General features: G+C 40.1%; 1 long non-coding RNA gene across 1 annotated transcript; it reads right to left on the minus strand.

Annotated features, from left to right (window-relative positions):
- Positions 1-22113: 22113 nt before the first annotated feature.
- Positions 22114-44662, minus strand: LOC121657976. Its single transcript, XR_006013808.1, has 2 exons — positions 44555-44662; positions 22114-34610 (listed from the first exon to the last, which is right to left on the minus strand). It is a non-coding gene; the product is annotated as an uncharacterized LOC121657976 (long non-coding RNA).
- Positions 44663-72089: the final 27427 nt, after the last annotated feature.

The following is a 72089-nucleotide window of genomic DNA, read 5'->3' on the forward strand; positions in this document are numbered from 1 at the left end:
CAACAGGAAAATCACCGTAAAAAAGCTCCCACCCTTTTGTGGGGCTTAAGGAGGCCAGTCAGACCAATATAAAATACCTTTTCTCAGAGTGCAGATGTCCCAGGTAGGGAGAGGCACTCGCACAGGGCTCACTTATTTTAAAAGAGGAAAGGGGAATGAGCACTTCACACAGTGACCCTGGGAGGCAGAGCATGCACCTACCAGGGGTCTGAGATCCTGACCCCACACTGTTGCCTGCTGGATTTGATTGAATGTCTGTAAGGAGTACACTAAAGCACCAGACATTTGGGGTATTTGGATGACAGGGAGAGGGGAGAAATTCTTGTTGTGGCAACTGCTCTTCCAGGAAGCCAAAGAGGAATCTTCACAAGCCAGAAAAATCTGGAGCAAAGGACTGTGGCCCCAAAGCCTCAAAGTTAGGGCACTCAGGTGAGAGAATGGAGTTCTGATTCCTGGCTCTGGCCTTTATCCGATAAAGATCTAATATAATAAGAGTAAGCAGTTCAGGGACTTTTGTTGATCATTGTCTTAATTGGCTGAAGTGCAAGGATACTGTTCTATGTATTGATTTTCTAATCAAATTAGTGTCTGGTATTTACCCTCCATATGTTTATTCCTTTGTTGTTCAAGGCTCTCTAATGTCCCATGGCGGTTTGTGTCCAAGTTAAAAGTTTATTGTCCTGTGCCTTCTCTGAATATGCACAGAATGCATCAGGCTCTCATAACCATTAACAACCAGCTGAAGGGGAGAATTTATTTATCTTTTTAATCAACAAAGCTGCTGATAAAGAATTAGTCTTGCATTTAGGGAAATCAGTTTCATTATTAATTACACTGCTTCAGATTTCCTGCCTCACAGAATAGCCTGACTAACTCTGCCTCAGTTTCACGCTAAAAATCCTGGGTGTGATGAAGATGTCAGAAGCTTTAGGCTGTGATGAGACAACTGAAGTCTCTCTACCTGCACAGTAGGCTGCAGGATGCCTGTTCTGAGAAGCTGGGTTCTGCCCTCCCTGAGTCCAATGGCTTCTTCACCAGGTACTCCATTTACTTGGCCTGGGAAGCGAGTCCTGAGCCAGGGGAAGGAAATATTATACACGTTTCAGAAGCATCTCATAATGCAAAAGGGGGAAATCTTGTTACAGTGCACTCCAAGAAGCCTATTCAAGGTAATCACATTTGTATTTTTAAAATGAGACAGCATTCACAAAATGTCAGCATTGCAGCCAAGACATAAACAATGTTATCCAGGACATAGTCCAGAAGCAACAAAATAGTTTATGACACTTCCTGTCCTCAGAGTCCTCCTTTCTACTTCCTAATGAACTTTAATAAGAGGATGTACCAGTATTTGTGCACAACGATCTCCAGTCTGGCCACTTCATATAAATGCTTTTCTCAATAAAGGAAACACCATGCAAGGTTAAAAATTAAAGATAAATGCCAAACTTCTTTCTCTATAATTCAATTATACCCCAAAATAGAATCTTCAGTAGGTTTTTAAATGTTTATTTTTCTGATGAAGATATTTTTTGTAAAATAGATTAAATTTGCTTTCTTTGTTTATCCATGAATTTATTTAATTGCCCAATAGTAAAAGATAGGTGATATAAAACAAAGTAGTTCTGAGTCAGTTAGAGGTTTCGGAGAAACAGTTGCAGGAGGTTTTTTTTGTGCAGAAGTGGTGGTGAGCTTTCAGAATAGGAAACAACCTAAACTAAGGGAGCAGTACAAGGCTATTTCTTTCACTGATGGATTGAGGCAAAATAGACCTGAAGAAAAGAATTTGACTTATTTTCATTTGAAAAACATCAAAATATGATGCTGACAATACACGCTTCATTTCAGAATTACAGCTTCTAGTATTGACTAAACACAAGCATAAGTTAACACATGCTTTTAACCATGAAAATAAGCATATCTCAGCAAAGTAATTAAGTCACTTTTATATGCCTTCTTGAATAAGGATGAAATTCTGAACTTCATTCTGCAAAATGCTTTGGGGCAAAATTTTGAAAATTAATCTGAAAGGGTCAATATACCAGCATCACACTCTAATGAATTTGTACAGAGATAAGCGAAGAACAGTGGATTCAGGATTTTCAGGCACATCATTGCTGAGAGCAAAAACTACTATATTTTAAGACAAACAATGTATTTCTAAAAAGCTGTCCTGGCAAAAAGGAAATTATATCAGAACCTGGAATTTGCCTTGTGCTAAGGCATGAGTTTAACAGAGCCTTTTACAATCAAAACTGAAACAACAAAGTCAGAATTGCCTCTCTATGGTAACAATGATCAGTTCTCAAGAAAGCTGAAAGTTATTGTGGAAGCAGCATGATGTCATTGTAATTAGATTTATAAGCTGCAAATAAATACCTACCCAACTCCCCTCCCCACCAAAAAACCAACCAACAACAAAAAAAAACTGGAAAAACCCAAAAACAAAATAAAACCCACACATACATACAGAAACAACAACAAACAAGAAAACAAAACAAAACAAGCAAAACAAACCAACACCCACATAAGACTTAAAATGAAAGAGAACTTTCTAGAGTGACAGATATGTTGTTCAAGATGCCTACCTATTTTCTATAGCATTTTACATATCAAAACATTTTTCTTTCTAAGCTTCAAGCACTGATTTATCTTTCATTTTGATGTGGCTTTCAAAAAAGACAAGGCATTGTAGTCAGACCTCAGTATGAGGTCTATAATATGCTCTGATGGGCAAAGCATTTCTGCCGTCTTGGTCTCACAGCCATTTATTAATGGATGGGCTGATAATGCTTATTATGTGCCTGAGATAACCTCAAAAGACCAAGCAAATACAGCTAGAGTTAAATACTGCCTGTTCTTGTGAAGGTTTCTTAGCAAGAAATTCAATTTTCAATGCAAAATATATCACATTTTTGAAGAAAGAAACAACCAGACCTCTGAGAGCATACTAGCTGTAGAAGACGTTTGGGTAATAAGCAAAAGCACACCTCATGTCTTAAAAATTATTTAATTAATCAAAGGGCAAAGAAATCAGCATCTCATGGAAACACAGCATTCCGTATCTTTTATTTCTGATTCACATGCAGGCAGGAAATAGTAGTTTTGTAGTATCACATTATCTGGTGAGAAGTACAGACAAAAATACAGTCATATCATTCAGGCTACAAAGATGTATTTTTTCCTCTTTTATTTCCCTTGTTAGTATTTAATCATGTACTTCAAAAGAATTTCTGAAAACAGGTTTTCCTAGTACCATTGCACCTAAAGATATACAGCTATGTTTCATATTGAAGCGTGTTTATTTGTATCCAAATGTATGCTTCTGAATTAAATTAGTCTTGGAGGCTTACTCCTCTGCCAGCTGCTATTTGTCCTGCAGGAAAACAACTCCCTGAAGAAATGCAAATAATTCATGGTTCTTGAGGGCTTTGGGACAATTACTCTGCCATCTGAGTTCTCAAAATTGCAGTAAGTAGGTTACACAGCCTTGGCATCATCATTCCATATGGCTGCATCTGAAATAAGATGCTTAGGTGGGTTGTAAAGTGACATAGTTTGAATACACATAATTGTATCTTAAGCTCAGCTACAAGCCCGGGCCATCACTGGTTCAATAAGGGATCAGACAGGGGGCAATTAAATTCTGTGAACATTTTATTGTCTGGGAGCTGAAAGTTTTTAGCTGAGATTAGACAACCACGGATCTTCACAGATTATGAACACTGCTCTGATGCACTGCCACTGCATTATGCAAAGATCATCTCACGTCACAGGTAAAACTGAAAGGAAAATAATGTGAAAAGGTAATCTCAGGAGACTAAAATGCAGAACTGATTCTGTGCCTTACACATGGGAGCCATTATTTTGGGCTACTTTTGTAAAAGCTACATGAGCAATTAAGTGAGAATAAGGTGAAAACCAGTACCTTTTCTACCATGAAATATTTCTGTGTTGACAGAATGCATTTTTCACTGGAAAATGCTTTCCCACAAAACTCCTGTCCGGCTCTGGTCAGCTTTTCCCACTTCATCTGAGATCACCAAAACGACAGAAATCATGTAAGAGAAAGGAGATGGCTTTTTGCTATGTGTTACTCCATTCTTGTCTTAAACTGGACTGACCTGCCCAGCTCTTTCTAAAACCTCGCCAAGCTCTTTGGGAGAATGTACCCTGGGGGCCAGAAGTTACACTAAATTTTTATGCTGTTCTTCCCGTCATTACCTTTCACTTTTTGAATGCTTTATGTGATCCCCGTGGGATGGATTACTGTGTACACTGGGAAGTCCCAGATCACAGAATATCTGGGACTTTTCCACTTTCACGCTTTCCTCTCCTTTCCCTTCCTAATCATGGCATAATTCTTAAAGTAATTATAAATTTACTTTTATTTTAAGATACTCTTAATTTGATTATTCTCATTATTCTTGCAATACTTATTACTTTCTTCCCCCTTTAAAGTATTTTTATAAAGGATTTTCAATGCAAGACAACATTGCAAATGCAAATTTTAACAAAAATTAATGCAAATCAAGATTTATTATTCAAAAATAGATTAGTTTATTCATTTTTAAGAAACAAGCATCCTATCTACTTCACAAGAACAGTTCTTGGATCTTGGACTGTGTTCTGAGGCACTTATAATTCAGTCTTGACTAAAGATACAAGAACCATAAATCAGTAAAGGAGGAAAGGGGGAAACATATTTCTTTTCCCCCCAGCAACAGCAGCTTGACTATGTAGTACCCGTGGTGCCATCGATTATGCTGAACACATGAATAGATTGCCTTTATTAACAAATATGATTCAGAACCGCAGATTAACTCTTTTCTGGAGCACACAATATCTGGTATTTGTCACTGTGATATCAGTCATAGAGCCTTAAGAGGTATTTATTCCCAGTTTCCTAAAGAAAAATATTGTTTAATATAAGCTGAAAGTGCAACCACATCAAATGATGGGACAATATGTAAGGGATTTACAAAATTTAAAAAAAGAAAAGGCAGAATTTTTAGAAGATAAACTCAGTTAAGTACTTAAGAAGCTCTAAGGAAAGAATGCTCCTGAAAGGGTGTTGGGGGTGTTGTCAGGTTCATCACAGATACGCCTTAGTCCAACACTGCACAGAATTGTAACAGCTATCATCCCATTTGCTATGGATATTTCACAAGATTTACTGAAAAGGCATTGGAAAGGGTGCATATAGCAGTGATAGTGGGGGTTACTGTTTCACAAAAAATATAAGGTTGGAGATGGTTCAAAAACCAAACCAGTCTGAGTCTGTGTTTTCCAATTTGGAATTCCCAAGGCAGATATTCCAAACTGCAAGGGAGCATAACAAAAAAAAGTGGCCTGTTTTCCCATGGCACTAAACATCCCAAGTAACACAGGAGTGCATTTGTTCATGTCTGTGAAAACTGGAATTCATGCTTTGCCCTGAGGCTAGACACCTATTTTGGGGTAGCCAAAATCTGGGAAGTTTTTCTTAGTTCGAGGTAGTTCGCAAAATTAATACAAAACATTGAACGACCAAAAAGGTGTTCTAGGCTCATCTCTGGTTATCTGATTTCTTAAAATAATTGCAGGCAATGGAAGCAATCAGGAAGCTGGAAAGACTTTTATATGGTGTATTCGGTTTATGTGGGCAGGTTTTGGTAGCAAAAGGGAGTACAGGGGTGGCTTCTGTGAGAAGCTGCCAGAAGCTTCCTCCATGTCCAGCAGAGCCAATGCCAGCCGGCTCCAGGACAGACCCATCTCTGGTAAAGGCTGGGTAATGATAGTAACAGCTCTGTGATAACATTTAAGAAGGGAAAGAAGAAATTACTGGGCAGATGTAATTGCAGACAGGGGAGAGCAAAGTGAGAATATGTGAAAGAAACAGCCATGCAGATACCAAGGCCGGTGCAGAAGGAGGCGGAGGAGGTGCTCCAGGTACCAGAACTGAGATTCCCCTGCAGCCCGTGGTGCAGACCATGGTGAGGGAGTTGTGCCCCTGCAGCCCATGCAGCCCATGCCAGAGAAGGTGGATGTCTGAGAGGAGGCTGTGACCCTGTGGGAAGCCTGTGCTAGAACAGGCTCCTGGCAGGGACCTGCAGAACTGTAGAGAGAGGAACCCATGCTGGAGCAGGTTTCCTGGTAGGACCTGTGACCTGGTGGTAGACCCACACTGGAGTTGGCTGTGCCTGAAAGATGGCATCCATGGAAGAGTGATCCATGTTGCAGCACAGAGAACTGTTGCCTGTGGGATGGGCTCACACGGGAGAAGTTCATGGAGAACTATCTCCTGTGGGAGGAACCCCATGCAGAAGCAGGAACAATGTGTGATGAACTGACCTTAACTCCATCACCCATATCCTTACACCACTGAGAGGGAGATGGTAAAGCTGGGAATGAGGGGGTAGGGAAAGTTGGTTATGCCTTCCTCAACAGCTCCAATTTGCTTTCTTGCAAAGCCATATTTGGGAATAGTTCTCTTTGGGCAGCTGTTCTTGCATGGACAACACACCAGTTTGTCTCTTTCTGCCTTCCAGTGATATCCTCAAAGGATCTGATATTCCCAGATGCACTCCAGGCCATGAGATATGAGTCCTCAGTTTCATGTTGTGAAAATGTCACTCTCACAGATCTGACATTTTGCTGACATTATCTCAGATATGTTGAGTACAAAAAAAAAAAAAAAAAAAAAAAGAAACCACAGAAAAAATCATTCTTATGTTTTCAAACCATCATTTGAGCCAAGACACCGTATGGTAGACACACTTTGCTGCAGAGTGGCAGTGTGAATACAACCCAGTTGGTACCATCAGTCCTGGAGCTCATTTCCTGGCCTTCCAGCACCATGAGATGTGCCACATTCTTTACCCTTAGGCAGATGATGGGTCTGCATCTGTTTAATTTACCGGCATAGATGTAATCAATGAGACCAATAACTTGCAAGGACCAAAAACGTATCTGATGTTTGCAAGAGAGCATGAGGACCTACACAGCCAAATCAAATACAAAATAAACATTACCTTAGCTGTGAATCCTTATTTTTCAGGGCAGCAGTTAGCAAAATTCCTGCAATTAGACAGAAACTACCACACCACACAAGTTTACACAATAGGTAATTGCCCGCAATGGTTTCCCATCTTCCTTAGGACAGATCTTCACACCCCACTGGATTGAGACCTGGATTGAGTCTGGCAACTTCTGTGATCCTAATACTGGTATCCGGTAATGTTTCTGTTCAGCTAATATATCTCTCAACACACAATGGTCAAATAATTGTTCTGCTACTACTGGTCTCCTTGAAGTTTGTGAATGTAGAGCATTAATCTGTTTCTAGTGTGAGATACCATATGATCAAATTAGAATATGTAAATTGCTCACAAGAGCTTCCTATGGAGCATGAATTTGCTATTAACAAGTGCTTCCTGAATGAAATAAGTGTTTTTAACTCCCCTCGGTGAGAGTAGGAGACATTAAGCATTTCAGGATTAGACTTGAGCCCCTCAATCCTTGCCTGTCTCCTGGGAAAATATGTCATCTAGCCTAAATACCAAAAGTGCAGCTTGTCAACCACAGCATGATCCTCCTGCAACTGAAACACATTGGCAGAGAATTGTTGGATCAAAGGGAGGCACCTCAGAATATGATCTAATGTGACTTAGTTGTCTACATTCTCTTCATCGATCATGAAGGAAATAGAAAGTTCTAGAGAGAAATTAAATTAAGTCTAGCGGCTAGGACTGGTTTTCCATCAATTCTATAGGACTTCCACAGAGACTTAGACATTAACAAGTACAATAGATGTACTTAAGATGTACCTCACTAAGTGAGGTGAATCCCACCACCACTTACAAGATTTAGTAACTTCATCAGTTGGACTAGACTCTGTTGCAGGTAAATTCTGCATGGTCCTCAACATAATAGGGGCTTTGCAATTTGCTACTGTTGTTCCAGGGATGCTTGTGCACACAAAAGCATGTCATATTTTTCCAACCTGGCTAGCTGACTTGGTAAAAAATATTATTTCTGAAAAAAAACCTCACTTGGGCATTTTTTTTAGACCACCACCAGACACAAAAACTACCCTCATTACATCAGCATTTCTTCATGTGGGAATTGGTCAGCAGCACAAAGGCCAAGCAATGGCACAAATGAACTGAGAGTGTTGGTTTACAGCTGAGACCCTTAACCCAGGACATGGGCCTTCCTCTGCCTACATTCCAGGTTTTGAAGATTGCCTCGGGCACAACTGTGGGACCCAGTGCCCAGGGCTCAGTACCTGCTGCAACCTTGGCCTGATGCTGTATCAGATTAAGCTCCAGGTGCACACACCCTCACACACAGCTGGAGTCAACTTCTTTCCTCTGCTTCCCTCCCCTCTTCTTCAAGTTAATTTCCTTAACAAAACCTGCTGATGGCAGAGATGGAGGAGGAGGAACCACATCCTGCAGGAGCATCTCCTCACCGCACACAGGAATGAGGTCAGAAAGGGAGCTTGAGTAGGAACTTGCTGAAGTTTCTCTTCAGGAAGGGAAAAGGAAAGGAATAGAAAGGAGAAGAGATGGGACTCCAGTTCCCATATTCAAGTCCTCAGGAACAATTCACAAAGACTTCTGGGAACATAATTTTTCTCCTGATCCTTTTCCTCTGTTGGCTTGGGTGTTCCTGTAGGACACAAGAGATAAGGGTGTTAAACTACTGATGCTGAGGAAGGAGTCGGGTCTCCTACTTCATAGGCACCTCCTGGTATTTACCTCCTATGCTCAAACACTGAGCCTATAACTGTGTATTAAAGGGAAGTCACCACAACTGCATTTAGTGAGGAATCAAACCTTTACATCATGTACAGTATGTTTTTGGAGAATGCTGATTAAATTCAGGACCTTAGAGGTTGCAGGGAAAAAGATTCTTATTTTCAGGGCTGTCATGGGGCTAAGGCATCAACTAACCATAAATTGCTCAGACTGGAGAAAGTTTTGTCATAAAGGGGAACTTCCAAAGGATGACTCAGGTACCCCGGAGTTCAGTGACATCTAGATAGGTGGGTTTATATTGAAACTTTGGACTTTGGAGAATTTCAGGCATGTAATTTTTCCCGTAGTGTCAAATCCCTTTGTGCAATTTTCATATTACTTGAAACGGAAACTATATTGCAAATGAAAGAAGAGAGTATTTGAAATTAACATGGGGAACAATGTACTAGAAGGACAGAAAATCTGAGTAAAGATAGAGTGGGAGAAGAACTTGAGCAAAAAGGTTTAAGAAGAGAAAGGCAGAATTAGGAGGGAGTGGGAGAAAATGAGAATTATAATTAAAAATAAATTCAAGCCACTTCCCATGTTGGAAGCTTACAGCTAGTAAGCTGATTGGCATCTTACAATTCTGCCAAGGTATTACAGAAACAGCATTTGAAGTTACCATCATGTTTTTTATGTGTTTCATAATCACGTTTGTTAATTGGAAGATGCAAGATTTCATCTATACTAAGCTTTAGTACTTTACCACTAAAGTCTAATTAGTAAATCTTGGAAGGAAAGGAAAGAAAGCTGATGCTTTGCTCAACAAGCCTCTATGTACACTCAGGATTAAATGTCAGATAAAGTCACTGCTTTATTAATTTTCACTTTACTCTGAAACAAAATATATGAACCATGCAATTATTTAAAAATCCTACCAGCATTAAACTCTCCCCATGTCTTACTTCTTCCTCCTCATACTTGCACCCCCAGCAGTAGAGAACAGTCTCTCCTGCTTACCTGCAATAAACTCTGCTTATAGCTGCCTTTAAAGGAGGTCCACCGAAACTTAAAAATAGATGAGACAAGACTAAGATTAATAAAATAGGCAAGGATAATTGCTCATTTTGTTATGACCCAAATTCAATCCATTAAGGGAAGAGTATAAGACTCCCTTCTAGTTAAATTGACTGAAACATTCTGCAACAACAGAGAATAATAAAACACAATTAAAAGTGAAAGTGACCTGGAGCTTTAAATACCCAAGAACCGTGGTAATGGAACAAGAAGGCCATTTAAAGGTCAGCAGCTTATAAACAATGTCCTCAGAGCAATTTCTCAAGAAGAAAATAATTTCAGATAGGCCTACTGAGTAATTTGTAAAAAAAAAAGGCTTCTCCCATCCTGAAGGAAGCCAAGCAAAATTAAATGCCTACTACGAGGCTCTGGCAGCCATTGTGTCATGTCTTATGTTCAAGAGGCACTATTCCAGCTGGCATTCAGTGGGATCATCTGGCAGGGTAAATCTCACAATACCGTGCTTACAGAGTCACGCATTTCCCAAAACATTTGTTCCTTTGGAGATGACATCTGGGCTGTAGGCCATGAACTCTGCCTGCACAGCAGTCAGTGGTTACCTGGGCACCTGCACTGCTGCAGAGCAAGAGGCAAATGGAAATGCTGATGCTCGCGGTTGTCTCTGGGCAATGTGGGAAGCCGTGTCCATCGACCCTTTTGGTTCTCTGCTCAGCTGTGCTTCTCTGGCATATTTTCTGTGGCCTCTCATGTACACACACCTCCCAGCAGATCCTGGGGACTGGCACCTGCTGCCAACCTGCATAAGGAGTGAGTGTCCTGGCACCGCTATGGAAGTCTCCTGTTCTTCCTTGCTAAGGTGTGTTGTCCTGGATGTACCGGTCTATGACTTCGAAAATTTGCCTCCATGAGTGAAAATACAGAACTCATTATAGAAACCTAATGTAATTACTCATATTTGTAGAGATCCTGCAAGCTCAAAAGGAAAAAATCCTTCTCCACATGGCATCTTTTTTCTCCTTTCATTTTTCAGACTTGGATGTAGAACCTCATTCTAGCAACATCTGTATCCCAGAGCTGGAAATATAGATTATACCAAAAAAACATTAATTGAATGTGTAGGAAAACAAGGCAATTCATATAAGCATTGATTATAAATCTGTCAAAAATATAAAGCTAGAAAATTATTTTTCATCCAGGCAGGCATATTGAATACAGCAGTCCAACAATAACTGTGTCGTGTCAGCACCTACAACAAAAACTACTAGGAAGGACTTGCAGGATCCAGCAAGTTATTCTGCATCACTTAAATCCATATCCAGGAGAAAAAAATTGATGATCTTATGTATTTATTTAGCCTGTGTTATATCTCAGTCATCAGGAAACACACCTCATAATCCAATGTCCAGAGGAAAAGACAACAGGATTCTTGGCACAAGGTATTAGCATGTGTAAGGTGTATTTTGTGTTTTATGCAGCTTCATCAAAACTGACATAAACCAATCATTTCTAAAATCATCTAATGACAGAGAAGAATTATACTTAGGCTTTTGGTGAATTCTTTGCAGATGGCTTCATTCAGGAGTTAGCATAATAGTAATGCTGCCCCACACAGCACAGGTTTCACTGACTATTTATGGGCATTTAATATTTCATTAGTTCTTTTTCTGAATGCCTTTCTTCTGCTGTGTTGATTCTGTACTTTTTCCTCCATCTGCCCTCTTCCCTCCTTTTGCACAGCACAAGTTCACTGAATATTTTACTCCCTGCTCCTTTCATAGTCTCTTTCATCCTAGCAGCACATCAACCAAATGACTTGAAGCTTGTTCCCCCTGTGTTCAGGTTAGTCAAAAAATTAGCTGGAAGACATCAGCCACTTTGCTGTAACTGTGTGTTGCCTGTAAAGTAACATGTGGGGGGATTTAAATATGACATTGTGTAGTGCTATTTCAAGAAAAATAGTCTCTCTCCTCTGCATTTTGTACTGGTGCAGTTCATTTACAGCAGGCTGGCCATGTGCCCATTATGCACAGGCAGTGGATGTAGAGTCATTGGAACAGCTGATCAAACACAACCAAGATAAATTCAACCCAGTACATTTTCCATTGTCTATAAAAGAAATTTGGTTTTTATAGATTTTGTCTGCATCTCTCTTCTGAGCCATAGGTGTAAAAATAAGGCAGGAAACTGGACAGATTTTCTTCCTTCAAGACTGTAAAATCACTCAATAAACCTCTTCCTATAATAAAAGCCTTAAAATGATGGTTGAAAACCTGGCTCCACTGGAGACTTTAGTAAAACTCCCATTCACATCAGGAGCAAGTGACTTCTGTGCTAATGAAAGCCCTTTAATGGTACTGGGTATGCTACACAATGAATCCATATAATAACTTGCCGTAAAACACATGTTTTTCTTCAGATAAGGTTTCACTTTTTTTTTACTAATAATACATTTTTTAAAATACTGATTTCTTCCGTCAATAAAAGACAGTCAATGTATAAATGCACATTAACACTAAGCAGCAGCTCAAAAAAGGACTTCTGAAGACAGCATGGAAATGAAGCTGCAGGTTGAATGTTATATAGGCCAATGGAATGGTCAAGGCTGTTTTAAGTCTCGGCTGGAAGCTGGTTTGTCTAAGACCAAAGTAAATGTTAAAAGCATTATTGGCCAAGATGGACTCGCACTGACATCTGGAAAATTTGTACAAAACTAGGAGGAATTTGTAGTCTTTGTCTGTGTCTAACATTTCGATTTAGACTAACCAAAGCATACCTGGTAAGTACCCAGACAGAAAACAAAAATTCCAGTATATTGCCTGCAAAATGCCAGCACAAAAGGATTTTAGAGAGAGAAATTCACATTGTCAGCTGTCAGTTTGCAGTGTGGATAAATCCCAGCGTGTAATTGCAGCATTAGTCATGCTAGCTAACAAAGGCATCACAGAACAGGTGGGGGACAAAGAGTGGAGAGCAGAGAGGTCATCAGCTGTCTGAGGCACCAGCTTTCCTCACCTGCCTCCAGCGCCAGCTCAGCAAGCCAGGATGAGGAGCTCAAGCTGGAGAGCTGCGCTTGCTGCTGCCCTTTCTGTGCCCCACCACTGGCTTGTCCAGGGCTGGCTGCCAGCCCTGCTCCCCTCACAGGCAGCTCACGCAGGCTCAGGTCCTCCTGCACCGCTTGTCCAGCACAGAGGGGACACAAGTAAGCCTTCACTTTGAGGCTGTAACTGTGTCAGTGCTGTCTTGGGCTTGGAATAGGATGGAAGAGGAACAAAGGAAAAAAGCTTTTCCAGAACAGCCACATATGTGAGATGGGCTGCTTCTGAATTCAGCCTTTGCGTTAACAAGTGTGTGCCACTACAAAGGTGGGATAAAACTCACTTCTCCACACTCAGAAGACCCTTTTGAAGAAACAGCCCTACACTTTTTTTTTTTCAGTAAGTCAGTACCTAAGTGAGGGCTTGAATCTGGATATAGTCCTCGTAATGATTCCATCAGGTTGTAAAGAGTAGCACGGGAAGAATATTTCTGATAGTGGCATCTCTTATATTGTCATTGTTTGCACCTATGCTGATCAGAATTGCAAATACGGGACTATGGGAATAACCCATGAAGAGATGTGCTAGATTTGCCATCACCTGAAGTCATTAAATAAAGTGCAGAAATCTTTGAAAAACCTATTCTAGCTCAATCAGAGGACAAGTCCATGTCGTGCCCTGCATTCTACAGCTGAAGGATATGACAACAGCAGCTCTTGTGGGTATTAAATGTCATGAGTATTTGAATCTGCTTCACCAGAGTGGTTTGAATTTCTTTTAATTCTGAGATTCTGGGGGCTTTTCAGCATTCATATTTGTCAGCTTGAAGAGTACCATCAAAAACAAAGGTACAAAGCCAAGCCTTTCAGGATATAAATAGATTAATAGTTCCCAGAGGGAAAGGTACCTGAAAGACCCAGACTAATTCTGAGTCATTCCAGAAGGATGCCATTAGATAAAGCCTTCCCCAAATCCCACTGTTAAGGGCATTTGAGGTGGAAAGAGGTATTGGCTACAAGACAGGCACTCAAAGGACGCAACCTAGGGGGGTAAAAAGTTCAGAAGTATTTTATAAGGAGCTAAAAGCATCTGAGAACAGCTGTTTTAAAATAAAGACAGGAAGACTGAAGACTGTTTCTTTCAAAGCTTCGAGAGAGCTGATACTGATGAAGAAAGTCCTTCTGCAGGCCTAAGTAGAGCACCCAGTGTTGCATGAAACATAACAAACCTTCAACATTGCTCCGGTGTCCTCTTGCTGCTGAGCACTCCCTGTGCCCAGGAGGAGGAGCCATGCCAACTTATTCATCTCAAATTGCAAATTCCAGCTGGAAGCAAAGATTTTTTTTCTTTGTTTTTATTTCTTTCTAGTCACCAAGATCATAGTGTTATAAACAGGGGGAGATTCTCAAGAGCTACAAATAAACACTCTGCCTTAACACCAGCTGATCCTGCACAGAGGCAGATATCACGGGTCTCTCTGCTGGCACATCATGCAGGAATAGGATGATGGGCCTGCAGAATCTCAACCTCACAATAAAGTATGCAATGGATTCACACCGAATCCATATGAGTCCTGCAAAACTGCAACATGACGCCCAGACCAAAGGGTCTTTACTTTCCTTTAATACATAGCAGAGTAATGCTCCTGAGACACTTGCAGAGGCACTGCTTCAGCAGAATTCAGTAGCACACACAAAGCAATATGAGGTAATCTACATGATTAATCAATAACATTTTGTCCCAAATTTTTAGCGTTTTTGTCAGATTTTTGATTCTACCAGCACACTAATGAACAGTCAGTCTCTTAAATCATCCCCAAGCCACACTGGGAAAATACTGGAGCTTCCCTGGCTGTGGACAAGGAGGAGGATTTTGGGAAGGTCGTTAGTTAAAAGTGCGACACACACAAAGAGCAGCCTCAAATTTTGGACTTGATTACTCATGTCAGACCCCTTTGGAGTCCCATAAAGAGCCCATAAAACCTGACATTTCTGGGATGATGTAGAGGGAGAAGGAAAAGCAGGAGTGAGGAGACAAGAAAGGAGGGGCTGAGAAATCAATTTTCCATGGTAATATGATCAAGAAGAGCAGGAAGAGAAGAGCTGTGCTCCAAAGGAGTTAGAGAAAAAGAGGTGCAAGTACCATGAATGAGGAGACATCATGGGCTGCCCCATGTTTTGGAGCCGAGAAGCAGGTAAGAAGAGGATTTGGACCAAAGAGGAAAGTAGCATATGTGCAAGAAAGAGTAGGGGAAGCTGGGGAAGTGGAGGTGGGGACAAACAAGAAGGAAATGGCTTTTTTTTTCTGGGCAATCAGTGAATCCTTCTAACAGTTTACAGAGAATATTGCCTTCCCTTGGAAAAGCTGGTACATTCTCTGGAGGCTGATAGCTTTTCAGTGGTGAGGTGCCCCATGTACCAGAGCAGTTTGGTGCACAAACAAGCAATGGATTTGTTTACACATTTCTCTAATCCATAGACAAAAACCAGGATGGCTGCAGCAAAACTGCTCCCTGAACCTGCTCCCTAACACTGCTCCCTAACACTGCTCTTCTTGCCTGGAAGAGGAGCCTCACAGTAACCCATCAGTGGTCTGTGGGGTGCTCTGCGGCACAGACCAGCAGGCTGCGAGGGGAACCACACCTCTTCTGCCCATGGATTCATGAGAGATCCAGGGCAGTGCCAGTCAGGAGTGCCGATTTCTGTGCATGCAGGTACAACATCTGCCTTGAATGCACCTGACATTTAAATGCATAGGACTGAAGTTGCTTGTAGTCTCTCTGGAGACAGTTCTGCATTTGTCCAGCCCTTTACCATAACCTCACCATAGCCCCTACAATTCCCCAGCATCTTGACAAAAACATCTTGTTTCCTCCTCTGAAGAATGCAGCAATATAATTAATATTAAGAGCTACCCCACAACTGTATGCACTCTCTCATGTTCTCAGCCGAGCAAATCTTTCATTTTGTCGGGTAATTTCTTTTTAATGTGGTGGTTGCTATTATTTCTTGATAGTGATAAAAGACCTGAAGCAAAATTCTTTTCAGAGAATTTAAGAGGGAAAAAAAAGTCTTTGTTGGTGAAAGGAGCGTATTTAATGCATGCAGAAGGTGTTAATTAAAAATCCTTAAAGCTGACATTATAGCCCTAAAAGTCATGAATATTTTGAGTCTTAAATGTCTCAGTTATCATCACAGAACACGTCTGCCATGGCACCCATTTCTTTGGCCTGAGGCATTATTATAAAATTTAAAATGGGCATTTGGAGTTGGTAAGCTTTGATCTAATTGAGCATGTGGTAGGATCAAATCATAATATGCCCATGATTTGCTGATCTCATTCCTCCCTTCTGGCAAGGGTTTGTCAAGGGATACTAATGGATTTTTATAACCTACTGATGTTTTACAAAGTCAGCTGATTTTTGTAACATATTTTTGTGTGTGAGCTTAACAACCCACACCCCACCCCACAAGAAAAAACCAACACCTCACCTGAGATTTCCATAGGAGCTAAAGGGTGGAGCTAGCTTTCTAGCTGTTATAATTCAGGAGGTATGACATTTGCCTCTGTGTTTTTCTGCATCTGGCTTAGTGCACACCACACTGTGCAAAGTTGAAAATCAATTAATTTTGGAAAAAATTTCTTTTTATACACTCTCTTCTGTGGATCCAATTTCTCATCTGTTCAGGGAATTTTTCTGGCATGAGCAGAGGTCAAACTGATGAATATTAAATCTCTGCAATCTTAAAGAGAGTAGTGCTTACCCAAGTTTCAGTGAAATACAGATGTGTGTTTACATCTACCTAGATACATATATTTTATATACATATGAAGACATGTTCGATGCATAGGTTTTTTGTTAATTTGTAGACAGAGGTTCTAAATTTTAAAAAAACCAAAATTATCCTTGAGATATCACATAGAAAAAAAATTACTTCTGCAAATGAGAAGTGGCATCAGTCATCAGTGGAAGGAGTGTATAGAAACAGCAAAGCAATTGAACATGAAAAGTTTGGCATAGAAAAGAAGGGTGAGTAATTTAAACCCACTCAGGAACAGGTGTGACTTGTTCATAAACCAGCTAGGAAAAAAAATTGTTCAATTGCTCCTCTCTGGTAAATAACAAATTACCATAGTAACTCCATTTTCAAACAACATATGCATATATTTTGTTACAGAAAAGCTTGAGTCAAAAGCTGCGTTTTACTACCACACCATGACTTCTTTCCTAACTTCAAGATCCAAATTCTATGAACTGTCAGCTCGTTATTTACACAGAGTGCCTCATCCATGACCTGCAAAGACCACCTTAAGCTTAACTGTATTGCTCAATCCATGCTTAAAACGTATTCTGCCTCTTTGTTGAGACCATCACATTGAGCCAATTCAGCCAATAGCTTTTAAGACAGGGAGAGTAAATAGCTGTCATTTTGAGGGTGGATTACAAATGATTTTTTTAAATCAGATGTGTTTTTCCAGCAATTGCAAATTACCTGAGGCATAGTCTTCTATCCGAGCATATATTTAACTTTGTAATTGTATATCTATGTGATGGTGGTGGTGGTTAGAAATTTGTAAGTATTTTGATTTTCAAGAAGGAGGCAGGTTTTCAATTAATTTAACTGAATGACCATACAGAATACAAACCTTTATATTGAGCTACACAGCCCAGGTTGAGCAGGAGGAGTCCCAAACCCCACTGTTCCCCAGGCTTGTCATGCAGCATCATACACTGACTCACCTCCAAATCCTGCTCCAGACTTTGCAGTAGAAACGTTCATCAGGAACAATCCATCTGCTGCTTACAACAGTCACATGATCTGTGTTTAGCCCATCTTTAAAAGGCAGACAGTGTCAGTGCCTCCAGAGCTGGACTTGCAAACAAATACATAAGGGCTATGCAGCCTCCATTAGGTAATACCATTTTAACATCCTGAATCTTTGAAATACGATGATTTGGCTCTTGCACCCTGAAGAGTTACTGGTTTTGTGCAGACTCATACTGAGGGGCATCTCACCTGTTCAAATTAATCATTCCAGGCTGAAAGTAGTCTCCAATTGGTCTTAAGACTTGGAGAGATGATCATAATCTGCTGTTGTTGACAGGTTTCTGTTTTGCAATCAGCAACAAATCGGAGTTTATTCAATGTTCCCATAGCCATCTGTTGCATCTATGATTGCAATTTCAGTCTGGATCCTTCTATCCTATCCAGGTTTATGTGATTCAGATGGCCAAAAATATCAGAACGGGCAGCAGAATAACAAACACTGACACTTTCCATTTGAAAAGTGTCTTTGAAAAGTATGCCAGAAGTTTGGTCCAATAAAGATAAGACATGTATGCAATTGTAAGCTTTGGTTCCCCATCCTCTTTTTTCTAAACAATAAAGGAAGAAGATGAAGTAGAAAATACAGGCATTTATTCCTTAGCCAGTCTCATCTCATAGTTCATTGGAAATCATTTTTGCATGAAGAGATTCTCTGAACCAAACCACTCAATCATCAGTAGATGCAGTGAAACAAATCTCTTTTCATTCCATTGGAAATATGCAAACAGTAATACATCTCTTGCCTGAAGAATAATTCCCTGTTCATAGCATGGTAATTCGTCTCACAGAATTATCTTGCTATACTTATTCATTCTAGAAGATTTTAAAGGAAAGAGAAAAAAAAAAGGGGGGGGGGTAGAAGGAGAGAAAAAACAACAACAAGCCACTCATCAACAGCGCAAACACAATTAAAAGTCCACCTGTGTCCAGCGAATAAAAACAATAGAACTGCAAAATGTTTTTCAGACCACTCTGTGTGGGCTGCATCTATAGCAGAATTTTAGTCTGTGGAGGGCAATGCAATTTTGAAAGTCTCCCAGTTGTCCCCACCTGCAGTACCTCGGGTGACATCATGGAGATGAGTGCAGTCCATGTATGTAAGCTGTGCCCCTCCCAGTGGAGCTAAACTGTCAGATGCCTTTCAGGGAAGCACCCAAGGCACACCAGCCACTCCTGGGGTTTCCAAGCAGGAAGGTTAGAGCTAGGCCAGGGAAGGCTTCTTGAAATGTAGATAAACACCCAGTCCACAGACTCAGCTCCTCGTCTTTTCAGATCCATTCCTCTTGGGTTGCACCATTGTATAGATACAGGTTCTGCCACAGAGCTTTGCTTCAAAAGACTTTCTTGCATGGAGTGATTATGTCAGTTGGATTTTACTGATTTCTTTGGTTTCATTACCTACCTTTTCATCTTTGTATTCAGGTGAGAAATGTAATCCTGCACGGGTATAAAGTTATCATATCCTCGCCATAAACTGAGTGACACGATTACTTGTCTTGTCAGATAGTTTTACAGTGCCATGCATCAGCTGAAAGGCTGAGAATGAAGCAAATAGTCCAAGGTTTTTTCTATCTCCCCTAAAGCCACAAGGAGATGTAAGTACTGATATGAAATGACACTACATTTTGTTTGGGAAAATCTTGCAGAGTTGCTTTAGCCCAAGATGGCAGCTATTATGTAAGTAGCAACAACATGTTCTCTTGTAAAGTCTTCATTTTCTCCTTTTTCATGAGGAACAAATGTATTTTGAGCTCAGTTAGCTCTCCCTTTACATAATGAAAACAGAGCAAAGTGCTTAAATCAGCACATGAAACTTCCCGAGAAAAAGATATAGGGGCTTGTCTTAAAACAGCCCCTCCCAACAACAGATAGATGCCTGAAGCATGCAGAGATGCAGTAAAAACACAGTACTAGCAGCTGGAAATGGGACAAAGCTGAAGGTAAAGAATCCTTCCTTGCAGCATTTCTTTTTTGCTTTAAATTTTCAACTTTGAAATTTGTGACCTTTGTTGAAATGACTGTCACACAGCCACAAAGCATCACCTCTGTCCAGGACAGCCATCCCTTGGGCCCTGACTTCCTGTATCTCCCATGGGCAGAACAGCAGGAGTGCAAAGCTACTTCTTTCCCTCACCTCAGAGCAATATCTAATCTTCATGGGTATCCCAACACAGCTGCTCTATGAAGTACTCAAGATTATCACTAGCTGTGTTAGTGTGAGAGACATGCAGATGGAAGCAAAAAGAGTAATGGGTCTGGTTGCTGTTCCTTGCCTCATTTTTCTGGTCATTCTCGAATGCTCCATGGTCAAGAAGTTCCTCAGTTTTATTATAGGCAGTGCTTGACTGCAATCCATGAAGAACTTTTCTCATGATTCCTTATAGTACGTAGCTGATGAGTTACGTTGCTCAGGAAAGAGGAAAGTCAAAAGACACTTCAAGCTTCATAAATTTTTCTTGAAAACTGGATGATGAGACATACCAAGGAGAAGTGCTGCTTCAGGTACTATTTTTCGACCTTTATAAGCTGAAAATCACCACATCTTTGCAAAACATCACTCCTTTTCATTAACAGCCAAATAGAATTTAACCTAAGCTTTGAATAGTCATTTATTAATTCTATTTTTCCTCATCCATATTGATTCTAATTTTTCTACATTTTCACTTATTTGCACGTGTAGAAATGTGTGCATTTTGCGGAAATTTTTCAATGGATTTGATCTTTGGACCAAGTTTTGATGTTTCCTGGACTTCTCACATCCTGGGAGTAGCAGGTTGTTAAAACCTTCTGGGTGCAGCTAAAATCTTCTGTTGGAGACTGATCTTTATTATCCTCAGAGACTACAAACAGTCAGGCTGCTGTAGGTTTTATGCTCACAATCACTTTTTTTAATGTTAGCTGAGAAGGGAAATCTCCACTATCTCAAAAAAACTACACTCCTTCCTTTCCTTTATTCCAAATATTAGCTGCATTTTTAAACCCTTTCATTACAGTGATGGTAGCCTCCTTGATAAAGCTTCTTGTGGTGGGGGGGGAGGGTGTCCCACAAGGTCATCTCTGTCACTTTGGGTTTCCTGATTTGGTTTTCCTTCATTCATCTGTGTCCAAGACCAGCTTTCACAGTCACAACTTATTTTGTTCTGTAGCTTCTTACAGAGTGTGAAATATCACCTAAAGGATCTCATGGCTGAGTCTCAACACTCTCCAAAAAGTAACAGGAATTTCAAAACTACACAGGGATTTTTCCAGTTATACTGGAACATTATTAATTCAAATGGAAATTTTTTCTTTTGCCCCAACAGCTGTAGAACAGCACAAGCTTTCTCATCCTCAGCATTTCAAGAGCATTTATGGAATTCCATGTCTGTCAGCCACCCTTGGAAATAACCAGCAAACCTAAACAGCTATCCAGATATCTTAAATTCTGACTTTGGTTCATTGATTCTATTTTGCTAGTACCATGAAATGGCAGTGTGTCATTTTACTCTTTTCTTCATTCATAATTGCCCTTTTGATTTTGAAAATAATGCTTCTCATTGACTGCAATGTGAGCTGCATTGAGTTTGCTATGTTATCTAAATCTGAGAAAATACTGTAAAGCTCACACAGTTCCTCTGAGGGACAGAATGTTCTCCTTTCTTCAATTACTCACCTTTGAATATAATGTTCACAAAGACATTTGCACTTGTTCTTTCTTATAATTGTAAACCTTAAGATTAGCACTGCTGTTTAGAATAAGATACATTTGAGTCAACAAGTCTTTCTAAACTTAATTTTCATCACTGAAGGTTACTCTTTTTGTTTGTTCTAGCTTTCATTCAGACATTTTAAAATGTTCTTGCAGATTTAGGTCCAATTTGTCACAGAGGTCCTGGCCTAATTATGGCTGTTGAAACACTACAACTATTGAAAACATCCTTCAAAGGGACATGTTTTTCACTAAACTCAGCAGAAATCTCCCCATTACGTGCAGGGTCACTGAGCTGGGTCTCAAGCCCACCACCACTCAAGCAAAACTATTCCCTTTGACACTTCTGCTTGCAGCTCCACCCTCACATCTGCACCAAGTTTGGCTGTGCCAGAGCTGGCCATGAGGAAGGACCTGACAGGGTTCCAGTGCCAGCCTGGGTGGATTTCCAGGTTTCACCAGCCAGGAAGCCTCACACATATAAATATAGCAAGGTAAAGATTTTGACCAACATTTGGAACTTACTTTTTAGCCCTTGAGTTTGGGTATTTCTACCCTTGGTTTAGAATGGACATGGTGATGCTTCCCAGCTCCAGCAGGGCATTGCTGACCGAGGCACTGGCTGGAGAAATAGGACAGCAGACAGCACAGCCATATCCCCCCTGGCACCCAAGGGACACAGGCACACCTTCTCCATTTGTACTGCCCCACAATCTGTTTTACACTGCTCTGGAGAAGCAAAATCTCCCCTCTTTGAGGCATGTTTTCTGTTTTCTATGCACACTAACATGTGCATGTGCTCTTATAATAGAGATTTATTACAGAAACGTGGCAAGCTTTGACAGCAAAAGGTAACTGTAGAAAGAAAAAGTACAAATTATAGAAGACTTTCAAAAGCACACAATATGAAGAAGGACACTGCTGAATCAATGGCTGGAAATACAGAAATACAGATATTTTATTTAAGCAATGTGGTATTTAATGTCATAAACTGAAGAGAAATCCAACTGCAGAATAAATAAGATATAGCAAGTGGATTAAGGACATAGGTTTATGCACATAGCACACTTCTAAGTCGGAAAGATGTATCTATGTATATTTGAATCTGGATGCATGCGTAGAAAGTTTATTTTTTTTTTCACCCAAGGGTATAGTTCTGAAATGCTCTTAATGAATCATTTATAGCAAATTGGTCATAAAAAACATACTTGAGGTCCAGCCTCAAGTAAAGAGTGTTTTTCTCAAGACTTGAAATGCTGTGTGGCAGCCATGCCTGGCCAGAACAGAAGCATCCTTTTCTTTCTGTTTAATGAATTGGGCTGTCCTGCTCTTTATGCAGAGCAAGTACAGCCAGTCTGAGGCACATTTAACTAAAACCATCCCGGCAGTTTTTTGCCTCAGATGAAAGAAAGTCAAGCCAGCCTTCAACAACTTACTGGGGTTGTGGCTGCATATCCTTTTTCAGTTCCCCAAAAGTTATGTTCTCATTAAAATGTCACCTTACAATAATTCTCTAATGTACTGGCTTCTGCCTTTATTAGCTGTTGAACTAAAGCTACTAATGGAGAAACAGATTACCTTGAATTTACGATGGGCTAATTCCATTCCTTCTAGCCACAAAGATAAATCACCCTTTGTTTACAACTGAAAGAAAGTAATTTTCTAGCAGAATGAAGAATAGATGGGAAAATATAGTTTTAACTCTTGGCTCAGATTTTGAGGCCCAGAAGCAACAATGTGGTCAACACATAAAACATAAAATCAAGCTCTGGTAAACACCAATGAACAGCGCTTTCAAATTGCACTTATTTTAGTCAGTTGAATATCCCACCATTTACATATGAAAATGGAATTTGAACCATGAGGGGTTCTCTGCCATAAGGATATTGTTAAAGGAAAAGTGAAATCCAAATCAAACAAACAAAAAAACTTAGGAGAGATAGTAGTAGATATTATTGTAAAGTCAGGGACAACTAAAAGTTACCAGATCACCAAGTCACAAAGAAAATTTCCACCGATCATCTTTGGGACAAATAGTAATTCTGTTATTGCTATTTTTTTATCCTGCCTTAAAGCACATATAGAAAAGGGCAATGAATACGAATGTTATGCAACATCTCCTACTGAGTTAGTATAGCACAGGAAAAGGTCCCACCTTCCTAGGTATAGGAAGGAAGCAGAGATTTATTATCATGTTTTAGAGAGATAATGATGAACCCAGATTTGTAAGAATAAGCAACAAGATTGTATGTGAAGAAAAAATTCTGAAAATACATTTAGAAAATTTTCCTAAAGGCTTTTTTTTCTACCTGTTAAAAAAACCTGTAATTCTGCAGAAAGTAGATGAAATATATGTTAAAATGATCAGGTTCTAGAGTAAAAGAGTTTTATTTCTTCTGCAAATTAGTTTCTATATGTATACAAATCTAATTACCTATACCTTTCTTTTTTTTGTTTGTTTTCCAGTAAGACTGATTTATCTGTTCTGTTTTTACCAACTGGTAAAAAAGTAGATACCAAGTCAAAAAAAAAAAAAAGTAAAAGTTAAAGTTAAAAAAAAAATAAAAGGAAATCTGTTGGGACAGAATTTCCCTGAGGGACAAAATGAAATGAAACATTTTAGCTCATCAGGTAAATACCATGTCAGCCTCACATAAGGGACAGTATTTTCGTTTGACTGGTTCAAAGAAAGCAATCGTCAAAACCTGTTAATGGTCCTTTTGCTTTCCAAGTAAAAGAATGCCGTAGTTGAGGTATAGATTTAACTATTAAGGTGGAAAACTTTTTATTCACTTTGTCTGCATAAAAAAAAGTAAACCAGAAATGAATGCTTTTAATATTTTCTCCTGTTTTTTCATCTCATGTTCTGTTTGGGTTATGACCTGGACTACTAGATTCTTACACTGGACTTACTGCCTTGTGTAAGACATCAGAAGAATAAGTGAATACACTGATTAAAGCTGTGGCTAATGAAAGACACGATCTCATTTAGAATACCCACAGAAATTAGTTGATTTTAAAAACATCTTGCAACCACCTTCCTCTTAGCTTCAATAACCTAAGAATCCCATTCTTACTCTGGAGGAGATGCCAAATGTTTTCCTGCTTACTACATTCAGAAACAGATTTAGCTTTGCCCAGAAAGCAAAGTTTATCAGAGAGATATTTGGTTTATGTCTCAACTGATATGTGGTGCAAACTCTCTTTGTCCAAACTGCAAAACAACTGGTATCTGCGTTTTATTTGATAAACTCTCCCTGGAGGGGTCTTTCAGGAATCTACAGCTGAGACACTGTGAAAATATCTTCCTTTCTTCAACCATTTGGTTGTTTCACTTTTTTAAAGCCTAACTCCTTCTGGGTATTTTACTCTTCAAACGTACAGTGAGATCTTCCCTTGTACATGGTTTAAGGAGATAATCACTGTTGTCAGCTGTGCCATTTTTATTTGGATCACAGATAATTTGTGTTTTTTCCTGAAGTTCCTAAACTCTTTTGCTGAAGCAATTAAATAAGAGTTTGAGGGAGGCAAGTTCTTAGCTCTTGTGCTTAGAGGAAGAAATTTTTAAGAACTTGAACATTAAGACAGAGGACCCAATACTTCTAAAATAATAAGATTTTAAATCCTTTCATGACTTCTTAGTACTCACTATTATAAAAAAGGCTGCAACACTAAATATAAATTATAATAAAAATGTTTGCTAAAAATGATCCTTCATTAGCAAACAATAAAGCAATTGATTCAACAATGAAATTTAATCAAAAACTAATAACCCATGTGCCCACATAAATGTCTTATTTCTCTGGCTTCAATTTTCCTCCCATGAGAAAATCTTGGCTGTCATTGCCTTGCATGTCTTTATGCTGACAGTTGTATAGGTCTGTCTTTGTAAATAATTATAGTAGTCCTCATCCATCAGTCACTATACCACTTTCATTTAACAAAGCTGATTTATCCTATTATGTATTAAACATGCTCTAAAGGTGTTTCCCAATCTCCTCTCACACAGATTTTTACCTGCCCTGCCAAGCGACCAGTTCCAGACTGTTACACCTAATGGCAGCTGTAGCTTGGTCAAGCATTATGTGTCCAAGTGCCACTCAGAGTGAACCCAAAACTCCCTCCTTCATCCCTCTCACACAGGCTTTCTCAGTGATTTTGAAGCTTTAATTTCCTCCAGCCCATAACGAAGGAGTCTCTAGGAGCACTTAAAATTGTTGGGCAGGCTGCAAAGGGCACCCATCTGATTTCTGAAAGTTTTCTTTCACCAGGAGATACTCTCCTTCTTCCCTTCTGAGGAATCTTCAGCTGCCTAATCAGGGCAACTTGAACTTGAACTTGTGCTTGCCACTTAGAAACATGTCTGTCATCTGCCAGGATCTAGCCTTGTAGTCCAAACACCTTTTCCAGTGACAACGCAAAGGTTTTTCTGAAGATTTCAGCTCATGCTGCATTGGGATATCACAAATCTGTATGTTAAACCTGCTTCTAACTTAAAGCTTCCACTATAGGAGAAGTCTTCTTCCTGAAGGAAAAAGATGAATCATTACAGTTTCAAATAACTTAGTGATACAACACACACAATAGAAGCAGCAGAAAGCAGGGACAAGAACATTATTAAGATCGTGACAAAAGGGAAAATTGGAATGAAGACTTTAAAAATGCTAACCAACTTTAAAAGAAATGTAACTTTTGCAAAATGCATGGGGGTTTTGAACTTGATGTTTAAGGAACTTACTACTGATCCTCTCCTGGGTTCATTTGTTCCAGCATCCTGATACTGTGGCACAAAGGATTATGCAACAAGATAAGAAAACAACTTCAAAGCACAGAGCAATTATTCAATGGCAAACAGAGAGAAGCGCTTAGGCAGCTGTATTTATCCAGCCATAAGGCTGAGCACAGATATGCTCCCCACCCCTAACAAAGTACCCGGAGTGCTTTGGCCGGCCCAGCAGGCACGAGCAGGGAGGGGCAGGCTGGCCTCTGCAGCTCCACAGAGCAGGTCTTCCTTGTCACAGGGTTATCCATGTGCACCTGCTCCTGATGGCACTGTCCATTTTTACCTGGTGAGCTGATCATTCACAACCAGCAGCCCCAACCAGCACAATCAGTGTCCTAAATTTTTTCCATTACTTTTTCATACCTTTCCACGCTGATGTTTTTCCTCTTGAATACACCGGCTACTTCTGATCTTATCACAACAATCCTACTTCTTCCAGTAATTTTGTCTTTTTTATCTCCATACAGACTTTCTCACCTCTCTTTCAGACTTGTCTGTGGGGAGATTATGCAGCTGTGCTGCATCAGAACTAAGTCTTGGGTCCAAACACATGATCAGAGAGAGACCCTGGGTGGCAGGAGAGAGCTTACAACTGGGTCCACAGAGAGGGGATTGGTTAGAAACAACCATAATAAATTCCTAAGCACATCAATATAAATTCCTATCATCATAATGTATCCACACACACACCAAAAAAAAATTTCCTCTGAGTTATAAATATCTTACTCCTGTAAGCTAGCTAGTTAAAAAGGATTTTACAAGGCAAGCAACCTATGGCTAGGACAAGCCACCTGATTTTTCACACTGAAGCAGTATATCAAACTCTCATCCAGCATCTCTAGGCACTCATAATTCCTAACCTACTTAGAGCTTTAGGGGCACAACATCTGGAAGACCAGACTTAAAATGGCAGAAAAGCATTGAAGGTCATGCAGGATAATTTACCTAAGCTTTGAGTATTTGATAGATGAGAGGGCTGTTAGTCATTGGAAATGTTAGGAAGCATTATGAGAACAAGTGAGAAACAGAAATTTATAGGTTCATAAATTTTAATGCCAGAAGAATGATCTAATCTGACCTGCGTACCATAGGCAATGAAATTCCACCAAGTAATTGCCACATGAAGCTCATCAATTTGGGGTTAAAGCAGCACTTATCTCCTCATAGTAGCAATTATCATAGAGCATGAGGTAACTACTTTTTAAGAGCGAGAGAAAGAAGGCAAGGAAATTTTCTAGTGCAATTCTATCCACCCCCTTTTTCTCTACATGCCTGGTGGAAGTTTTCAGAAAGCTGTACTGCAGTAAGATTACAGAGAATAAATGAGAAGTACCTATGGAGTCTGCACATGACATTGCACTTCTTGAGTATCTAGAAACTACAGAGAAGAGGGTAATAAATTATTTTTATGCAGCAAACAAGAAACGGGGAGTTAAAATAAGCACGAAGAAAACTAAAGGTGACACAAAGCATTTACACACAAGAAAAAATACTCTTGCTAAATGGAATGTAATAAAGCTGCAGCATACATTTACTTTCAATAGCTTTTCACATTAGAAAATGATGATCATGAAAAAAATTATAACAATAACCTAGGATACATGGAGTTTCCTTCTGTAAGAAAGTTATAGAAAACAACAAAAGCACGTCCTTTGCAGAAAATATTATAGGCTGGGGAAGTAGTCAGGTCTCTGTGACCTATGCCAGAGCAGGAACAGTGGACAAAATAACAGCAGAAGCTGAGCATAAAAGAAAGGAAGTCAGTACATAAACAGGGAAGCTAAGGAAATCTTATTTCACATGGATTTGTCTCGCAAGTGGCCAAGTAGCACCTCACACCTGCTCACCTCAAGAACAAGAGCTTCTCCACACACTGTGACTCCCACTGTATGACACACAGTCTCTCCAGGGTCCCATAGCTGCCCCACAGTGCTCCCAGGACTGCTTTGTTCCCCATGCTCCCACAGGACAGTGCCCCCACCTACCCATACACCCCTTCCCCATCCGCCTCTCGCTGCCTGGGCAAGAGACAACACAAGCAAGAGAGAGGGCCACAGTCACATCGACTGCCCATGCTGGTCCCTGGGGAGATGCTGGTAACCAGAGCTGAGGCATGACCAAATCCTCTGGGTTTTTCACTCAGAAGCAGAATCAATGAAGTCAGTGTTCTCTAATCAGGCCCTGATTGCTACAAAATTTTTAAGACTTCACAGTCTTTGAGGCCTCTGCCTAAATTGATTAAAAATGGACAAAGAGGGAGGAGGAGGAGAACAGTGAGATAATGCAATCTTATTCAGATTATTTCTCAAGAAACTAAGCTAAAAAAAAATAAAAACATGTAATGTATTCATTAGGGGAAAACAGAGAAGAAAAAACATATCATCATCATAGGACTAAGTCCTGATATGGAGGCCTAATATTCTTGCAAATAAAGTACAAAAGTCCCTTTTAACTGAGTCATCAGGATGCCAACTGTCTAATCAGAATAATTAGGGGATCTTAGTAGTATTCATTATTTTTGCTTTAATTCTATGTGGGAGGTTGAAAATCAAATCTACACATTTTGGTCAGAAAGAAGGTCTTTGTGGATGTCTCATGGAGGAGGAACACACTTCTAGGTGTTTCATGAGAAGAACAATATACAATTACCAGTACAAAGGATGACACAAAGTGTACCCATCTAGCAAGTGAAAGAATATCTAAGTTAAGGCTTGAAAATAATAAATGTATAAATGGATTAATTAAATAAATGCAATGGCAAAAGCAACTTCTATCAGAACTAAATGATTATTAGACAAACATGCATGTCATTTTTATTTCAAGTTCCTTATTTCCTTTAACTATAAATACCATAGAATCTCTTAGCATACTTACATGAATAAGTGTTTAGGTAGATAACACTTCTATAAATATGTCAACTGTTTCTATAAATGCAAGTGCATCCTGATGAAGAATAATTATTTTTCTATTTTCTCCGAGCCTTCAGCAATAGATACTTGAATAAATGTGAGAGAGTATCATTCTAACAAATGGCTGTAGGATATGCAGCCAGAGATATGTAAAGGAGACAGATCATGAATTATTTATCATTGTCACTGCTACCGCTTGTTTGCAAAAAAATAATGCTTGAGTGTCACCTGGGACATGGGACATTGGTCCTCCTAACTTGGTGGAATTTGATGCTACTGGTAGAAGGACCAGGACCTATCTCAGTGATAAACTGCTGACGAGCCTTCCAGTGATCTCCTGTCTGAGTGTAAAAGGACATCCAACCTGCCTATGGGGCTGTTTTCAGAGCACTATTTTATACCTTAAGTTCTTCTAGAACCAGATTTTGGGTAACCGCTGCTTTCTTCACAAGGGAACAATAGGGAACTTCTCCCCATCCAGTACTCCCTGTTTTTCAGTGTCGCAACAGGAGTGAAAACTCCCATCCACCCAATGCTGAACTCACAGCTTTAGTTTTATAACTTGCACTCCAGTTGTTCACTCTCACTTTCTGCTACATTCAGTGGAGAGAAGCACTTTAGTGGTTGCTTGACTCATTTTAGGCATCAACTTTAAGTTTGAAACAATAAGTTTAAAATAAATACATCTCTCAGGATTGATTCTTGTTGGTTGTTTCCTGTTGTTTGGGGTTTTTTCCCCCTTGGAGGGGGTACAGGTTGTACTTACAGGACTTAATTACTCTAATTTTGGGCATTGAATTTAAGGTTGAAATCAGTTTTGTCCGAATAGTACCAATGTGCTCTGAACTGAGGTACATAAACTTTTGATTGCACTCAGAGTTGTGTAGAAGGGAAAGGCACATTTTGTAGATGCATTTATTGCACTGAGCTACAGCAGTGTGGAAGCTGTCCTGGTCCAGGCAGAAGGAAGAGGCGATCTGAGGATACACAATATGCCAGCGGCTGCAGGTATGGTAGGCATAATTCCAATTACACCTGACACCAAAGCTGATGCCTTGATGGAATAACTACTGAAGGCTGCAGGAAGCTGCCAAGATTCATACATATGCACCAGAAACCCTAATGAAATATAGGAGAGCAGCAGCAGACTTCAGTCCAAGTCATTGGGTTACAATGACAATTTTTTCTGTCTTCCAGTGTAGAAAAAATAATTAATCCTGCCCATTAATTATTGTCTTAAAAACTAATAGCTATAGTGTTCTTGTTTTTTATACCTTACTTCTAAAGTTGCTTTGCATTATACATGTGTAGACACAAAAGTCTGCTACTGAATTTTCTGTTGAGATTCCCACCAGCTAAAAGGCATTAGGGTTATCAGTGATAGAGAGAAAGCAGGCTGCAGTGGGGACAGAAGCAGCTTGGAAGAACTGAAAGACCTTCACACTGCTTGTGAAGAAATGTGTATCACCTTGAGAAGCAGCTCATTTTTGAGCTGAAGGGAACAGCTCGAAGTCAAAAAGTTGTGCAAGACAGCTGGAAAGTCTGCTATTATTTCCCCTCGCTGTACTTGTCCTAAATAGAGTACATGGTTTCTTAGCCCTGCATTTCAGACCGGTAAGCTCGTTTTCCTGGGAGGTGCGAGTTTGCCTGGTAGACTGGCAGCTTCAAAGGAGGTCCTTCAGGGGTGCTGCTGAAGATAAGGCGCTGGTGGAGTCCCAGTTGTCTCCCATGTGGAAGCACCCAGCCCCCACCTAGCAGCACCAGCAGAGCCTCTGGTCTGCTGCCGTGAGGTGCCAGGTCACAGGGCAATCAGGCCAGGAGGAGAGAGCATGCCATGGGCAGGGTGGCAGGGAGTGTGAGGACAGCTGAGGTCATCACAGTAAACTCACTACCTCCACCGCACAGAGCCACTAGGAGAGGAGCAGCACTCAGTTTATGTTCATGGCCTTGTATTTTCCTGCAGTTAACTGCGAAAATTCAGGTTCTGTTTTGCTAGCTACTGCACATATATATGAATGCAAAGATGGCCGTGGGTGGAAGACCTTAAGTCATATCTGCATATCAAACAAAGATGTGAATTCTGAGGTCAAGATAAGTATGTTTCCCTTACTGATCCTTTCTATTCATGGCTCTGGCTTTGTGCTTAATTTTCGTGACAGGAGCAAGGGGTGGGTGCAGCAGATTATGCGTGTGTTTCCTTTTGGGGGGATAAGGTGGCTGACAGATAACAATTCTCTGATTTCTTAATTCTATTCACCAGCCTCCTCCCTCCCACAGTGTTCCTGCAAAAACGCCCTTTATTTCTTTTTTTACCACTAGATGGTAGTAGCAGGTAGAGACTTGCTTTTTTTATTTTTTTTTCCCCTCTCTTTCTCACTCCCTTTTGTTTACACTCTGTGATTAGTTTTAGGACTCCGGTTCTAGTAAAGGGTTTATTGTTTTCTCTGAATGATCAAATGATTACGCAGATACTAAAGATTTGAAATGTTTTCAAAATAACAATTTTCTTCCTTTTCTACACGCCCGCTCCCCACACACCCTTGCTGAATGCAGTGTGGGCGCAGATTGCCGGCAGCAACCATTATGGTCAGAAACAAGCCTCACGTGCCTACAAAATCCCTCTGAAGATTTTCCTATGTACTATTAATTACACCTAGCATTTTCAGTAGTTGCTTCTTTATGGGTAGTAAGGGGCACGAGCAGCTGTTCTGTGGCCTCTGAAGCAGCCCTGGACTCTCCTTCAATCTGCCTTGCCTTTCTTTCCCCACTTCCTCGGCTTGGGTGGGAAGAAGCATTCCCAGCTCTGGCAGGTCTGCAGAGGGATGCCTGCCATATGGCTGGAACAGGACAGAGCCAGGCAAGGGGGCAGCTATGTTTCCTGACATTGTCAGCCTCGGAAAATTTTTAGGAGAGGAGTAACTTCCCCATGGCTCCAAATCATCTGTTTTGATTTTTATATAGGACACATTTTTGCTCTTCAGATGCAGCCAACAATTATTAAGACATTGTCTTAAATTAGTGCAAGCTGTGCCAAACCCTCTCTAACAGTTCATCAGTGTGTTCTATATCAAAGATGTTTTGCACCACCATATTAGAAAGGAAAGAAAATACAGTCAGTGCAGCTGTCATTTGATCACATCAAGTATTATCCTTGGCTACTGATAAAGTAACACAAAAGCATCATTTAGCAAGCGTTTGATGACTAAAGTATGGATTTTAAGACAGCATTTCCTCTATAGAAATTTATTATAAATGGATGAGTACAAATTAAGGACCACACATAACCAAGTACTGTGTATACCCTCCCTGTCCCTCAGGTACATGCTCTTACACAGTTTACTGCATTTATGTGACCTCAAGGAGGACCCCTATGTTAAAGGACAGGTCAATTTACTGAGAGCTATATTTACTTTTTAAATGGAAGGCAGCAAACTGCAATAATGATAACTGAAGGAAGAGCCATCCTTTCATTGAGTGAGAAATAAGCCTTTTGTAATTTTCTCAATAAGCCTGTCTCACAAACATCTATTTCTACACAGATAAAAGTGTCTATTTAGCAGACTGTTCAAGACTATGTTCTGAAGGGAATTTTCATCCTTTTTACATAAAACACAAACCAAAATAACACCCAAGCAAAACAGAACAGAAAACATATATTCCTACATCTATCAGTATTAGTCTGGATTAAAGCTCCCATTTTCCCTATGGCTACCTTTGCTTTTGTAAGGTAATAGAGACATACACCTTTCCTCTTTCGTACTGGCTGCTTTCTGCCTCTTCTCCCTTTCTGCCACAGCAGAGGAACACTTGAAAAAATAATTAAAACTAAGAGGCAGATCCTCAGGTGCTGAAAATCAAAATTGCTCCAGTGAACTCGAGTTATGCAAATTTTTATTAGCTGCAAAATTGGCCCCACTGGATTTTAATTGCACTTCAACATCTGATGTACCTTTTGATAGCAAAAGTAGGCAGTCCTAAGCAACCCTTTAATTTTCACTAGAGGAAGGTTTAACGTTCAGTAAAGCATTTTTCAACTAGAATTTCTCCTTTCAATTCATAAGTACATGCATACTCTGCTCTGTAACTTCAATACTTCATATTCATTTCCAGGTACCTGGTGCAATTATAAAATGTTCATAGAAATGACTACATTAATAAAGAAAACCTCTATCACAAGAGAAATGTGTTCTTATAGTTAAAACATTTGTGCTGGCATCAGGCATTTTGGACCACCTTACTGCACTCCCACAGGCCTTTTGTTGCAACAAGCCACCTAGAAATTGCTCCTCCAGCCTGACCACGGGCACTTAGCAAAGTCCTCAAACTGAGAACATTGTAGCCCTGCTCTCCAGTGTGCTCTGTGCTCACATGAGATATTTGCTTCTGTTCATGAAAAGCAGGGTGGAACCCCAGCAATGACAGCTCAAAAAACTTAGCTGGGTAAATACCTAAAGTTAGGTGTGGCTACTACTATTCACAAATATTTTAAGCCAACACTGCAGCCCCACTCTTTCCCTGCCCGGTGGCACTCAGCAGCAGCCACTCCTCCCCTTCTCATGTCCCTGCACAAGCAGTCAGGATATGCCTGATGAAGAGAACTGATGGACAGGTTTGAGCTAAAACTGATGGTGCAAAAAACAAGGATTCCTACCACCCAGGCTCATTGTCTGTCCTAAGTACCACATGGGCACATATTTGTCGTACCATGCAAGCACATGGAATAGATCATAGACAGAACCCAGAGGATGAGAGATGTGGTGAGGTCTGCCTCTTTATGGACCCCCATGGTTTTTTTCTCACTCAAAACAGGGAGATCTTATCCATACTGCTTACTGGGATGAGTCTCCCGAGCCATGGACAGACACAGTGTTAGATGATGCTGGCAAAAGTGAGCTGGGGTAGCCTAGCCTGAGCCTGTTCAGTCTATTAGTGCAGACAGAGCACTGTGAGAGAGGGAGAAGTATCTCCTAATGGTGCATCAGTGCCAGGTTCATGAGACGGAGACAGGAATACCTAATTTAACTAAAAATATGCTGTCTTGTCTAATTAGCTTTGTGCAGCCTCTAACACCATCAGGGCACCATTGGACAAAAAAATAAAACAACCACAAAAAAGCAAAACATTCTGCGACATCTCCCAAATGGCTCTGAGGCTTTTCTTTGAGCCAAGATACTGTGTTTTAACTCAGTTCAGTAGAAACCCGGTTTCATAACAACCCTGTGTTTTACAACTGGGTTTGTAGTTTTAGCCTCATCTGTCCCTGTGGTGGTGAACTCCCAGGTTGGACTCCCTCTGTATGGATGCAGCACTCGCTCTGCTCTCACCACCAGCCCCACAGCTGCAATGAGCCTGCTGTCTTACCAGCCCAGGACAGGATGACACTACAGGCAATTCAACCTCCAAACCCCACCGGGCACCCTCACATTGCAGACACCTGCAGATTTTGTGCTCAGCTAGCAAAAGATCTCATGTTAAATTGTTTCTGAATCCATGTTTTTCAGAATATTTTGTTCCATGGTGCATGTTGATATTTTCACTTCTTGTCCCAAAGTAGATGGAATTTCCACTTTTTTTCAGCCCTTGCTGCAGCTTCTGGCTCCTGCTGTAATAAAAGCAAACCAATTACAATAAAATAAAAATAGCATTTAACAGACCATTCCATAGATGCCTTGTACAACAGTCACAGTATTTTAAAATAAAGCTTTATTTTTTCCAGAGCACAGACTATTTCATCACATAAAATGTCTAGTTCCAGTTAGGTATGTTACATTTTGTGTGTGCTATGTATTTCTTCTTTGCTTGACTCATGGCAGGACTTCCAATGTGTAACATACAGTACATTCTACTCTCAGCTACTCTGGTGCAACCACATTGATTTCTGGGACTGTGCTGAGCTCTGAATTCCGTTCCCACAATGGCATGTTTGCACACTCTGCAGTCAGACTTGCTCTCTGTTACACTCCTTTGGGACACAATTTCAAGAATGAGTCAAGAGGCTTAAAAAGTGCAGTCGTGGTTGTTGTTCAACAATAGCTTGCTCCTGACAATAGTAATAATTAATCTGGGCTTTTCACTCTCATTGACATTGTGATCACTTCTGAGTTTTCTTTTGTTGTTTTTGGGTTTTTTTCTTAGCGAGTGACAGAACTACAGAAAGCAAAGAACATTTTTAAAATCAATTTCAGGAAAGGTTATTATACCATGCTGTGTTTTTGCACAGAGTGCTTTAAAGTTGGTGCCCAGGCTATGTCTTGGGATCACGTTGCTGTGCTGTTTGTTTGCTAATGATTCTGCAATATAGAAAGCACTGCCTAAAGGATAAAGGAGACAAAGAATGAGTGTGTTCTTGAGAGCAAAACTCTTCATTTCTCATGGCATATGAGAAGGTGTACCTCCTAAGAGGCTAGGCTGGCTATAGCTTTGTAACTCACAGAATTGTCCCATCTATAAGTTAGAGAGTAAGGCCATCCTATGTTGTGTATCAGCAGTGGAAGCAGATACCCCAGTTGAAGAACCAGACTATTCTGAAACTACTAGTGAAACCTTGTCCCAATTGCAAACAAATAGTGGTTGCTCTGGTGCACAAGTTGATGTCTCTCCACTGCTGGAAGAGGATAAACCACAGGAGCACAGGTAAGTGTATAATCAATTTGGTACTGGCCAGTGAACTGCTGGAAGTTTGCAATAAGATCTTATTGTGGGGGATCATGCTGGATGGGATAAGGAACATAACTTACAGTCAGTGAACTTAAACTTTTTGGTTGTCATGTGTTACAGTATCCCCACAGGTATGGCCAGGATTTTCCCTGAGGAAGGAGGAGCCAAAAATGTCAGAGGAAAAAGATATTTCACCTTGTGTCTACAAGGCAGGTGGTCTTCATTGATACCCATGTGGGAGGCAAAGGCAAAGCGCATAATGCCAGGGTATTGAGGAAGCCTGGCATTTATAGGCTGGGACAAATAGGAACTAATTTTCATCTTGACATTTTTGTTATCAATTAGGTATTAGTGCCAATAGCTATTCTGGAGGACTGACTTTGGCTTTATATGCCTTAGAACAAGAAGTTTAGATTAAATACAAAGCAGTTTCCATAATAGTGTGGAGAGCACATTTACTGGGTTAAATGGAGTATGCATTTACATAGCAGACATTAACTAAAAGAGCATTTGGATACCACTGTGACAAATATCATCCAGACTGTAGCACTCTGCAATAGAACTGCAGGGGTAAATTTAAGTACTTTTATAAGAAAGTATCATGGGAGAATAACAGGGTTTTTCAACTGGTCACACACCCATAAAACTGTGGGGAGAGCAACTCAGAAAAGTATGCCATACATTATTGGTTAAGTGGAATGGGAGTCCTAATACATTCATTAAAATAAGAAAAAAATAGTTATTCCATATGTCCTGTTAAATAATATATTCCTGGGTTATTTTGTGAAGACTTTGCAAAGATATCTGAACTGCATGAATGCTATGAAGGCACAGGGAAAGAGCTGTTATTATCACAGGATGGGTAGGGAGGTCTGCTCTTAGTATTTGAGGAATAAAGTATATATTCTGAATTTCAAGTCTCAGCCTTGCCTTTTGTCTTGATCTTTAGATGTAGAGGGGACTGTCATAATCAATTTCATTCAGCATCTGTGTCTGAGAGTTGTATGAGGCATCCCATGTGAAGTCTAGATGATTTGTATGCTTTGAAACTTGGTTTTACATTCCCATACTCTTTATTTTATTCATTTATTTAATGATAGCTTCAAACTCATTACTGTGGAGAGGAACACACATCATCAAGAGTGGATAAGCCCTACAAGTAAGGAAATAAAAGGATCTGAAAAATATCCATATGCCAGTAATTGGCATTATACTCTCTTTCCTACCTGTTACTGCCTGTGGAAAAATTATTGTGGAGAAAGGAAAGGACTTCTTGTTTTAAGATATTCAGATGAATCTGTTTGCACTTAGCTCAGTAGATCATCCGGAGTTGATGACTGAGGCATTATTTCAGGAATTACCTTCTGTGATCAGGAAAAAGGAAACTAATCCTAAATGAATAATGGGGGAATTGATAGTGGCAGAATGTCCCTTACACACTGCACCCTTCTCTAGACTTCTCAGTTTTTCTGCTGGCACAGGTTTTCCTTAGTGGATGCATAATGACTTATGCCTCAGTTTTTCTTTCGGATCTTGACCGTTCCCAGAATATTTAAATCAGAACATTTTAAGCCTAATATTAGCCAAGCAAGGAACACCAGACCTCTGGAACTCCCTCCCAGGGAGCGGTCAAAATGAGGAAGACTGGCTAAAGCTACTGCCTGAACAATTTGGCACTTATCATCATTGCACATTATTTTAGTTGACATGCTCTTAAAACCTGGCCAGTGCTTTTACAGCAAAGGGATAAACCCTAGCAACAACTGATGTACCTACTCACTGAAATCAATTATATAAAGAATCCTGCTCAGGCTATGAAAATAATTCTATAATCATTGTAAAGATTGCAAAAGTCTGCTTAGGAAACAGTCAGGATTGAATGTTAAGGGTTTATTTTCTCTCTCTGCCTGTCATTTTGAACATATGAGATCAGAAGCATGTAGATGGAAGTAGAAGACAGAAAATTAATTTTGAAAAGTCACTTTATATTCTCTGCTTTTAACTGAAACTAAGAACACTCCAGAAGTATTCTGTTTCTTGTAGCAGTATTGGACAAAGCCCAGAAAATTTTTCCCAAATACATTTACACTATATGGACTTAAAGGTAGTAATAAATAGGATAGATGGTCTTGATGAACTGTGGATGTATTTCAAGTGCATGCATTCCCCTGTCTGGGTCCTATTGTCATTCCCAGACCTGCCCCTATGCAAGTCTTCCATTTTTTTAAAGTCATCTATTCTATCAGCTTTTTTATTATGTCTGAGTCTCATTGATTGCAGCTGATCCATGGTATCTCTACTCAGAACCTGGGATTCCTCCTTGAGATCATCTCCGTGTCTGTGTTAAATTACATTTTTGAAAAGTGGAGTGGGGGGAGAAAAAGCCTATGTGCTGTGAGTGCTGAGTAGGGCACGTTGCAAAAACACAAACTGAATTCTATGCTCACACTAGGGCATTTGTATTTCACAGGCTTGAACTTCACACAGTGCTTGACTGCAATTCTGGTGTACTTTCCTGGATAAATTCTTCACGTGTCAGTAAGTTATCTTTAAACTGTCCTTACCAGGGATAAGCTATGTCTAGTTTGTGGTTCAAATGGTGAATAGAGTTTTCTCTCTGAAACCATCCTGAAGTAAAAGAATTGAAAAACACTAGTGGATAGAATAAAAAAAGGAACAGAATGTAAATTCAGGAAGTCTCAAAAATAGCAGTGCTGACCTGTTTGCACCAAGGCCAGGTACATGCTGACCATGAAGAACAAAATCTTCCTGATGATCTTTAGTAGTAACACCTGGAAAAAGTAGCTGATTGTGGATGCACCTAGTTGCAGTCATGTCCAGAAAGAGGAGGAGAAGTAAGGCATCTTTATGAACCTGAACACAGAGATAGCCCATTTTGCTGTCAACCAAAGCTGCTCATCCAGAGACAATGCTCAAGCACTGCTACCGAGGGGCCCCATCTTGCTCAGAGAGATATCCTCACTAGCTCCAATTATCATCAAATCTGACCTGCTGGATTATCAGTGAACCTTTTTATTTCTTGCATGAAACTGGCAATAGAAATTTTAATGATTATCAAGATTATTTGCAGTGCAAGAAAGATACAAACATTATCAGGTAAACAGAGTACAATTGAGATTATCAGGAAAACAGAATAAAACAGCAATTGATGTGGTTAAGCTCTTGAAAGTTCCTGATTTGCTTAACTAATAAATTATTTGCAAAAAGAAAAAATTTAGCAAGGGAAGCTACAGGTAAAAGCTGAGACTTAGAAAGCTGAAAAATGAAGCAAAGGGTGTTTCCATCATGAGATACCAATGGTAGCCAAGGAAAATAGAATGCAGTGATGTAGGAAATGTCCACAGCACAAGAAGAGATCACAGAAGACCATGTAAGAAAATTTTCAGTGCAGGAAAGGGTAGAGAGGCCACAGCACAGGGAGGTCAGGCCTGCATACATGAAAGCTGATAAATGGTAATTCAGTTTAAGGGTTGTACACCACGTGTTTGATTAACTGAGACATGAAGTGAAGCAAGGAGAAAAAGCAAGGTCAAAGGTGTAAGAGATCTTGGGGCATGTCTGAGACTATCTTTTATTGTCTTTTGATGTGAGAGAACAGTGGATCATGATTGCCTTTAGGAAGGAGGGAGGTTGAGAACTGAGAATAGAAAGTCTTACTGAATTAAGACTTCCATGAAGGAACCAGAGAGAACAGACCAAGGAAAACAGGCAATGTTTTAAATTCTTTGCTAGAAGCTCCAGAAGGAGGTGGTCATATGACACAAAAGGGTTTTAGTTTGATAATGTCACATTGGAAGCCTGTAGGACTAGAACTTAAATCTCTTAATGGTAGGTGGATATCATAACCACAAAACCATTCATTTTCTGCTATATTCCAGTTTCATCACCACAAACTACCATGAAAAATTCAGGAAGCACTTTGACACTGGTCTCATTAATAAGACATATAATCGAGGAGATGTTTAAATAATGATGTAGAAAAGGCAGAAGAACTCAATAAATATCTAATTTCATAAGAAGTCAAAGAAGCACTTCCCAGCCCATCCCTAGTAAAGTAGGATGTTTAACTGAGTGCCTCTGAGGTGTGGACATTAGAGAACAAATGGGTTAGGTTAATTTTTAATAAATATCAAATTACTAAGGAAATTCAGGAAGACCAAACAGTGCTAATGTTAAGTCAATGTTCAAAAAAGGATAGTGCATTGGCTGATAAGGCATTCAGCATGGAGTCAGTCTGTGCCCAATAAGAGAAAAACTGGTAAAAGATTGAATCCATAGCAAGAGATATGGAAATAATTTCAAGATGTTAAAACAGTCTGGTCAAATTAATCTTGTTTTTTTGTCCTGCAAATTTGTTTGATAAAGGATGTGTAGCAGAGGTTTTTAAGGTATTTGCCTTAGAATCACATGACAATCTGATTAAACAAGTAGTTCTGAGAGCTAACAAAACCTGGCTTTCTAGGGAATTGTGTCTCTCTTGGTTAATTGACTGTTCAACATTATTACACTTGGATTTTCTGTTTACTCTGCATATATCAACACAGGGCTATTATTTCTTGCTGCAGGGTATTTCAAAATGACAAACATTCTGTCATCTGTAACTACAGAAAGTACCCAATGGATTCAGAAATTATTGAGAGTGATATTTGAACTCTAGTAGTATTTTCCTGCACATATCTACTTTTATGAAACATATTTATCTTTAGGATATTTTTCTTTCTGCAAATGTGCTTAAAAATGACAAACCTCAAAAAATATTGGGACAGATGAAAGCAAAAATAGGCACCTTGCTTCCACTGGAAAAAGAGTATCATGAGCACTGCAAAATCCTTATCGACAACAGTTGGAAACTATATGACACATTTCAGGAATCAGTGATCAGTGAAAAATCATAAACTAATAACAGTATTTCGAAAGAAACCTCTCAGATGTGAGTGTTAGAAAATAGCCAACTATTCTACATGTTGAAAAAACAGTAACAAGCATAGGAAATCATGGAAGACTTCTGTGAGGTGGACAATTAAAAATACATTTTAAGAAAACCAAGTTCAAGCTCCAAAAGCTTGGAACAAGAAAGCAATCGGTAGCATGGAACTGAGAGGTGTACCCTAGAAAGCAAGTAACTTCAGGAAGGGTTTAGAGATGACTGTGAAGAAGGGAAGGAGGCTTATTCTATTATGGGTAATGCTAGAAGAAAAGTGTTTTACATCTACACAAGGAAGGACCAACAAGCTTTTAAACCAGACACAGCTAACAGGCTCCAGCACACGGCTGTAAGTATGTTTATACTGGGCTCCCTAAGTGCTTGTCTTAGGAAAGAAGAATCTTTGGAAGTCAGCAAAGGCCCCTGAAATCCAAAATTTTTAACTTTCTCCTAGTAATATTGTGCAAGGCTCTGTTCTTTGACATGAATTGCCATGCTCTAGCCATGGCCATACTATTTGGCTGTTTTAACTGCAGGGCAGCATAGCCACATCCAACCTCTCTCTTGGGCAAGGTCTCCGTTGTAGGAGGTAGCTAAACCCTGAATGCCTGAACCGCATCAGGAATTGCTCCAGCCTTTTAACTGCAGGCATCTGGGGCCATGTCTTTGCATTTTGTTTTTTGCTCAGTGACTCCGAAGTCACCGTGGTGAGCTCTGTGCAGAGCGCTGTGTACAGAGAGTTCTGTATAGTAATTTACCCTCCTAAAAAGGCTGTACCCATAATGCAAACACCTGTCACAGTTTTTTCCTTGAGAAGTGAGTCAGACACTATGGAACAGGGTTCTCCTAAGCCTTTGATTACGTATCTTGTGGCATGCCCTGCAGTCCATGGCTCCCATGCTGACTGTATGTCTTCGGGTGACATTATGATGTGTATCCCATATCGCTGCCCTACGCCCAGAAATTAATTCTTGTGCCTTTCTATGCCTTTAAACTGAGCCTGAGAGGGGGAAGGAAAAACTGAGCAAAACTTTTTCAAAGCAGTTTGCAGCTTGTTCAAGGTCACACAGAGATAGCGACTTTGTTTTCAGCTGAAGCAGGGGAGCGAGGAAGCGCCCGGCTTGTGGCTGCCCAGGTCAGTTTTTGGCCAGTTGTTCAGTTTCTTTTTCTCCAGAGAGAGACTGAGAGTTAAATTTTTTTCCTTCCCTGGAATTTTGGATTTCCTCCCTTTTCTGCTGGACTGCTTCAATATCAGAGCACATCAGGAGGACTTTCCACCGGGCACAGAGGGCCTGGCCCTGGGCCAAGCCCCAGCTCTGAGGAGACCAAAGGGAGGACTCTGACACTTTCCCAGGTTTTTTGCTCCACAGCGAGAGATTTTATTATTTAGCATTATTATCCTTTTCCCATGTGTTTGTTAAATAAATAGTTTTTATCTCTTTCACTTTCCTTCGAGGAAAATTTATTTTTCCCGAACCTGGCGGAGGAGTCGTGACCTGCCTTCTCTCAGCGGATATATTTCTAAATTTGGCCAAACCAGAACACTGTATCAATCAATGAACCACTTGTGGCATCCCCACTCCCACTCTCCATGCCCATGCAGGGGGCATTCTACAATGAAAGCCAGACTGTGCTGAGACTTCACCCCAAACTCTCATAGGACACAAAATTTAGAAGGTTTAGCCCAGACAGGCAAAGTTTAGCTCAAAGCATCCTAATTTCAGAGTGCTTTATTGAGAAACATGGGGCTTTCCCCATTTTTGCTATCTACTAAGTCTAAGAAAAATGTCACATTGCAATTTCTGAGATAGACAGAGAATTAATGCACAACATGACATGCTACATATTCCTCATCATGGCAGAAATCTCTCTGCATTTCTGTATCATGCAGGAAGAAGTACTTTCTGGAACCTAGAATTCATTCAATCAATCTTTCACAGATCTTATTTCCAGTCCTCAAATAAGTATTAAATTCTATCCACCTTTTTGTGCTTGCATCTTCATAGCTAATGGAATCCTGAGACATCATCTAATCAATATTCACTTATTTAATATATTCACAGGAGTAGAGTGCCATAAAAAATGGAAGATGTTTGCTTTTATCCATTTAATATAATTTACTATCTGTGTATAATGTATGTTATTAAAGCACTATAATCTTAAATCTGATTATTCAGCAGGCCAATGAAAGGCATATCTACATTCAGGAGCTACATCTCTGACAATTTCAATTTTTCAGCTGTTTTCATTGCAATGTGAGTGCTGTTCAGATGAAGATTGAATAAAAGGGCTTTTTCACCTTCTCATCTTATTTCCATCTAGAAAATATTTTAACAAGTTTTTCTTTAAAAATACTATCTCATATTTGAGAATGAGTATATCACACTTCAGCTGAAAAAGTAAAACTTTGGAAAACAACATTTGATGAACAGCTGGATATCATCCTTTACATGGCTAAATAAATAATTCTGGCATAGAATTTTAGCAAATGTTAGCATATCTGTCACCTTTCATTTATCCTATGATCACCAGTCACACTATCAGCCAATTTTATGGCCCACTAATCCTTCAGCACAAAATGAAATTATAGTATCCATTATTAGGCATCTGATAATATGAATGGGTTTATGGGAATTACTGTCAAAATATCTGTTAGAATTGATAGTAATGGGTAAAATTTTCTGCCTTTCTGATGTTCCACACCTTCTTTGAAATCAGAGAAAATCCTCTATATAATTTTAGGACCCAGAATTTGCTTGTATTCTGTTTATGCATGGTGCTACTGTTGTGACTTTTCCAAACCCTGACAATCACTAAAATCACCAGAACACTAAGTCACTAATGTATTCCAGATCAGTGAGGTTTATTGAAAACAAAATATTGTTATATAAAAACCCATCAGATTTCCTCCTTTTATGCCAAATATGACATGAGGAAGTCTTATTATCCTATTTATTCTATAGATAAGGTTTCACATTCATCTCACCTCTTTAATTAACAGGAGTTGGAAAATTCACTAGTAACTTTAGTTTCTTAGCTCATTACAGAGGCTTTTGGATAAAACTTAACACAAGCACAATTCACTGGAATACAATGACACAGCCATTGTTATTTGCTAACGTATTAAAATAGAATGCTACATCTGTGCATAACTCCAGTTTGTAGCACATGTCAAAATATGTTTTTTGAGCCATTTGATTCCCAAGCTCAGCATCTCTGTTACTTTATTCAAATATTTTTAGCTTCTAGCATCAACAGTGCTAAGAAGCATTATTGCTTATGCTTTGTAAGTGTACTACACATTCATAGTAATGTTTTATATGACATTCTCAACAATATATCTGAAGTTAATAGGAGTTTCCTGACTGACAGAAATGGTCTTTGAGTTCAGCTCTTAACCAATAAAAAAATTCTTGCAACCATCATTCTGAAATTTCTGATGTCTTCCCTCACTTTTTATCAGTAGAAACAAGTCCCAGATCAATAAAAAATGCCAGGAACATTCTAGTCAGTTCCTTATAATTTTTCAGTCACTGCTGTAACATACACCACTGAGAACAGTTTTACCAGCCAAGAATGTTGCATACTTGAACTGCATTTCAATTGTGGTTTAGGTTACAAATATATTAATAATTTATTGAATTAATGTCCAATTTATGGTAAATTGGGTGCCTTGTAGAATAAGGGCAGAAGTGCACAGCCAGAGGAAGCAAAGGGTCAACATAATCACAAACTAGGCAGTGTTAATAATGAAAAATAAAAAACTACATGTTAGAGAAATAACAGGATCCTTAACTTAATTTCATATTCTAATGTTGCAGGATTTTCCCTTCCTGACATCTTTGAATTCAAACAATGAATATGAAGGAAATGAAAAGTATTTGCAAGATGTGTGATGACATATCCCTAAAGACTTTTATTATTTTACCAAATAATTTTCTTACCAGATTGTTCTATTTGTGAATTCCTGGCTTTGACAGATGTATACAGCAGACTTCTGGGTGATTTGGAGCCATGGTTCCACCGAATTTAATGAGCTCTGCTCATGTACCCAGAGGGTTTGCCCTCCTGCTTTAAGTGGGGTTGGCATATAAATGAGCAGCCACTTCTTAAAGACCTTTGGATGCTGAACAAAAAATTCTGCTTTTGAAAATCTGTAAGCAACTGTGGTACTGACAGAGAAGTTTATTTACTGGTGAAGAGGTGAAAAAAGAGTACAGTGGAGGACAGCAACATAAGAGTGAAAAAAATTACAGGCCTTTATAGGAAAGATTTAAAACTTTAAAAAGACCAGGACAGATCCAGAAGGAGATAATTCCTGTTCTTGGCTAACTTAGCTGGACTGGGACAACTTTGGAGGTTTTCCAAGGTGCAGTTGACTCAAAATAGAACTGGGATGCTTAGGACTAAATTGCCTCTCTTAAATATTAGTCACAGTGGTCTGGTAACAAACACTGGTTCCCGTTGACCTCACCCCTTGACCAATAGCAAGGTCAGAATAATTTTTTATGGCTTACAAACATCATCAGATCAAGAACAAAAGTCCAGTTCTACTCAAATCTGATGTGAAAAGCCTGTTCCTTTCATGTAGGTAAGCCTTCTCTAACTGTCCAAACAAAACTAATGCCAAGAGTACATGCTGGTGACACCTCAAAGAGCAGTAATCAGAGAAAAGTCCTGGCAGGAAGGAAGGAATTCGGAAGGAAGGAAGGAAGGAAGGAAGGAAGGAATTCGGAAGGAAGGAATTCGGAAGGAAGGAAGGAAGGAAGGAAGAAAGGAAGGAAGGAATTCGGAAGGAAGGAAGGAATTCGGAAGGAATTCGGAAGGAATTCGGAAGGAAGGAAGGAAGGAAGGAAGGAAGGAAGGAAGGAAGGAAGGAAGGAAGGAAGGAAGGGAGGAAGCAAGGAAGGGAGGGAGGGAGGGAGGGAGGGACATGGACTAAACCCCCATTTTAGATGAGTGAGAACTACTCATCTAAGCAAGTATTTGCAGAATCAGTGTGATCAGGAGCTAAAATTTTATTTCTAACTTCTTCAAGTACAGATGGATCACCTGAATTTACTAAATCAGAAAACCTTCACATGCATATATGCAGTTTCGGGATCTTAACTGGGTATCTTTTGGGGGTTTTTTTTCATGATATCAAATAATTAATTGAACAAATGGTGAAGTTAAAATATAATCTGGCTTATGTATGTTTGTTTATTTTTCTAAGTAAGGCCAGGATTTTAAAATTTTATATAGACATTATATCTGCTAGGACAGTTTATTTTTTTAATTCATATGCTGTGTTTGCTCTACTTTTTCCTTCAGTTAGTTTTGAAGAGGTTTGATGCAAATAGGCTGCCTCAGGAGACAGTCTTCCAGAACTTTCTTTTTTGCTTTTATTTCTAAAAAATATATTTCCTTACTCACTCATGAAAGGGAATAATTAACTTTGTGTACTGTTGCTGACCTGCAAGTGCCTGCAAGCCCTAGTTAAAACAAAAAAAGGACCTACATTGCCCGAGGTGCTGTACAAATACAAACTGAAATGATGAAATTTGCCTGGCAGATTTCATGCATTAATTAACAAGAAGATTCATATATATTCATTCACACTGCTTTTCCTCCATGGAAGATGAAACACCTCACAGGAAGGCAAAAAAAATCTCTATTTGGAAAGGAAAGAAACTTAAGTGAATAGTCAATGAACCTGAGCAATTTTATGCAGCAGGTCAGTGGTGAAACTGTGACTAGAGCCAGAGCTATACTGAGCTATGTGTGACCCTCCATTTCTTTTAGCTCATGAGATGCATCAGGTCTAAGGGCTTTGTCTTTTACGGCAGTATTCCCCACGTCCCCAGATTCTTCTCTTCCATATCCACCTCAGTGAGCTGAATCCTTTCTTATACTGTGCTGAACGTTCTGGAGCTGGGCTGGGCAGTGGCTCCTGCCCAGCAGGGAGGCTTGGACACCACTGGCATCTCCCCTGGAGCAGTCCCACACTCCCCCGCAGTGCTGTGACTCCTAGGGGCCCACAGCCAGTCTTCTGGATCTCAGCATAAACCAGGCCCACAAAAGGGAGTTCTGAGTTGGTTTCCTTGGTGTAGAACCAGCTGCAGGGGAAGGATGAGCGTCAGCAGGGGCCCATCAGCCAGGGAGGGTTCCCTCCCTCCTGAGCCCCTTGAGAGAGGCCCCTCGAGTTGCCTCAGGGGTAGGTTCCTCAGGTCAGCATCCAGCCAGCTCCACACTGCCCTGCCCATGGCTTCCTCAGATTTCTCAAGGACAAAGGCAACAGTTGCGGATTTTTATGCCAGTCCGACATCAAGTTGCCTTTGCTACATGGGATCTTAATTCCGCATGCCTGGCTTTGGCTGTCGAGGTGGCATGAAGGGCCTTTAGGCAACTGTGAGAGTGGCCCTCCCAGTATTTTGCCTGTTTAAATAAAATCTTCCTCTGCCACATTAGTTCCAGCCGGTGAAGCTGCTTACTGCACAACTTTGATGGATGCTTCATTGTGTGAAAGGAAGAACAAATCCCTGACCCCATGAAGTGTAAAGCCCTGACGTAACACATGACAATGAGTTGTGGGTCGGAGAGGTCTGGCAGAGTTGGGTATCTGCCCCTCAAGTACCTTCACATTTGCTTCCTCCTGCTTTCCAGAGGAGTCTGGCCAGGAAGCTTGCATGCTTGCAGATTCATTGACCTACCTCTGCTCCCAAGTTCATGTTTCTCCTTTCCCAGAGTTTTCCAAACCCTCTGCAGTGCGATTTGGGGACGCAGACCTTCTGCCCCACGTGCTGCAATATGGCCAGGAGTTTCTGCAGCATGATCAACACTGGGGAGTCTTATACTTGCCCTTGCATTATTTTTCTTCCTGTAAACATACTTCTTTTACTTTCTTGTATCCCTCTATTTGTATTCCCTGCTAATTCTTTTTCCAGAAGGAAATCTGTTTATACTATGAGCTGTCAGATGTCATTAGGTATTATCAGGAAACTATGTGGCTATGTTTTAAGAGCATGCATATTTCAGGGCACACAGATCCATAATGTTTGCATATTTAATACATATTTGCATTTATGAATCTCCATGCTTTTTGGATCTTTGCCAGTTGAGGAACTGCCTGTCTGTGGAGAGAAAGTAGGCAACCAGAAAGAAAATGGTTCAGTGTCTCATTTGGTATAATAAAGATCAATGTTAGCTGTTGTTTCTAAAACTATTACATCGATACTAGCACAACTGGAACTCATCTGCCATTGTGCTTAAAATAGCTAATGCTCACTGCATATCAAGTGGTATTTAGTTGAACTTAACAATAAAATAATATTAGTAAGCACTGTGACTTGTTGCAATAATATCGATACCTGTTGTTCCTTGGCAAAGCAGAATTACTTGAATTACACGTTAAAAAAAAATCTCAAAACTGATTTGGGAGTCAGTAGTGTAAAATATGGAATGGGTCTTTATAGGTTAACCCAATGTGTAAAAGACTGTTTACACTTTTGCTACTAAAAACAGTTGTTATTTTGTTTTTGACCACAGAAATCAATTTTTCAGTTAGACACATTTCTTCATGTTAATATAAATCCCTGTGTCTATGTACGTGCTCACACGTGCAAAAAAGGTGCATATGCAAGGAAAAGGAGCCTTGTACAGAGGCAGGAGATGTCTCATGCTTTCTGTATTTTCTCTTTGACCTTGGGGATAAAAGTTGGTGTGGTTCAGTTTCTTTCCATATCTGTAAAATAGTGATTTAAATACGTGCCTGTCTTACAGAAACATTGTTTAGGGTAAGTTATTTCCTCTGGCAGTACACTCACTGCCTGACACATACTGATGGATAGTTATTTTGTGCACTACCCCTTAGAGAACACTATCCATATGAAACCTAGTCAGTTAAGAGTGTTCTTTCACAGCAGGGATTCAGTCAGGGATTCACTGACCTCCACTGCACTAGGTGTGATGCCCTTGAAAGGGGTAATTTCACTCCTGTGCTGGGTCTTACATGCATGATCAGGTATGGAAAGTGACCATACTTTAAACCTAACCTGGCCAAACTCAAGAACAGAAAAACACTTTTGTCTAGATCACTTTCCCAGTCTTGCATTAATGCTGGCAGAAGGGAGTAGACAGAAACTTGCAGACTGGGACAGAAGGGAAGGCAAGAGTGCTCACGTTTTTGCAATAATATGTGGATTTAGTCTGTCTTAAGCTGACCCTGAAACTTCACCTTAAGGCAAGTATGTTATGGCAGTTTATGTACTGCAAATATCTCGTCAGTTGAAGACTTGCTGATCACTTTTCTTACACCTGCAATTACATTGCTATTTTCTGCTGGATCCTTTCCCTCTCTGTGCTGCTGTGTAAAACACACATGCAGGCACTACCAGTGCAGATGACTGCACAGAACAGCCATCCACAGCAGATTCACCGTATTCAGAAGTACAAAATACATATTGCATTTCAGGTTGGCTGTGAGAGCGCAGAAGAAAAGACCATTTTGCTTTTCATGTCCAGTTTAAACAGATGGTGATAATTTAAATACAACAGTAAATCATGATTTACATCTGGATTAAGAAATTGTATGACAGATTTTTTAAGAAATAAGATACTGTGTTAGCATGTCTGGGCTGTACCAAGCATGTTTACTTAGTGTTTATATTGTAGTTTTACAGGAAGGCTTGCCAGGCTGGGGCCCTGTGGGATAGATCATAAATAACCACAAAGGGTTTGCAAGCTCAAGAATGTGCAGCAAAACAGACAAGCAAGCATTCAAGGGCTGGTGAAAATGTGTGCAAGGTAACAAAGACAGTTAGGGAGGCACAACTCTCATCCAGTCAGAAACAGTAAAAAAAGGCACCAGCAGTGCCTTCGTTACGAATGAACTGCACAGGGATTCACCTATGGTCACATCAGAACTTCACCAGATCTATGAGCACCAGGTGGCCAGTGTGGAGGTTTTGATGGAGTTTAATGTGTCATCATGCCTGGGAACACCGTCGGTGAGCTGGAGCAGTCAACCTCCATTTACATAAATCCCCCATGTTGTGAAATTGCTCTTATGGTGCAGGTAGAAGAGAGTGGAAAGCTGCCAACACGTCTGTGTTCTGGGATTGGGGTTTTTATTAAGATCTTGACGTTTATATATTTCATCTGGTTTCTGTTTTATTTTTTATTTAAACATTACATAATACTTCAGTAAGTATGCATAGTAAGATTCAACCACGCGCTGCTTTTTGCACAGCATAATCCATAGTTCCAAATTGCATGAAATGTCCTCCCAGAGCCATGGAAGTTGCTGTTTCCAGGACAGAGTCAAAATTAAGGTGAAAAAAACGGTGCTCTGCTGGTGATTCATAGCCCAAGCTCTGAGAGGGTTCTCCTACAAGTCTTTGTGGTATTGCTGTTTTCAAAGGCTGAACCGCAACAATTTTAACAAATTGTTCCACTCTGTGGAGAGGGTTGCTATGGAAATGAACAAGGCTAACATCTCTGAGAACCCTACTAAGAGCACTATGCGAGGGTGGGAATTTAAGAAAGTAAAGCATGTAGGGGATTAACATCTTGCTCCAAATCTGTTCACTGTTCTTGTGGGCTTCAGAATTTGGCCCACTGGATAGAGATTTTTTTGCAGTCCGTTCTGCAGAAATTTAGTGCAAATTGAATTAAACTAGATGAGAGCAAATGCTTTTGAAAGTGATCTCTGGGAGTAAGCTTGTATAGACATAAACATCTTTATTGAATTACTTTTTGTTAATAATGTCTAGCAGAAAAATGTGATTATAATGGAACTGAAAAGGTTATTGAAGCATAACACTTTACATGGTTTTTTGGGATAGTTACGGTTTGCTCAAAACCTGAAGCAACTATGGTGTTCAGAGCATTTGGATGGAAAAATATTGCTATGGCAACAAATTACTTTTATATTCACATAAAGCAAAAATAGATCTCTCTCTCCCTTTGTGGGAAGCACATATTTTAAAGTGCATGAAAGATTAAAGGTGATAGGCGGAAACAGCTGCATGAATATATTTTCATTTTTCTTCTTTTGGTTTATGCATATTTCTGTATAAATATGAAATGCAGAAATAGTTTGCAGCTAGAAGCATTTTGCAGTGAAAAAGTAGAAACAGTTTAGAAAAGGGAACGAAAGTATAATACAGTCAGAACTTCTAGTTGAAGTGTAGCAGCATCAGACCTTAACTGATTAAACAAAATATTCTCAGTGCCGTTTAAAAAGGATGGAGAGAGTCCTCTCCCTCCTGCAAGTACCCAGGAAACAGAAATCACTTTGTGTCCATAACTTAAGACAAGAGACAGTGGTTTTTATTTTTCTTTAGTCAGGCACCTTGTCAAGCTTAAGTAATAGACCTGGTGGCAAGATTACTGATTACTTGATTTTAGCTCTGTGGCTGTGTTTGGGGATTTTTATTTAGGAGGCCTGCAGCTTTTACTTTGGTGTGGTGAAGAGCTTATGTGCATCTATATGCCATGGTGTGCACCATCTGCAGAGGAACTATATGTCTGCATTGATATGTCAGGTCTATCCTGAGGTTCCCTCTCAATTATTCTGAAACACGTGAGCTGTCTTGCACCATCTGTATCTCTCTTCATAATGTGCAGCAGGGCTGCCCACATTTTGTGCTTCTTAGCTGCAAAATAGGGGCCTCCTTGTAAGTGGTATGTGAATTTTTTGGCTCATTTTCCAGCTGGTCTCTTCATGTGGAAGGCAGAGAGAGGCACTGAAGGTCAGAAGTGAGGAATATGAGGGAGATTGTGGTTCAGCTACTGACTGACCTCTCATTCTCAAATCTTCAGCCTAAGCAGAACAAACTGAAGGATGAGACAGTCAAGGGGTAAATCAGGATGATTTGGAAGCACAGTAGTTCCAAACTGAATATTTTAGGACAAATGTAGATGTTTATGGTATAGATAGACTTGCAGGCCTAGATTTGAGGGTTGCTTTAAATATGACCCAAAGTAGCAAACAATTCAAAGGGCCTCACATCCCTTCTGTTAATGTCCAGCGCAAATGAGTGCCTGTAAAGGATTTCAAGTGACCACTACACTGAAGTTCATATTGGCCCTGCTATGGAAGTTTCAGAGATGACATTTTAGGGTGAGGAAGGGAAGGCTCAAGATGCAGAAAAGGAAATGGAAGAATCAGTCGGTTATTCTGAATCTCTGCAGCACCTCATAAGCTGTTTCTGTAGTGCTTAATAAGAGGGTTCTACAGAACCATTTGAGGCCAACTGGCTCACATCCACATTCCTTGTTCTTTATCTAGTACACTGACTTCTCAAGTGATGCTTTTGAGGCCGAAAGACGTAATTGGTAATATGCGAGTCTCCCTTTTCAGCTTGGATTGCCTGAAATAATGTGATACCTGTGTTGCATCTTTCTGCAGTCCTGTGTGCATGATATGAAACAAGCTGCATGGCATACCCCGAGATGTGTCAGGACAGTTTGAGGAGCTGAAACTGGGATTGTTGTAAGCCACTCCTGGTACAGTTACACCTCTACTGCCTGCTGCAGACAGTCCCTGGAGTGAGCTCTCCCCTAAGCTGTTCCAGTACATCTTTGAGAGCACCTGAGTCACCCAGAACAAGCTCTAGGAGTCAAGTAACAAAAGTGAGAAGAGATGCAGTCTTTAGCTTGGTCTCTGGCTCACTTCTGAGCTGTGCTGGCACAATTTTGAGTATGCTTGCAATCATACACAAATCCTGGCTGTTCACCAGGAGTAGGCACGGACAAGGAACTGTCTCAGTGGAAATATGGGTCCAGCCATCCAGTATAGATGGGTAAGAGGGTTTTGCATGGCTGCTCTGTCACTGTTGGCTATCATGTGTTGGCTATCTGTTGGCTTCAGTGCCAGCATGGGCTCAAGCACATTTGCTTTACTGCTCTTGGCTGCAGAAGTAATGCATCTAGATGTGGTGTCACAGTACTATGGTTAGAATAGCCCAAATAGAGAGTTGTATACTATTTAAAAAAAAAAAAAAAATCTCTGTGGCTAGTTTATCATGGGTTTGGAGAGAAAATGAGTTTGAATGGGTTCTAAATTGACACCGAGTCTGGACAGAATTTCAGTAGTTATGTTTTCTGGCAACACTGTCAGAAAATATGTGTTGGACTCCATCCACAGTTGCCTTGCTTTGAGTACATGAACTACATATTTTAAAATTTGGGTGTACCCATACAATCCAAAATTATGCCTGTGAATACTGTGTTGACATACCCTCAATTACACTGCTGCAAGCTTCTCTGCACCAAAGGAGCAGAAGTGGGCTAGACATATTTTTATACGTGCAACCCAGAAAGAGATGGGAGAGACATCATGTTATCCTTCCTTAGTATGGTCATCAGAACTGTAAAACTCTCGGCTTCTGCATATTACCTCTATTTTATTTTTGTGTGTGTATGTTTGTGCAGCTGAATTTCTGATCTCTGTACCCTGGGTTTTTTTGTGGTCATAGATGCCAAATGCAAATTTGGTTATCACTCTTGAATAAATGGCAGAGGTCTTGCATACTTCACTAAGTCTCATAGCCTTTTTCTGATGAGGAATTGCATACATTTATTCTCAAATTTTGTGTCTCTTTTCTTCCTAAGAAGAAAGATGGCAGAAATCATGCAGTGGGACAGGGAGTGCACACATAAAACTTAAAACATGTCTGAAGTAATTCATCCTGTTTTGCAAGGAGAAGTGGGTCAGAATGTGGTATGAATCTATCCTAATCTACTCTTAGTTGTTTATTCACTTGTTCCTGTCCTCTTATTCTCTCACCATCCTTACTGTGTAGTTTTCTGGAGTTATTAATCTTCTGCTTGGCATTGAGCTTTACTTAAGAATGAATAGAGTTGGATGTGGCTGTTTTACCTCTTCTGTCCATATGCACTCCAAATGAAGATGAGACTACAGCATTTTAGTAAACTGGAGCATGGTTGCACAGTGACTTTCTCACTGCTGGGATCTCTGCCAATGAGAAGTCAAAGACGGGAAGTATTCAAAGGTGGTGATTTTTCCTATTATATCAATGAAAGTCCAGTGACTGATTATTGCAGACCTTGCCATATATTTCCTCTAACATAACATTAATAATACACCTGTGTGTGATAAGTCCTCCTCTTCAGTAGGCATAAATCAGTATGGTGGAAAACAAGGAAATTCTGGAAAAATACTGTCTTCCACAGTAATTTTTTCCTCTATTGTTGGTGTAATCTAACAGAACTGCTGCACAAGTGGTTTTTGTTGAGTTTTTTTTAAGCAAGTTCTAGCAGAACAATGAACAAAGGGGTTTGGGGATTTATACATTCCGTTATAAATACAGTGGCATTTCCATGACCCTGTTTAGAAGAGTAAAGCTTCTATTTGTCTCCTGCTGATTCTGTCAACATCCACACAGTAAGTTCAGTAGCAATCCCTCAGGTATTCAAGTGTCAGACCACAAAGTCATTTCTGCCTTTTAAAGAAAATACTGTGTTTCAAGGAACTGGGACTTTTGGGAATATGCCTCTGAAGTGGAGATGTGATGCAGGAATGCAGATGTAAAGAACTGAAGGGCTGGGCACAGAACTGAAAAACAAGCAAAACAGTGAGACAAAATATATACTTATATAACTTCTGAGTTTAGTTACCTTGGTGAAAATGTATAGCAGCTCCAAAATACCTACAGAATTTCCTGGAATAGCTCAGATTAAAATACATGCCTGCCTGAAGATCAAATGAACAAAGACAGAAGAGTTGGGGAGGAAAAATATATGGGGTCATGAATTTTTCCTTCCCAGTTTCACAAATATTAATCCTTTGGATCAATTCAGACCCACTTACACAAAGTCAATTATTACAGAATTCAATTAGTTATTTCATTTCCTGGTTTCCAAAGGATACATGGCTCATGAAACTGTGTTGCCCTGTCTTCTTTTCCCAGTAATTTCTTTAAGTGCTGTCTGATTTTAACCAAAGGGGCAGACAGGTACCAGGTTCCCAGGTACCATGTTCCAATATGCATGTGGAACTCTGTGAGGTTAGAAGAAAGAAACCCAGACCCACCACAAGACCAGCAGTTATAACTGAGCCTTTTATTGTTTGGCACCATCATGTGTTTTCTGCCCACCATGGCCTGGATATAGGTGTGGGACAAGTAGACCACTGAACTTATGTGGTTCATATGAAATAGAAAATGGAAAGCTGCTTTCTAACCACACAGATAATAGCTGAAGCACAAAAGGGGAACATAAGGTAAGGGTGGCACAGTACCAGTGCCTGTGGTACAGCTCAGGCACAGCTTACTGCCTGCTGAAGTGACCTTGGGGCTTTATGGGCATAATGGCACAGAGTAATGGCAGAAAGAGTCTGAAGAATGGAAATAATTCCTACTTACACCATAGACCCAAATTTTGTTCTGCTGTCTAGAATTGGTGCTCATTTGAAGGAACAGCAGAGCAGAAGGCCAGGATGGAGTAAGCTGCATTTTCTTTCTGCTAGGATCTAGAAGTTTTTCGGTATTTCACAGCCTGAAAACAGCTGAAACCTGCTCTGTGAACCTAAAAGGAATTTTTCTCAGCCTGGGATTGACAAAACACAGCACATTGCATGCACAATCCTTCCCTACTTTGGTAGATAACAGTTTGCCCTGTAAGTGCTTTTGGTGTTGTTAAAGTGCTGACCAAAATTATCTGTGACAAGAGGGATTATTTCTTAAATTAGAATTTGGATTTGGTTGTGTGGGATAAATTCTTGTCATTGCATAATGAGAACAGTACTCATATTGATTCTGCATAATTTTTTTTTTCATACTACCTGTACAACTCAAAATAGCAACTCTAACACTCTTGGGTTTTGATTCTTGTAATTGAGAAGACAGGAAGCTTTTCTCCCTCTTTCAAAATACTTTTTTTAATATTTTTTCCTACCCTCATCCTATTGAAAAGGTGTATATAAACTGAATTTCTTTCTCCAATTGGCTTAACTTTTGGAAGCCAATATTAATTGCAATTTCACACCCTTCAGTGATTCTTTTTGTGTCTTTGCAAAAGGGACACACGATTTTAAAGCTTCCTGTGAAAAAGCCTGTGATAGGATATCATCTGGAGATGAAAGCATTCAAAGTCCAGATTTCAAATCCCATTGCAGCAGAATATTTTTCAGACCTTGCTTGTTGCCGGCGTTGAAATGCATGAAATTTCCTGCAAGGGAGCGTTTTGGAATGTGAGGTTGCAGCAGTAATGAAGGAAATTTTTATGGTGGTTGAGCTGATAGTGGGAGTGAGAGAACTCTGCATTGTAAAGTCAACACAATGCCAGCATTAGTATTCAGATGAAATTTAGGCTTCAGTGAAGAGGCTGTCAAGCACTCCGTTTGTTGAGATAAAACCTCACTATGTTCATGCATGCTGTGAGTGGTTCTGCAGCATTTCAGAGGTAAAGTACCAGTACTTTCTGGAGCATCAGTGCTGTTCGTCCTTGCTATGGGGTGACCTCTTCTCTAGCAGGATAGTTTTAGGTTGTTGATCCCTGTCTACACAGAGTCCTGCCTGTGTAGTCCAAAGATAACAGAGCACTGTTTAACTGATTTTGGGTGAATGGTATGATTTTTTTTTTTAAATCCTTTTTTAAAAAGACGTAGCAGAACACCGCACAAAATCGGAGGCTAAAATGAATTTTACTTGGCCTGCTAGCATTAGCAGTTATTGTTGTATGGTTACAGCAGCACTTTTGGGGTGCTTAGGATGCTGGGCCATAGACTGGTTCCCTGTTGTGCAAAGCAGTGGTAAGCTACGAGTAAAAGAGCTTACAATTCATCTCTGTAGTCTTTTCCACACAAACGTGAATGGCCATGCTCCAGGAACTGGATTTTTCCTTGGCACAGTGCTGTGCCCAAAGAAGGAAAACTGTACTAGCTCAGCTAATTCAGTTATTCAATTTCCAGTACAATTGGATTACCCTTGTGTAACTGCATCAGAACAAATATTTTATAACTCACATCAGCAGAGAGCAGTGTGCTCATGCCTACCATGAAGGTGGCCTGGGTGGTGATTCAAAAAACAGCACAGGGTTTCTGGCAGGCAGGGTAAAAAAGGAAATGGGGAGAATATTCTGGGTCAGCAGCAGTCTCAGACAGCAGCCTAAACACTGCCTAGTATTTTGTGGTGTCAGGATGGATTCTGTACTTATTTCCCAGCTTCATTTGGCATATTGCATGTCATGGAGACAGGGATAAGGCTGGGAAGTCACATCATACTCTCTGCAGTCCCCTGCTGCCTCCTTTTGAGTCAGCGTCTTTGTACATCAGCCTCCTCAAGCAGATGGGCCCCAGGCAAGCTTTAAAGGGAGCAGGGTGTAAAAAAAGATGGGCTTACATCTGCACAGAAAGAATTCTTTCATAGCAATGGCCATGTTCTATGGTAGGAAGATGGGAAATTTCTGCCAAAAAAAAATAGAAAAAAAGCTTGTTTGCTGTGATTTGAACCAAGTATGTGAGTTGAAGCCCAGGGAGTTCTCATTTTGCTTTTGCTGTATGGAGGGATTCTACTAAGCTTAGAAAGGTAGTGAAAAATAGCCTCTGATCAACAGGTATGTTCATTGTGATGTGTGCTCTCAGGTCCTCCTGCATATCATTCACCTGGAATTCACAGCATCTGCTTTGTTTCTGGGAGAAGCACAGTTCACAAAAACTTTGCCAAGTGGTAGGGGGTGGTAAAATGAAAACTAGAATACATCCAGCTGTGAAAGACTGTTTCTCTAGTGTGTTAGCGTTCTTTGAAAGTACTTTCAATTTAGTGTAGAAAGAAGAACAAATGGACATAGTTCTACGCTTCTGAAAAGGTTTGATAAAAGTTTTTTAGAGGAGTTTGAGTAAACTTAGAAAGCACAGAGTGATAGATGAAGTATTGTCATACACTAAAAACAGACTAGCCCATAGAAAAAAACGTGTGCAGTAATAAGCTGTGCACCCTGGGCTGCAGAACAGCTCATGGTATGTTGTCCTGTGAGCTAAAATAATGCTAAATGTATTCAAATGTCAAATAGCTAGTAGGCAAATATGCTAGTGACATTTATAGACTTAAATGTAACCTGTCAGATAAGTAATTGGATGACAAGGCAAACTAAGCATTTCCATTAAAATTTTAACCTATATTTTAAATAGTTGAGTGGTTTGGAGAATTGCCTCTCTAGTTCATATTTGTACATCAGCCAAATCCTCAGGACACAAGAGTCAAGGGACTGGTGGGTATTTTGGCTGCTAAAACTGTGTCAGCAAGTACCTGGTCTTCCTATAACTTGCCAAAACAGCTAGATTTCTCTGGTTGGTTTATTTTGCAAGGGTTTGGATCTGACCACATGCAGACAACCTGATTTAGCCCTCTCCAGAATCACACAAGTGATGGGAAGGAGCAAACTGCAGGAGCACAGGGCAGGAGATGGGAGTGGGGGAAGAACTAGTTATCTGGAAATTGGTTGGATTTCTTTCTTTATAAATGTTCTAAATTTAACAGCTGGGCAACAGCTTTCTCCTTATTGATGTGACAAGCCTATTGCCTGGCCAACATTGATTGATTTGGAGAACAATTATTTTGTCTTTGGCATCAATGAGATGTAACTGGGGCCCCAAATACTTCTGTGTAGGATTGGTGTCACAGCAGACTTAATAAAGCTGGCATTTATATTTCCAGGAAGAATAGAACAGCAAGATACAGAGGATGCTATACAGTAGAAAGTCACATAGAACAGGTAGAAACAAGAACAAAAAGTATGTCATAAAATAGAATAGAAGTAGCCCATTTTTTGTAGAAAGGTAGTGAATATTTTTTAAAACAGGAAAAACACCATGTAGGGTGGAAAAAAAAAAGAAAAGGGTAATATAAAATTAGTAACATTAATTTTAAACAAATAAAATGGTTTTTTTTATTTTGAAAGCATACCTAATGCATACATACTAATATATATATCAGTAAGCATATTCTGTGACATTTAATGTATGGCTGCCTTTTGTAGTTGTTCACGGTTTTTTTCAAACTGGGGGGAAGGACATGGAGCAACCCCAAACTAATTTTAAGGAGGGTAATTATAGAGATTGTCAATTCCAGAAATTCAGGAGACCAGAGACATTCTTCCCCTCCCTCCTGTGGGGCTGTCATGGTATCACCTACAGGTTTCCTTGCAGGTTTTGGGCATGGGCTGCCATCAGAACCAGACCTCCAGGCAGGAGGCACCTTTGGCTTCTGCCAATGCAGCACTTGCTCTGTTTCTAGGATAGACCTGGGGACTGCAGAAATGTTTATGAGCCATTACTGACATAATATGATCTAAATTAATCTTATTTTATCTGTTCCAGTTAATGATGCTTTAAAATTTGGTTGTCAGTAGAGAATAACTACACTTCTAAGAATTCTCAATTTTCCAAATGCATAACTTATAGTTTGTAATTAAAAGAAAGGCACCTTTACTTTCTATGAAATAATTTTTTGGGTCTCCCAAGATATGAATTATACCAAAAGACAGAACATCTTATAATTAGCACCAATTTACATGCATACTAGTGCTCTGTGCTAGTGGAATCAAATCCATTCATCCATGTGTCTCAGAATCTTTACTGCTAAGAGATAATCGAGGTTTTTCTAAAATATAGCTAAAAGGGAGGGGTGAAAAAGGTGTCTTTGTTCTATCTTTTTCACTTATGGTCCTGTAAATTTGTCTGCCTCCATCGTGAGTTGGTTCTGAAGCTGCTTCATTCAGCATTGTCTGTGCCTCCTTATGCGACCCTGACCCTGCCAAGGTCATTCTTGCTGTGGAAGTTCACTTGTGCAGTAGGACACAAAAGCATAGGCATGTTGCATTTGCCCAAGCCATGAGCGTGGGACCAAGCCCTGGAAACCCTTCTGCAACAAGGCCAAGCTCCCTTCTCCCCAGAGTCCTTCAAAGAGAAATGAGAACCTTTAAAATGACTTACAGATCTGAAACATCTATATTCTATTACTACAAAAATATCTTTTTCAAGTCTTGCCATAGTTCACCAGGAGTTTCATCTCCTGAGTGGACTCTGAAAGTTTTATTGATTTATCAAGCTCTTATAGGTCATGATATCAAATGTATCCATCTTTTATAAATATTTTCAATTGTCCTGGTTTCATCTAAGAGCTACAGTAGGACACAATTCTTCTGAAGAGCATGAATGACTGTTCTAATATGGGACATATATTTCAGATTCTAGGCAGGTTTAATATCTGTCTAAGCAGCAAAGGTTTTTTCCTTCCTTTGGAAACTTGGATTGGTCATATCCTGCATGGAGCAGATGCTTTGACATTGAACTTCTCTGGTGATTTTGCCATTCAAGGAGCTATAGGCCACTTTATTCACCAGCTGGTCATTATTCTATTGTCTTCTCTTGTTCCAATGACAACAAAAATGTGGAGAAAAAGTTATGTCATATTTTCTTTTCCTATTTTTTCCTTTAATTTCAGAATATAATGCTACTGAATTTTTGGCAACCTATATCCTATATCATTCCTTCGGCCAAGGACATTGAGTAGGACAGATTGCACAAGCAGGAGAATTACTATTCTTTGTCATCAGTTATAGTTCTGTTGGGGACATAGAAATTTCCCTTTGGCTTCAGAACGACCCTCTTTATTTTGACTTTTAAAACTATATTTATTCCAAAATGAACTTCCTACAGCAGGTTGTGTTTTTCTCATCTCTTTATATCGTTTCATGTAAAGGGACTGGGGATTTGGCAGCAAGTTCACTCATGAGAAATAAATTGCTAATAATTCCTATTATTTTTTTCTCTTTCCTGGTGTGAAGCTTGTTTTGTTTAGAGATTTGTATATCAAAACTGTTTTAGAAAATTCATTTGACTTTAAAACTTAGTGTTCAGGATTCTCTAGTGCAAGGTGACTTGTAACTTTTTACCTTCATACATTAACAAATATATATTTTACAGATCACACCACTTTTATCTGTTTATGAGGGCTTCTTTGTGACCTTGTTTGTCTGTTTTTTAGGCTAAGTTGTGCCAACATCACTGAATTGAGTAGAAAGGAATAGCAACCACTTTCCAGGTTTTATTCCAATATAAAATTAGTTCATATTCTGCTAATGTTGCTGAGAGATTTTGGCTGTTCTCTGTAACAGGAGCATATTGTCCTGTACTAATGAGAAAACTCAGTATGTAGGCATTAAAGTGTCTTTGTGCATTAGTGGATACACAGACACACAATGTCCTCTGGTGGAGGAGTGTCATGCTATAATGTCCTGGTTCTGGACAGGAGAGGGTTAATTTTTGCAGTAGCTGGGAGGGACACAGCCAGGATCCAGAGGTTCTGTATCACCTTAAGTCATTTTCTGAGGACAGGGGACAGGGTTCCTTCCAGGCATGGTGGAGGGAGTGGTTGGGTATTGTTGGGGTTGAGCACTTGTGTGAACCATTCATTTCTTGTACCCTCTGTCATTTGTATTGTTGCTGTTACTGTTTGTTTTCTTATTTCATTGCTGTTTCCAGTAAATTGCTCTTATCTCAACACAAGATCTTTACCCTTTGTGCCTCCAATTCCCCTTTCCAAGATGGCCCAGCAGGAGGGGGAGTGAGCGAGTGGCACGTGCTTTGGAGCGTTTCAGCGGGAACACTAAATTGGGGAATACCATTTTTAAACCATGACAGCCTTTATCCACTGCCAGTGGTGGGTATCAGCCATCCAACCCTGTTTCTTCTTGCTTTTGGCTGAAGCTGCTTGGGAGAGCATAGATAAAATTTTTCCAAAGACAGCAAGTGTCCATTGAAAGAGTGTTAGAAAAAAATTATGTAAAACAAAAGTAAAATGTGAAACCAAATTCTGGTATTCACTACCATAGAAAGTGAGGGGGTAACTAGGTAACACTGGAACCACAAGAACAATGCAGCTGCTCCCGAAGTGAGTCCTTATGGAATGAATGACCGTGGATGGTTGAATTCGGCCAAACGGGACTACGTAGACTGAAGAGTTAACAGATGATGATATGGAACTTACCTGGAATGTTTTTTGGGGAAAAATAATACGATAAAGACATGGAGAACTCTTCAGGCAATAGCTGGAGAATCTGACTGTTTCTGGACTGCCTAGATAATAATGTCCTGAGTGTTTAATTTTTTCTTTTTACGTTTCTTTTCTTCTTTGCTTCTGTTTCGCAAGTTCGTTTACTCAGAGTTTGAATTAAAATGCAGGAGACTGAGAGTTCATCTTCAGACTTAGTTGTTTATTATATCTTATCTGTAATACAGCTGCACAGAGTGTACCTCCAAGTTAACAAGGTGGAAAATGGCCGTGAGTTCTAACTTCCAAGGATTTTTAAGGTCCAAATTAACCAATTATGAAATACCAAGTAGTATGTTTTTACTTATAGTCCAATTACTAACTTTTCATGGCCCACAGTGCAAGTTTTTTGACCCAATAGCAGAACCCCTAGATTTATGAAGAAGAAGGAGAAAAGAAGAACAAAATCTACACCCAAAATCCTCCATATTGTGGCCTATATCCCCTAAACCTAATTTTCTACACCTTTACATATTCCACCCAGTGATATAACTTTTAATTACACAGCAACAACCTCAGTGTTATCACACAATTTAGGAAGGCTTTCCCAAGGTTTTAGGTCAAATACAGTGTGCTTCTGAGGATCACTGTTTCTCAGCACTGAAAGGCTGAAATTCTCAGAATCCAGGGTTCCAACACCTAGAGATTTTGGAAATCTGACGTACTACTGGCAGGCCGGGTGTTTAAGAAATGCAAATAGTGGATTTATTTCTTCCTATTGTGATGCAGAAAAAAGAGCTCTGACTTCCCACAGTTCCCTCTCCTCCGTTTTATCCTGCATTTCATTTGCCTTGATATCTCATTTCACTTCCACCACCCACCATTTCTCCACAACAGCAGCCAAGGCCAGGGCTCCTTTATTTTGCATGAGTTACAAATCTCTCACACATTGAGGCTTTCAGGGACTGGAATTCAGTCAATTTCTTGGCTGAGAATTACAGGGCCCTCACCAGAAGAGAAGGGACACATTGAGTTAAGCCCAGGCTCCTACTGAAAAGAATCCCTTAAGCTCACTGAGCAGAACATGGTCTTTACCTTAGGCTTAGCCTCAATTGCATGCCAGAGGATAGGATTTTATGGGATATTCACAGTCCCAGGTCTGAGTCTTTGGTGACCTCACATTTATTTTTCACTGCTCTCACTATGTTTTTTTAGTACGTTGGCCAGATGAAATCACTCTGCAGATCCATCTTGCCCTGACTGATATGCAACAACACACAGAGGGGCGGATGCACAGGACATGTCAGTCAGTAATTGGTAGAGTTCCATCAGTTTAAGATTTGGCCTAGAGCATTTTGGCTAATATCTTTTACTATATCCATATCCTGGATATAACTACCGCTCACTGAACCATTTTAGAACATCTATAAACCTGAGGAGTATGGCAAGTGCACTGGTGGCTTAATTACAAATGCATTCAGTGCCAGGTTGTGAATCCAGTCATGCTGGTATAAAGCCAGAGTAATTCTGTTGATGTCATTGGAGGAGTTACTTTGGCACTAAATTATCGTGACACAGATCAAACCTTAGCTCACAAGTGGCTCCATACTGCTTTGAAATTTTTATGGATTCCCTTTTATCTTGCCTGTTCTCTCTGTATCATGTTTGTTTGGTTTGGTTTAAGATAATAATGCAGGATTTAGTCACAGCCCTTTTTTTTTTGGTCTTAAGGCAGTTGTAGAGGTATTTGTTTTGTTCTGGAATTAAAAGGAAATAGCAAACAAGCTGCCATTCTTTCTGTTATATGAGGTAGCAGACAAGAGCTCCTCTTCTTTGGATTTCTGAAGGGTTTTTAAAATTTTATCTTCTTTAGGATGAAAGTTGAGCATCGCTTTGTCTGTTTTCATCCCAGAAAGAAGAACCTGGGGCAGTGCAAACTACTCTTTGCAGACAGGTTAAATTCTGGAGGTCTGTGAGACTGGGGCCTTGCAACCGCTGTACTGTCAGAAGCAATTCTAGCCAGAGACATCGCAGCTTTGTAGTCAGCATAATTAAATCAACCATTTGGAATTGTTTGTAAGTAAGGAACAAAACAATAGGCATTGAAGCTTTATTATTGAAAGCAGCTGCAGGAGAGGAAGTTCTGTAGCCATGGGCTGTTTAGCAAATCCTGCTCAGGATATTTTAGTTTAAATTCTCATGATCCTTTCTGTGAGGCAGGAAGCTATTTTGCACTGTCTCCTACATTTTTGGTCCTTATTCTTCCCTCAAATGTTAAATCTAGGGAAAAAAAAATTTAGCATTATCATAAGCTCCACTGCAATCCCACAGCTATCTCTGAGAAGAGAACAGGTTGTATATATTGCCCTTGTAAATTTGATGAACTGAGCATTGTAAAACCAGCAAGGGGAGGCTGCAGCTGGAATTCATTGTGGTAACTCTCTCCAGCTTCAGTGGGATTTGGATGTACATATTTCAGTGGGCTGCAGTTGTTTATGATGAAATCCTTCCTGCTTAGCTGGGGCACTGTTACAGCAACCACTTCCACATTACTGCTCTGAGATGGGGAGAGCAAGGAGGAAGGGGGAGTGGGTCAGGAGATTCAACAGAACTGCACAGTTCGGTGTCAGTGGGGAAAACTGGATTCTCCTATTTAAATTTAGTGCTTTTGCCTTTCCATTGATTGTACAGAGTCTGTGGGTTCCTTCCATGTTAATACTGCATTGCTTGATACACTTCTCTAATGGGCACCTCCATTCTGCTTAAATTCAGTATTTGGCTGTCTGACTGGAAAGAAAGCCAGAAGGAAATCTGAAGTGTCTCCATCTCCCTGGGATCCACACTGCAGACCCTCCTCCCAAGTAGACCTCAGGGCAATATGAAATGTCAGTACCCAACTTCGGCAGAGCAATTACAGCACTTCTCAGAGCACTTCATCAAAGAGATGATGGCTTCATTCAGCCTCTCTGCTCTACAGTGTCTAATAATAAGTTAGTAGGATATCCTGTGTGCAAACACCAGGCCTTTTGAAAATTCACCTAATAATAAACTGCTAATTAAAAGGTGAGGCACTGACCCCTAGCCCCTAGGCCAACACTGCTCTTTACCCCCTTCATTTTGGGCCTCCTCTTTGTAGCAGTAAGACTTAGAGAAAACCAGTTGGAGCATAGGGAATGAGCAAACAGCTACACAGTGTGGGTGCACCTGAGGTTTATGTCTGTCATGCTAAAGGGAAGAGGTCGTGGGAGTAGCTCCTGACCCACAGATCAAGTGGCAGTCTGGTTCATGTCCATGCTGCTTTGTGCTAAGCTTGTCTTGGAGCAGGCTGGCCACACACACACTACGTTAGCCCACAGCTTTAGCTCTTTTCTGATTCTCGGGTGATGCTTCCGTGACCACACGCTGTGATGATACTTCCATGTGTTCTTTCAGTTCAGAGGGGGATCTTATTAGTGTATATAAACACAAGACACCTACTTGACCACAAGAAATATCTTTTTACTGTAAGACTGATGAATACTTGAAGAGGTTGCCCAGAGATGTTGTGGAGTCTCCATCTTTAGAGATACTCAAAACCTGCGTGACCACAGTCCTGGGCTGCTGCACAGCTCTCTCCACACTGCATCCACTCACACACGTATATCTTCTTCAGAATTTCTGTAGAATCCAAATTTTAGCACCACTTTTTTTTTTTTTTCACAAAGGGCTTAGTTTGTTGGACAGCTGCTTTTTTATCCCTGCCTTTATGCAGATTACCCACCTCTTCCCGAACTTTGTCTGTGGATGTTTTTGCTGTATTTATGCATGCAATTTTCTTTTCTCTCACTGTTTCACCTGCTGCCTCATAGTCATCCTGTCTTTTTGGGGTTTTGGCTGCCTTTTTGGAGGTGTGTTTTTCGGCATGCAGTGTGCAAGCACACACAGTAGTGCAGAAGATGCAGGGGTAGGGAGAGATGCTCCTGGAAATTCAGAATGGCTCCTCTAAGATGGGCAGCTGTACCAGTTCTAAATGGATGTGATATTTTAATGATAGTCTAAACTAATGTGAAACCAGGTTATTGGCTTTTGTTTCAGGACCTGATGGTACCTCCACAGTTGTTTCGATGTTTCTTTTTCTCTTTTTTTTTTAGGCTCTGCAATTAAAAGAAGGTAGGAATGGAGATGGGGAAAGGAGAAGCTTGTTAAATGATCATAAATCAAAAGTTAAGAAATTAACTATTACAGTGCCAAAACTACAGCTGTCAGTAACAAAATCAAGTACACCATTCCATTTGGCTAAAACCGTGCAACTTCATCCAGTTTATTATAAGATGCCTTGTTTACAATACTGAATTTTTAATGAAAATTAATTTATTTCTATTTCATCTTTTCTTCTCTTTTGTCCTCAGAAGGGAATATGATACAAGGAACTCCCATTTTCCCTCATGGCAAATACCCCACAGGCTACGCAGGGGAGTTGCAAGGCGGGAGCTTCCCCCCAGCTCAATTGGCAGGACTCAACATAATCATTTAAGCACGAGTCAGATTGGTTTTCTCTCCACTTACGTAAATCCATAATGCTTAAATCCACAGTCCTTCATTGTTGAATTACTGCCAGTGGTTTCCAATACAAGCTCTTTATTAAATAAACAGGGATCAGATGACATGTGTTTGAGTGCAGATGACCAGTGCTACTATAGATTGCTTCTATCTGAAAAACACGGATTTGTAAGGGGATGCCGGATGCATGCAGGAAAGGATTACCAGGCACAGATGGCAATGCTCATTTATAGCTGGAGAGCAAGGATCTAATAGTATTAAGAAGGGAAGGGTCTGATTCTGTACATGGAGAAAGTGAAACCTGCCACAGGGAGATGTGGAAAAGTCACCAACATGAGCAACTGGCAGTATTTTCCTGCCTAGCTCATTGTAAACTACATTAGTGAAGATGCTTGAGCTATTCTCATGGGATCTAGCATTTTAATCCAGCTTTTGCACTGTCTCAAGCCCACGATGGGGAGAAGGAGGAATTAAAGAGTATAATGCTGTGTAAGTGGGGAATCTCACAAATCTACCTGCACTGCCCACACTCCACCATAACCTTGTGCACCAGGGTCTACATGAAGGACAATGTGTTTCACAGGGATTTCTAAGAGCGAGACAGGCTGCCAGTCCCACTCTTCTGCAACATCATCTCCTTTACTCCAAAGCAAGAAGTGAAAATATGGAGATGGGACATTTAGTGATGTTTTGGCAAAACTTTCCCATGGGATATGTATCCATGTTGGATTCCATATTAAATAGACTCATAGAATTATTTGGGTTAGAAAAGACTTCCAAGATTATCAAGTCCAACTGCTAACCTAATACCACCAAGGAATATAAAACCCATTAAAACCTAAGCAAGTCTATTTATACCCTCATCAGACTCTTCTATAAAATCCATATTTATTTGAGATCCTTACTGTAACTGTAGGGTCTGTCACGATGGAAAAGAACGGAGTAAGAAATTTCCATGTCTGTTAGCCCAAACTGGAAAGTGTGGGCATTTGGGTAGTGCAAAACCATGTGTTTTCAAGCCCACAATTAGCCACTTTGAGCAGACTATCAGAATTCCAGATTTGCAACATGTAAGCAATTTATTCTGACTTGCTTATACGAAGACTTCGTGACTGATGCTCTGCTACAGAAAAATACCTGGTGTCTGGTTAATTCCAGTGTAAGTGTTACAGCTGCATGTTCATGTTGTTTTGCCTCGTTTTTTTGCATGCTACTATGTTTGCACTCAGGAAGCCTGGTACTGGTTTGCATTCAGGATATTATCAGAGTTTTTTCAAAAAGAGGTGTTGAAATCACATTTTTCTCTGAAAATGCCATAGATAATCAAATTTTCTCTAGGAATTCTCATTGCAACAACCAGCTCACTGAGCTGTGGTCAATATGTGATTTTTTTACTATCTGGTTTTTGCCTTTAGGTTTTTTTTGTTTGTTTCTTTGTTATTATACAGAAAACTATAGATTGAAAATTATTTCACATGATGTCTCTGTTTCCAGCAGTCCCTGAACTGTGAAATGGTGTCATGTACTGTTTTGTTCTGCTGACTACTTGCATCTACATCTATAAAATGATTCAGATCTTCAGTGGCCAGAAGCTTATCCTATTATTTTCTTCCCCTTAAATAACCCTTTAAATAAAACATTGAAAATTAAAATGCACTTCATTGGTTATTGACTTTTTTCTATAAACTGTTATCTTTCTGAACGTAATTCACTTCTTCGAGGTTGGAATTCTGAGTGTAAATATTCACTTTATTAGTGGAAACTGTATGCATAAAACCTTAAGCAGAGTGCTAGAAATCTTTCCTCCTCTTTGTTCCCAGGTACAGTCCCTTCTTAGTATCTCAGGCTTGGTGGGGAAGATTCAGCCATAATGCAACTTACAGAAATATGGTGGTTTTTTTCAAGATCTCTGGAACAGGGAGAATCAAGGACTGAATTTACAAGAATTTCAGGTTAATACTTCCAATTTTATGCTTTCCATTTGTATAATCACGTCAGTTTTGTAATGGCATAAAGTAGCACTAAGACATTCAATCCAGTTTAATCCAATTACTGTTTCGATCTCTCAGGCATGCCGTATTCTTAGATAGGAGAAAACCACCAAGTGTGATGATTTTATGGATTCACATATACACTTGGCACCATAAGTAAGCTATACTTATATATAATATATAATATATATTATATTTGTCTTTGTTTTCTCACGTATCTGTTTTTAGACACTGCAGAGTTTGCAGAGTCAATCTTCTCTGGGGGAATTTTCTTCTGCCCCCTCTATAGTGATGCCACCTGAGCAGCATCAGCATTCTAAGGGATGCACAGATGCATCTCCAAGGGAAGTTTTATTACTTAAGCCCCCCCTTCCAGTGACAGCTCTGTGTCAGGAAGAGGGAGCTGTGACGGTGATGCAAGCTTGGTTTATTACCCATAGCTGTTGCCAACATGTGTTTATAAACATTATCCTCAGATGTCAGATGAATTGGGCAAGACATGACTTTTGTGCCACAAATGCAGCCGAGGAGAGTAACTGTAACTGGCACAGCAGCCAGAGAGCTTCTAGAGTGACACCTCCACTCCACCAGTACTTCTTCAAATACTGTGGAGTCCATTTTCTCTCCACATTAGGACTAAGAAAATGTGTCTGCTTTTGTTATTTTTCAGGCTCTGGATTTGCTTCTTTCCTCCTTTGCTCTGAGGTGGATGTTGTTCCTTTAATGTATTGTGTTCACTTAGAAACTTGCAAGGGGTTCCTAAGAAAATATGTGTTGTATTGCTACACCTCCAAAGGGCTGGGATCAGCAAACTGTATCATTGCGGTCTGGGCTAGTGAGCAGGAAGACATCTGTCTGTCCATGAAGGCATCAAGAACATAGAGGGGAATCTTATGACTGGTAATGCCTGAGGTCAGGGTAGTGCAAACACCATGGAAACAAATCAGAAGTCCAAGAACCTAGCACTGATACTTATAGAATCATAGAATCTTTCAGATTGGAAAAGACCTCTAAGATCATTGAGTCCAACAATTAACCCAGCACTGCCAAGTCCACCACCAAACCATGTCCCTAAGTGCTGCATCTACATGTCTTTTAAATACGTCTAGGGATGGTGACTCCCCCAGATTGCATCAGTTTTAACAGTGTGTGTTAATATTTAGTTTAATATTCAGGTACCCAGCATCCCAAATTCCCCTAAATAGGTTTTGCCTTCCTTACAGAAGTATCGCTAAAATTAGTTTTTATGTCCTGACTGAAGTTCAAATTTTGAAAGTCACAAAGGGAATCAGTGTATAGCTCAGGTCTTCAAGTTCAGCACTTTCTCTAGTCTGAAGGTCCAAAGAGTTTTCCCAGAGTATCCAACCCTGCTGCCAGATTGCACTTCAGAATCCAGGACTATGGATCAGGCTTCACACTCCAGCCTTCTATGATGATACCCAGATCACACCACTATCTCCCCTCTGGAGTTATTTTTGCCCTCATTTTCCTTTCAAAATACATTGGGCCTTTTCAGGTCAGTTTCTCTCCTTGCCCACTCCTGCAGTATTGGAAGCTGTATTGGGTATCAGCAATTAGTGACGCTGCCTTTCAAGGTTAATCACCTGAATTAAGTGAACATATCCTGTGTCAGGTTTTCCAAAAGTTGTGGCATTTTCTGAGTGAGCACTGGTTCAGTCTCACAGATCCCATCCTTCCCTTCTAATTCTTCTTTCTTGCTTCTCTTCTGCATGTAGCCACCTCCCTGACTGCACTTGCAGAGTGTGGGGGATTTGGAAAGGCATGTACCAAATGGTGGCTTCAGGAATATGGAAGAGATGCAGCTCTGCTGCCTCTCAGCCCTGTAAAAGGGTGAGGATAAAGCCAGTATGATGTGCTGCAGAAACTGGGAGGCTGTAGGAAGGTTTCACCATGTTGTACTAATATTAATAGGGCATCATGAGGAATCCACAAGTAGCTGATTAAATGTCAAATTATGGTGCCATGCCTGTGCATGGTGGTATCTGGAAAAAATGCACAAAAGCCAATTAATTGAAATACTAACCTGAAGTTTCTCTACCTGTCATTGGTTTTTTTATCCCATTTTCTTTTTCTCAGTTTTGGTCTTCTCTTTTTCATTTACATCCTTGTCTTTCATTTTCCATCTTTAATATTTATAAAATTCCCTTTTATGATTTCCTTCCCATCTAGTTCTTTCATTTCTCTTTTTTTATAGCCATTCTGTGCCCCATATTGCAATTCCCTTTCTGTTAATCAGTCCTTCCCCAGATTCTGACACCTCATGGGAACCATCCTTCAAGGGCTTTAAGGCTGATTTTTCCTCTCTTGTTCTCCTCTTATCTGCTTGGCAGGGGTAGAGGCTGATAGACTGACTGGCAGAGTGTTCCTGTGGTGGCTGCAGCTGCTGGTGGAAGAACAAACTTGGTGAAGGTCTCTGAAGGGACCCTAACAAGGTCCAGATGAATATTTGCTGTGTTTCACACAAAGATTTGGTGCTTCACAGGCAAGCTATTTCAGTGCAGTCATAATGTGATGTCTGTGTGTAAGATGGGAATGCTGATGGTGCAGGGGGCACAGAGAGGGAGAAGGATTAAGCAGGTTTTCCAAATGTATCATCAGAAAAATACTCATTTAACTGAAGAGAGTAAAGCATCGTCATCTCTCTCATAGGTATTAGAAATAGTGTGGTCCTGGAGTTGCTGGTTTGGATTTTCTGCTATGATAGGGCAGCTGTTATGTCATTTGCTGGCAATAGTTACTGTAAGATTTAAGCTAATCATGTCTCTAAAGAAGCCCGGCTCAGCTTGGCAGCTCCAGTTTTGTCTCTCTGGCTGGCATCATGGAGGGCTCAGTGGTGCTGGGACACAACTCTGAATCAGCCCTCTTTCCCCTGTGTTCCTGCCAGCTTTTCCATGGCATATCCCATGTGCATGGGGCTCTAGAGGGGCCAGAGGGGCCTTGGCAGAACTGGCGAGAGTTTGGCAGGAGGCAGTGTGCTGCTCTGGACAGTCTGTGGTCCTGTGGCTGCCCCCACAGCTGCAAGTGCTCAGGGGCAGAGGGAAAGAATAGGGTTTTCTTTTAAATCAGGAATTACTCATTCCATCTGTGAGCTCTCTGATGACACATCCTTCTAGAAGACTGTCCCTGTCAAGAGCAAGCTTATTACCAATTCAGTCTATTCTCTCCTATTAGGTTGAACCACAAAGCTGCTGAGTTAAATTGACATCATTGGGTGTTACCCAAAGAGTGACGTTATTTAGAATTAGAAAGCCTATTCTTCTCCCTGGTGTGGTTTAATCCCAGGCAGCAAGTAAGTACCACACATCCAGTTCCTCACTCCTCTCCGTTAGCAGGACTGGGGGAAGAGAATTGGAAGGGTAAAAGCAAGAAAATTCATAGGTTGATAAAGGAATAGTTTAATGATTGAAATTTTAAAAATAATAATAAACAAAAAATTCATAATTTTAATTAATAAATAATCATTAACAATAGTAGTAGTGGTAGAGGAAGGATTAAAACCCAAGAAACAGAAGTGATGCACCACCTGATGTCTGATGCCAGCCCATCCCCAAGCAGCAATCAGCTCCCCACAGTTTACATACTGGACATGACATTCCACACTATGGAATATCCCTTTGGCCAGTTCGGGTCAGCTGTGCTGACCATGCTCCCTCCCAGCTTCTTGTGCACCTGCCCTCTAGCAGAGCATGGGAAACTGAAAAGTCTTTAAGGTAGAGTGAGCACTGCTCAGGAACAACTAAAACATCACTGTGTTATCAACGTTACTGTCATACTAAATCCAAAGCACAGCAAGGTAGCAGCTACTAGGAAGAAAATTAACTCTACCAGCCAAAAACAGAACAGTCCCAAACAAGCTATTTTTAAATTCAAAGATAAATATAAGGCATTATGAACACAGCAGAAGCTACCATGCCACAGCCAGAGGATGAGCT

Source organism: Corvus kubaryi, unplaced genomic scaffold (genome assembly GCF_017639235.1).
Source record: "Corvus kubaryi isolate FWS band 111438036 unplaced genomic scaffold, C.kubaryi_AGA036_p1.0 split1-65, whole genome shotgun sequence".
NCBI classification, from domain to species: domain Eukaryota; kingdom Metazoa; phylum Chordata; class Aves; order Passeriformes; family Corvidae; genus Corvus; species Corvus kubaryi.